The sequence below is a fragment of the Pteronotus mesoamericanus genome, unplaced genomic scaffold (assembly GCF_021234165.1).
Source record: "Pteronotus mesoamericanus isolate MK-2021 breed Mesoamerican mustached bat unplaced genomic scaffold, CSHL_Meso_final contig_121, whole genome shotgun sequence".
Classification (NCBI taxonomy): domain Eukaryota; kingdom Metazoa; phylum Chordata; class Mammalia; order Chiroptera; family Mormoopidae; genus Pteronotus; species Pteronotus mesoamericanus.
The window spans coordinates 1179323-1251411 of NW_026555046.1; positions in this window are offsets into that span (position 1 = coordinate 1179323).

Below are 72089 nucleotides of genomic sequence, written 5' to 3' on the forward strand. Positions count from 1 at the left end.
GGATGGGCTTCCCAGGTGGGGGAAGGGATTAGCATTCAGGTGGGAGATTGATGAGATTGATGTGCTACCCAGGCGGGTGAAGGGATGTGAAAACGGGCTATAGAAGCAGATAAGCAATGATTAACAGTTAACCTGGGAGGGGGTCTCTGGCTAGGCTGCTCCTCTTAAGTCATCTTGCCCTTATCAACAGGCCTCTATGGTTGCCATTCTAGTTCCTGCTGCACATGCCTCACAGAGGCACCTCCTCCTGTACCATCTTGATTTCTACTGCAAATGTGCTTACCTACCCTCACCCTGTTCCCCAACCCCTCACTACAATCCCATACTGGAGAGCAGGAAGGGAAGGGTGTTAAGTCCTTTGGCAGGGCAATGCTGAGATCCCCTGGAGTGTGTGAAGCCATAGCTTCCTGGTTAAGCAGGCTTATGCTCTCTAGTTGAGTATGTTTAATAATGTCTGATTCCCTTTGCTTCCTTCCTTTATCAATATTTAGTTACCTACACTAACAATAAGATCTGCATTTAAAAAAGAAAACTGAAAAGACTGACTTACACTGGTCTAAAAGATAAGGATGTTTATTATCTCACATAGCTGCAAATTCAGAGGGAGGATGGGCCCAGGCTTGGCAAGATTGGAAGTTCAAAGATATCTTCATGGACTTGACTCCTTTCTGTTTCTCTGCTCTGCCAGCTTTAGTGAGCTTCAGCCAGAAAGTCTGGCTTCTCTCATGGTCACAAGATGGCTGCCTGGAGCAAGCAGGGCCATATGCTGCCTCATACACATCCAGGGGCGGGGTGTGGGGGGGCAGTCAGCAGTAAGGGGTGGGGGGAAGAGAAGAAGAGCCAGGGAGATAAAAAAAAAAATGCATGAGGGAGAGGGAGTGAGAGGGAGGGGGAGAGGAAGAGAAGGAGAGACAAAAGTTCTTCCAAGTGCAAACTCTAATTTCTCCCCAATGAGTGTTGGATGGGGAGTCAACAGTGTCCATGAAGCCGGCCCCCAATCCTTTAGCCAACACCCAGAGTCCTGCTGTATTTTGGAATTCAGAATTTTTTAGATTTTAGAAAGATAAGAGAGAGCCTGAACTCCTAACACCTTCTACCTCCCAGGGGACCTGAGGCAGTACCTCACCCTCAGACATGTTAATGGTCCTGCAGGAAATGCCTGGGTCTCCATCCCCAAGGGATAAAGACCAGAAACAATGCCCAGTGCTGAGGGCAGGTGGCAGAACAGCGGAGTCACAAGTGTCCTCAGGCACTACCTGCCTGGGGGTGGGAACCACAGTGAGGGCCCAAGTTGGCCCAGTGTTGCTCTGGGAATAGAGGACGGGGGTATTGGAGAAAAGCGTCAGAGAAACAATTTGCAAGGCTGTTTATTGTGTGGGGATATCAGGAGGCCTGAGCAAGGACAGTGGTTGTGGAAGTGGAGAGCTGGTCAGACAAAGAGATATTCAGGAAAAAATGTGAAACCAGATTATCTTTAAAAATAGCAAAGTCCTTCTTCTGCCACTAGAGGTCATGAAGAATTAACACTAAGTCAGTTCATGAATTGTTGAAGTGTTTGCAATTATGTATGTGACATGAGCTCCAGGACAAAGAGCTGGGACTGCTGTTTATTCATATATGTCAGATACAGAACAATGAGTTATATACTCTCCTAAACATACGTATACCACAATATATTTCTATATTTATGCTGTTAAGAGTTCAAGTTCCTCTCCAGTCTTGAAATACATTAGCATTGTACACTCAGGTGGGTCCTTAGTAAAGCACAACTGCCCAGGTTGGGTAGACCCCTCTAGAACACCCCTGCTGCCACAGTCTGTCAGTACAGGGAGCTCTCATTCTCATTGTCTGCCAAGCAAGCAAGAAGAGAGTGAAGAGATGAAAGAGGGCGGATAATTCTAAATGGAAGTGTGGCAGGGTCACAATTAGTGACATGAGAGTATTCCCTGATGTCTCTTCTTTGTCCCACCATAGATAATCCATACTTGCCAGCCCAGCACAGGGAAGGGGGTCCAGGGCCTGGTGGGCTGGGGCCAAGGGTTGTGTGCAAAGTAGAGTAAAGGGGAAGAAGCAAGAGGATGATGTGAGGTGTGAAGAAGTAGAGCAATCAGGACTGGTCTTAGTTGCTGTGTTTGTAAACTACATGTATGTGAACCCTGTTGGACTGTTCCTGGAATACTTGAGCTAGGATGGAGATTTTGTCTGCTGAGCCATAGTTTTCTTTCTTTTTTTTTTAAATCCTTACACTAGCATATGTTTTTATTAATTTTTTTTTAGAGAGAGAGAAGAAGAGAGAGAAAGAAAAAAAAAACACTGATGTGAGAAACATCAATCAGTTGCCTCTTATACATGCCCCAACTGAGGATCGAACCTGCAACCTTTTGGTGGAAGGGGCACTGCTCCAACCAACTGAGCCACCCGGCCAGGGCACCATTGTTTTCACTACTATGAGGACAAAGAGGAGGTATCACAGCCAGGGAATGGGCATTAGAGTTAAGAGGGGCCCAGGTCCTTGGTGAGTCCAGAATGCAAACTTTCCAGTGAGGAAATAGAGGCAGGTGAGGGAGCCTTCCTCAGTCCACAGAGCTGGCAGGGATGGAGCGCACAAGATCTTGTTCCCCAGGTGGAAGGCCAGATTCTAGCTTCTGTGTGACCTGGAGGCAGGGGCTGTGAGCCCAGTTTGCTGGAAGGACTAGGCAGGAGCAAGTGCTACTTACAATTTCCACACACATCCAAGCTGGTCCTGACCCTTTCCGGGCCTCCGGTTCTTGCACCTGGATTTAAAATTCTTTTTCCCAGGGTTTCAATGTATTTTGACTTCTTGGGCCACTTTCTCTTTGAGTGGCTGGTTTTGAATCCTGGCTTTGCCCCAGACATTTCACTCCAACTGCAAACACAGATAAGAGCGGCCTCCATCTTCCAAGGTCTAGGTCTTTCCTGGTGTGAACCAGGTCTCCTGCTGCAACGTACAGTAGGCTTCATGGGCCACTTTTCTGGATTTCCATTGTGTGATGCTAACAGATATAGGCTATGCTTCTCTTTGCCGCAGCCAGGGGTCAGGTATACCACTGAGATGACTGGGCTGCATCCTGATACATACGTCCTCCCGTATGATGGCTGTACTTTGGAAAAGATGGTAGCTAATGCATTCACTGTGATAAGGCCCAGGTTTTCCCTTTTAGAGTGAGAATCATCTCAGCCCACCAAGAGTTATAAGGGTAGACATGTGTGTAAGGGATGCCTGAAATCTAGTCAAGAGAATTAAACTGGCAGAAACTTGTTCATGGACAGAGAATATTGTTAGGTCCATTGGCAATACAGTAATAAAATGTTCTATAAATAGTCCATGAGAAATATCCACTGGGCATCGTCAGTTGGTGTGTGGTTGTTCGTTGAAAGCTAAAGAACTAATGAATTTACTACATAGTCCCAAAAGGCCCAGAACACATTCCCAAAATGGTGAGAAGGCCACAGAAAGACTGAGTGACTCTGTGCACAAGCGCAGCTGTCCATCGCTCCAGGGCACAGCCCGTTCAAAGCAAGGTCTGCCATTGTAAAACCTTTATTACCATTTAACAAAAGGACATGGATGAATTAATTTCAATATCTAAGGTTTTTTTTTCTGTTGCTGCATTCAGCATTTTATTAAATAGTACATTTGAAAACTCTTCATGTGTAGTGAACAGAGTATTTTTGAAGCTGTGATTTATCTAGCAATGGGGGAGGAAAAGAGCAAGGTTAGGAAAAAGTCCCCTAAGAGCCCTGTCAGAATTGAGTTTTCTCCCTCTATGCTATTGTTTGCAGCAAGAATATTGTTTGTCCTTCACTCCGTTCTTGAGCTTCAGATAAGGAGGATTTTCAAAGTAATTTTTACCTGGGAAAAGAAAAATAAAAAACACTGTACTAGCCACTTTGAGATTCAGGTAGTCATTTCCCCCCACACGTTACTGAATCTGTTTTGCTTCTCCTGGTCTTCTTAGAGCCTTTGAATAATTCCTGCAGACTTTGTTCTTTACTCTGACCCGCAAGTCGTAATTGTATAGGTACAGAGAACATTTCACTATCTTTGTAAGTGTGTGTGTGTACAGTTCTCCCTCTTCTCATGCAATCTTACTGACTCCACCAGAAAAAACAGCATCTCCTTTGCAGACAGCACAGGCCACTCCATGTGCAAGGACTGTGCCAGGCCCATGCACAGTGTTCCTCTTACAGGTTACTTTTTTGCTTTGGGGCAAAGCCTGCCTCCGTGAGATGCCCAAAAGCCTTCTTCCTAAGTCATCCTCCCTTCTCTTTCTCACCTTTCCTTCCCTAGGGAAGGGTCAAGTGGGTCCAGTTTGACTCCTTGAAGAAGGGTTGCTAATGTTGAAAAAATTTTGTAGAATGATTTCACATGTCCCTCTAGTTAAAGGCCTGGTCTACTTTAAGTGTGAGGATGGTGAGAGCGAACATTATGGGAAATGCAAAAACACCACCATGATTCACTGAAGTGGAGTCAGGGGAGCAACAAAGAGTGGACAGGTGATGTGTCTCTCTTGGCCTCGCTCTCATGCTAGGCTTCAGTGCCCCTCATGAAAATGCTCCACAAACACACACCAGGGCTTACAGCTGGAGTACTCACCACAGGGCAGGTCAGTGGTTCCCAAATTGCAAGCACCAGCATCATCTGGAGGGCTGTTAAAGCACAGGTGGCTGGTCTCAACCCTGAGTTCCCCAGTCACTGAGTCTGGGATGTGGCCGAAGAAGCTACATTACCAAGTTGTGCTGATGCTGCAGGTACAGAGACCTGACTTTGAGAACCACTGGGATAAGCAAATGATGCCAAAAGCAGGTGAGCTGAAGTGCTTGGAAGTTTGACCTTTACATCAAATTGTTCAGTGACAGTACTTCACTGCAGCTTCTCTTTCACATTTTAGTTTTCCACCTGATTTTCCCTCTGTCAAGTACCAAGGGCCCTCAGATTCACTCTGCTTACAAGCTACCCTGTTCTTAGCTTGCCACAGATTCCCAAGATGCTGGCCAAAGACATGCAATGCCTGGGTCAGAGACAAAGAACAGCTTTCAACCTGCAGTCATAGCAGCAGCCAGAGTATCAGCATTTATGCCAGTTCCCTAAAATCCAGTTCCCACAAAGTGATGGTAAGTGGGCCAGGTGACCTGTACCTGTGGTGGGCTCTGGTACCAGAGCAGAGCTCCATGCTTTGGGAACCTGAACCTTTTGTAATGGACAGTAAGCCTGCCTGACCTTTGCCCTGGAGGGAGACATTTCCTTATTACACTCACAGTAAAAAGAAAAAAAATCTTTGCTCCAGCGGTGGATACTAGTCCCATATTTCAAGACCATTTGCTATTACAAATATTCTTAAAAATATAGTCTGGAACAAAGTCACCATGCACTTCTGCTCATGATGTGCAGAAACTTGAAAGACCCATGGAAGAGAGTCTCCAAACACCCTCTACTACTTCTACCAATCCTTCTCATTGGAAGTTCCCCAAATCCAAAATTCTTTGAAGGCCATTGTGATAGGCACAATAGTGCCCACCACAAGATGTTCACAGCCTCATCCCTAGAACCTATGAAAATGCTACCGTGCGTGTTAGTCTCCTGGGACTGCTATAACAAAATACAGTCATGTACCACATAACAATGTTTTAGTAAAAAAAAAAAAAAAAATATATATATATATATATATATATGATTATAAAAGAGTTGAAAAGGCTCAATCACCTAATGATATCATAGCCATGATAACACCATAGCACAAAGCATTGCTTTCATGTTTGTGTTGATGCTGGTGTAAACAGATCTACTGCACTGCCCATTGTATAAAAGCATAGTAGACACAATTATGTACAGGACATGATACTGGATAATGTAATAAATGGCTATTTTGCATATATTGCTTTATGTATTTACCATACTATACTTTTTAATCATTATTTTAAAGTGTACTCATTCTACTTATTTAAAAATGTTTGCTGTAAAATAGTATGCTGCATTACATTGCAGCAGCCTCATACATCTCACATTTGCAGTATCTCTTAATTGTATTATATTCTCTTGTGCTTGATTTAATCTCATATTGTTTTATTCAGTATCATGATTTACAGACTTGTAGCCCAGGGGCAATAAACTGTACTATATAGCCTAGGTGGACAGTAGGCTATACCATCTAGGTTCATGTAAGTGCACACTATGATGTTTGCACATGATAAAATTTCCTAACAACTCATTTCTCAGAATGTAACCTCATTGTTAAAAGGTGGATGACTGTATCACCAGCATGGTATCTTAAAACAGCAGAAATTTATGTTTTCACAGTTTTGATAGTTAAAAGTCTGAAATCAGGTGTGGCCAAGGCCATGTTCCCTCTGAAGCCTGTATGAGGAGGACGCTCCCTTGCCTTTTCTAACTTCTGTTTGCTCAGAGCATTCCTTGGCTTGCAGAAACACCACTCCAATCTCTGCTTCCATCTGCACATAGCATTCTCTCTGTGTGTCTTCATATGGATGTCTTCTTCTAAGGACACCAATCATATTGGATTAGAAGCCTACCCTATTCTAGTATAATCTCATCTGAACTAATTACATTTGCAAAGGTCCTGTTTCAAACAAGGTCACATTATGAGGTACTGAGGGTTAGAACTTCAGCATATAATTTTGGGGAGTGGACATAATTCAACCCATAACATGTGACATGGGGGACTGAGGTTGGTAATCAACTGACTCTTAAATGAACAGATTATCTTGGGTTATCAGGGTGGACCCAATGAAATCACAGGTTTCCTTAAAAGTAGAAAAGGCAAGCAAAACGGTAGGTCAGAATGATGCAATGTGAGAAGGATTCAACTGCCACTGCAGGTTTGAAAATGGAGGAAGGGGGCACAAACCAAGGAATGTGGGTGCCTCCAGAAGCTGGAGAAGGCCAGGAGTTGATTCTCCTGAAAGCCTCCAGAAATGAACTCAGCCGGGAGTCAGCTTGATTTTAGCCCAGGAGACTTCTGTTGGACTTGTCATCTACAGAACTGTAAGATAATAAACTTCTGTTGTCTCAAGCCACTAAATATGTGGTACTTTGTTACAGTGGCCATAGGAAACACTTGAGCCATCAAGCACAATAACTGTGAGGTAACACAGCTTTATTGCTCTAGGCTATTTCCTTTAACATCTTGTACATCAGAAATTAATATATTTCACTTGTCATTGTTTGCCATTTCTAATCCCATGACTGTATGTTTAATTGTTTCTGGATCCCAGGAAGAAGGGATTTTGTTCAGAGAGCCTGTTTCTCTTTGCATCCCTCTTTTGCCTGGTTTCGAGTTTTGCATTTCACAGGAGCATTTCTAGGTAACTGAAATCACAGTGCCTCTTTACATTAGACTTTGCTTTGCTTTTCAATTGAAATACTTTGTTGGTAGAAGATAGGAGTGCTTGCCTGTGTAACATGTGTTTGTCTAGCTTGATGATGCCTGTTGTATAACAGGAGCTCAGAGACTTAAAATTTCTGATGAAACAACACTCTGCTCATAAGTATGAGTAGCAGGCCAGGGAAGTTTGAGCTGTTTACATATGACAATAACTCTGGCCACTTTGGCCACTTTTTCTCTATTGTACATGCTCTGACAGAAGGAACTGGATGGTGCTCATTCATCTTTGAATTCTCTCAAAAATAGAGAAATATATCTTAGACTTTTACTAAATAATGGTAAGTTATCAAAGATGGGGTTAGTTGCTTTCTTGAGATGTTCTTTCCCTTTCTGGCAGCTTTCATCTCCTGTATCACTTTACTTATTTTCTGCTGTCCTGACTGCCCTTCAGCCAACACCCCATCTTTCCATAACTAAGCTTCCTGAAACAGAATGAAGTACTCCAGGTGTGGTGTCCTCTAAGTCTCTGAGCTGTGAGGTAATGCTTCTCTTCATAATGGTACCTTGTTCTCACCTGGCACCTAACAAACAAAATCCACTGCTGGTGAAGAGTATGTGCCTGGCACCCCGTGCACACAGCTGCACACACACTCACACACAGACGCTCACTTTCAAAAGCTGAGCAAAAGTAGGTTACCCACTCCTTCAGAAAACAGAGAACTGCCAGCCAGGTGCCTCCATATTTTTTTCAAGAGATCCACTTAATAGCACAATGTGTTTCTAACAAAACCTAATAATATTACCTTGAAATTTTAGAGTGACTATCTCAAAGTACCAACGGAAACTTAAATTTGCGTTTATAACATCCCCATGGAAACAGCACCCCTGCATTTGAATGTGACCTATTTAGTTTAAATGTAGGAAAGTTTTGGGAAGAGTCCACACAGAGGACGGAGCTTTTAAAAGAATACCTGAGCGACATCAGTGACAGTATTCAGGAATGTGGCCCCCAGGGAGGAAAGACTGAAGCACAATTTATTAGAAGGAGAAGGTTATTTTTCTAAAAATTTTCTAAAAATGACCTTCAAGTAATTATTGGCAAATGATAGATAAAGAGAGTTTCCTGAACTCAGGGTGTTTTGGACTCTGCTCACCACTTAACACCATCTAGAAATATACAGTCAAAAGGCCTCCAGTTGAAGTGAAAGAGGAAGAGGTTTTGGATTTGCACAGCTGAGTTCCACCTGCGGTGGATTACATTAAACTGCTAAGGTTGGAATGGTGTAAGAAAATCTCTAACATAAATTCTGGCAAAAAATCTGAATTTATGTTATCTTTCATCTGGGTATGGAGGCTGCTTTGCTGTTGACTAATACCCCGAATATACTCTCAATGTTCCAATAGATCTAAAGCACCCATTTCAGGACCCTCTTTATCTTAATGACACATGCATAGGCCTTTTAACTCACCATGTTTTTTCAAAGAGGTGCTTCTTATGATGAAAGAAATCCCACTTGTAGGACACATAGAGAAGTCCGTCACATGGGAAAAGTTCATCTGCCATATGCTAGTGTAGCATCATTCGGTCCAAAAGTGGTTCAGGTCAGATGAGATTTAGCCCTTATTTTTTGGATGTTCAAGTAACTGGCATGATGGGCAAGTGAAAATATAACTTTCAGCCTTTTGTGTCTTTCACAGCCTAACGTGGTAGTGAAGAAAACCAAGATCACCAGGACTGTTTAAAGGTAATGGATGCCAGTGTGGCTCACTTGATTGGAGCGTCATTCCACAAATCAAAAGGTCATAGGTTCGAGTCCCATTGAGGGTGTATTCCTAGGTTGTGGGTTTGATCCCTTGTTGGGGCACATATGAGAGACAACCAATCGATGTTTCTCTTTCACATTCATGTTTCTCTCTCTCTCTCTCTTTCTTCTTCCCCTTCCTTCTCTCTGGAATCAATAAGAAAGAAAAAATTTTAATTTGTGGAAGCAAGTGCTTCTGCAGGTGGGGGTGAGGAAGGCTAGATAAAACCTTCTGTAATTAGTGGCTAGGTTCAGCGGCAGATTGGAGCTATTTCTGGAAAACATAATCCAAGGCTGCTTGGACTTAGATTGTCAAGTGTAGCTGAAGGAAGGTTATGGAGACAGGGAGAGTAAGAGGTAGTTTATAAGTAAATGTTCAAAACTCAACCTCCTTGCCACTTGAAGATGAGGACCCTGACAACCAGCCATATACTTTCCAAGCAGAAGATTGCAGGTGTCTTTTCTGAGGGAAATACCCAAAGACACTGATCCTGGGGTTTTCTAAGGAAATGGCCAGCCTGGCCTTCCCACAGGGTAGACCATGAGTGACAAACCACACAAGGCTTTTGGTCAGTCCTTCATGGCCCACTCTCACATGCTGACCACCAAGGATCATCAGGCAAGGTGCTCAGGGGAAAGTACCTCCCAGAAATGATGGACAACAGAGCAACAAAAAAAGAGTACCTTATAGAAGCAGAGACTACTCAGACAGAATAGAACAAGAATTAGCTTTTGTCTAAAGTCAAATGACATTAGACTTCTTTGCATCAATTCCAGAAGCTAGAAGACCATTAATGAAGCAAGACTTTCAAAATTCCAAGAAAAAAAATTATTTCTATCATAGAATTCTGTCCCCAAACAAACAAACAATTAAATGTGAGAAGAGAATAAAGACCTGTGAGGACATGCACGATTTCCAGAAATTTACCTTAGCAAGAAATTACTCAGGAAGCTGCTAAAGGATGTAGTCTATAAAATAGGGGAGGGAGCCATAGAAGAGGAAGAAATGGGATACAGAAAATAAAGGCAATGACAGGGATGTTTTATCAGGAAGAATGACCTGATAGATGTCCTCACATGTTAAAATACAGAGAGAGGAGGTTTCCACAAATAGGATAGAGTTTGAGAGGATAGTACTAACAAAGACACAGAGTTAAGCATGTACATGCACATGTGCACACACACACAATACAATGATAAGCTCCAGAGGGGGAAAAAATATTGTATGAGAAAGAAAAGGAAAACCTAACATTGTGGAAGAAAGAAAAAAGTAATCCTAGTATACTGTGACTTGGCTGTGAGTAGCATTTATAAGTACAATTATGAAAACACTGAATACTGCTATAACCACTCAGTACTGCTATATTGAGAGGATGGAAAGATGAGAAATGTGTCTGAAGGAAGTAGGGGTACAATGGCTGGGGGTGGTGTACGATCCCTGACTTGTCACCCTTCATGAGAGGAAGTCCATAGATAGCGTCTAAAACGGAAAATTTCAGGAAGAAGCACATAATGTGTTTTTTTGAGATATGGAATGAAATGCCAGAAGAATAAGCTCAACTCATGGCTAGCGGGCTGCTTCTGGGAAGTAAAAAATGCTAAGGAGTTTCTGCTGTTTTTCATAAAAAGCCTGTCAGGACAATTTGACTTTAAAATATATGCATATGTACATTTTATAGAAAAAACACACAATCAAATTAGAAAGGGAAGAGGAAATAGATCTCTAAGAGCAGTCCACAGAGTCACAATAAGGACTGACAACTGGCAGGTAATTCAGATGTGAGTGTTTCCATGGAGACTAGCTTGGGTGGATGTGCTTTTTTCAATGACGTTCTCATCCTCTGAGTGATATGCTTTTGAGAACTTGGTCTTTCTATTGGGAAACAAGTACTTCCCAATAAACTGCTGTTGCATTGCCATAAAAAAGTAAAAAGTACATGCATATGCTTCTAGGGAAGGACATATGGATCATAATTTGAATTAATGAATGAAGATTTCAATGTTAGCCTGGGTAGCATGAAAATGAATTATAAATTGGATTAAAGAAATTCAAGTTCATTAAAAGTTAAGTGTTCTTATTTCTCAGAATGTTGATCTCAGTAAAATGAGGTTCACTGGTCTTGAGTTTGTCCTGTACCAAATCCCTGAGCTAAAGCCCAAACAGGTGAAGTACACACTTTTCCTTCTCCCCAGATACCTCTCCTAGGAGTCACACTTAATTTCTGTGCACACACAGCTGAGAATTCTCTTTAATCCTTACCATTTTTCCCTCAGACCTGCTGCTGGCACTGGATGCTGTGAATTTTAAACTGAGCTAGAGTTGATGATGTATAAAAGTTATACATTCTCTAAGATTCAATTGGGCTTTCTGCTGCTGTTTGGATGGCCCTTCCTAGCAAGGCCTGAGATAAACCTCTCTGAAAAATTAAAGTACAAAAAAGTACTCACTTTAGAAAAATTGAAATAGGTAATTATAATAGTTAAAGTTAACAGAAACAATAGCTGAGGAAAAACCAAGTGTTAGTGTTGTGCTGGTCATTCCCAATACCCCACTCTTCCTTCATTTTCTGCCCTTTCCTGCCCTTTGTGCCCCAGGGGTCTAACCTTCACAGTTGCTTCACTTGGCTTCTTGGCCCTTAACTTCTGGTGGGGTTCTTGGGCTCAGCCAGGAAAGATGGGGCAGTGGCAGCTGCACTTGCTCTGGCCCCAAGCTTTCTCTGGGCTCCACTACATGGCTCCCTCCCCCTGTTCCTCAGGTCCAAGGGTGCTGAAAACTCCCACATATACCAGTCACCATCTCTTGTTCAATCCATGAAACCCATTCACACTATCTTATAGTGGTTTAATTAAACTCACTTCAGTTAGACTTTCTGATCATGCTATCTGTTTTCTGCCAAGACCCTGGCTGATATGAGTCTGGGTTTTGGCCACATTGTCTATTTGTCTCTTAATTCCCCCACCAACTTGTGAGTCCCTAAGGACAATGGTTTTGACTCACTCCTCTTTATTTCCCAATTATCTAGAACATAGCCTAGTATACTGTAGCCATTCAATATATGCCTAACAAAGTATATATTTATGGTAGTATTGGCAGCATAAATGTCAGTACAGGCAGCTAGGAGTTAACAAAAGAGAAAGGAGCTAGACTGGCTGGGCCTAGCTGAGTCTGGAACTTACACTTAATCAGGCTTAAGTCTGGAAGTTACAGCTTCAGACCCCCAGGTGAGAGCCAAATCCCCACCAAGAGGATTACCATTCCTCCATTCCCCTGTCCCCCATCACCGTGTGTAGGGAGAAAGGACTAGCTTTCCATTCTGGGGATGGGCAGCACTGGTCCACTTGCCTGGACAATGAGAGGGAAGAATAAACAGCAAAGGGGAAAGTCCTCTGTTGTAGAAGCCAAGATGGCACAGCGTGGACGTAAGCACATGCTCAGTAGAAACCAGATGACAAAGCAAAACTTTCAGGCATGTGCCATAAGAACCCAAATGGTGACATAAAGGGGAGGAGTCTAATCTGGAAAACCTGGAAAAAAAGACCAAATTAGATTGGGGAGGACCCAGCACAAGCTTGTGAATGATTAGGAAAGAGATTGGTTATTTTGAAAGAAAGGCTGCTCTCTCCCAAGCCTGAGGTAAAATAATCAAAGCTTAACAAGGGCCCATCTCAATAGCACATGTTCGCACATTCACTTGCCAATTTGTTTGCGCAGCTCTAATTTTGGGCCTGGTTGTGGCAGCGCAGCAGGGCTGGAGTGTAGCCAAGAACAGAGAGGATGCTGGAGTACTGAAGCCCAGGGTGATGGCACTACAGCTCTGGATCCTGGTCCTCCTGGTGGGCACTTATGTCACCAGGCCCAGGACTTATTCCACAGTGAGACAGAGCTAAGTTGCCTGGTCAGGAATGAGATGATGGGCACCTGGGTATAGTCCTTTGTTTTTACTCCAATAAACCTTACTACTACACTTCATTATCCTATGCGTGGATCCCTAAAATGCTCTTCTCATGACTCCATGGAAGAGCCCTATTTCCGCTGGCAACAAAATGATGCAATCATTAGTATATCCCTATATGTGGTGCTTTGTTTCAAAGAAAAAGTCACGTAAATTTTTCATAACTGGACAAGGTTATGTAACACATCCAGACCAGGAGACGAGAATGGAGATTGTACATTTGGGAAAGAAATATTAAACACTCTCTATGGCTTACAGTCATTAATTGTTTAGGTCAAGCCTCTTTCCTTTACCCTACACAAACATAAAGATTACAGGCTGATAAAATTACCTCTTTTATAGACTATTTCAACTGAGGATATTGGATAAAGGTATAAAACAGAAGCTTTTATATATAAAACATGGAATGGGCTTGGACACTAAGTCTGTTTTAGATGCTTTCAGTCATTAACAGAATACTCCATTTTGGGAAGATTTAAAAATAAAAGTTGATTAATATATCACATGAGAGAAATTCTTAAGATTTTATGTCACCTCATAAAATTGGGTTTTGTCCTTCATGTCCTCCTCTCCCCTTCTGAGGTCAAAAGATGGTGGCCACTGGCCCAGACAGCATCTTCACACAAACTCACCAAAAGGCAGGACAGAAAGCTTTTTTTACTTTCTTTGCATTCTTAGGGAGGCCTTCAGCAGATACACCTTCTTGTCCATTGGCCATAATTGGCTCTCAGGCCCATGACGCAGCTGCAAGAGAGGCAAGGGAAGTGACAATCTTGTGTTTTTATCCTCTGTAATGGGAGGCAATCTCTACTAGAAGAAAAAGGAGCAGAAGAAAAGGTGCTGGATAAATGCCTGATAGTATTAGCAACATAAATCAAAGAAGCAGAAGAGATGCTGCAATTGCTAGCGTGTTCATATATGCTTAACTTTAACTGAGAAAGTTATTTCATGGATATACTTATGTTTGTTCTTTGTGTAGGTTGATTTACTTAAATAGAGAAACTCAACGGGCAGAAACCATGATGACTTCAGTCTGTCCCTTCGGTAAGATGAAATTGATATTGATGGCTGTTTTACAGAGAAATGTAGGTAACAAGTCAATGCATATTAGGACATTATGAGATCCATGAATGAAAGCTGTCACAAGCACTAAAAATACACTCAAACCTTTGTACCTGACACTCTTCTCACTTTATTCCTAGTTGTATTTCCATGGTTTCTTAAATTTGCTTGCATTTTATAATAATGGCATCTGACACACCAAAAACATTAACGTTTATCAGCATTTTGTGTGTAGTGTGTGTGTGTGTGTGTGTGTGTGTGTGTGTGTGTGTGTGTGTATTGCTGTTTCCTTTGTAAAGTGAGGGAACTAGTTCCTTTTGGAGGCTTTTGGTACAGGATCTGTTCCAGGTATCCTCTGAGTTTGTGGTGGCTTCCAACAGTCCTTGGTGTTCCTGGGCTTGTAGACGATCCAATCTCTGTCTCCATCTATGGCCTTCTCCTCTCTAAATGCCTTCTCCTCTCATAAGGATGCCAGCCATCAGATTTAGGGTCTAACCTAATCTAGTATGACCAATCTTAACTGAACTAATTACATCAGCAAAGACCTATTTCCAAATAAGATAACTTTCTAAGATTCAGTGGGACATGAATGAGTTTTCTGGTGCAGTAGGGGAAGACAATTCCACCCAGTATGATGAGCCTGCATAAGCAAGAAACTGAAAGAATTTGACTTCCCTACCACAGCTGTCCACCTGCCATATGAGCAGTTACAGAACATTTAGAAAGGACAGGGTGAGATCCATTCTTCCAGTTCTTTCGTCAAACACCTACTGAGCATTTACTAAGTATTCTAAAAGCTGGGATACAAGAGTGAACAACACAGAAAAGGTCCCTGGTCTCCCAGGCTTTCTGATCTATTCTGTATTACATTTCCTTACCACCCAGTGCTACCAGGGCAGGAGCGAGACAGAGGGATTGCCTCTCCATAGGGTCTTCCTCTCCTTTATACTGGCCCAGGACAGAGACCAATCATCATCACCAAAAGCAGTCACACACTCCTCACATTTCACACAACATTCTTATATACATTACCCTGTTAAATTCTCTCGAAAACACTTGGACATGGTTATAATTATGTTCCATAATTATATATATTTTTTCATAATTATGAAACATAATTATAGGGTAAGTATTGAAGCTGGGACCAGAACCAGGTCCTCCTCTCATTCTTAAACCTCTGTTTTTTGCCCAGTGCCGTTGTAGTCAGGCAGGTAATAGAAAGGCGTGTAACAACCATCTGGCAGTAGGGCACTGTGGGGACTATGATGAACTGGAGACCAAAAATATTAAATACAGATTCAGATTTAACTTTTAAAAACTGCTCTCTCGATGTGTGCCTAGATTATAAGTGCACATGTCCTTTGACGCAGCAGCACACTCATGTATATGTAAAATGACTCAATGCCATCAATCGGAGGCTGACTAAATAAAAGTTGGTATACATGAATAAAGAATTAGTATTCAGCTATTAAAATAACTCAGATTTTTAATATCTTCATGTGACTGCCTCCAAGATGTATAGCAAAGTGGAGAAAGCATCATTGCAGAACTGTATATAATTGCTGGTACATTTTCACAGACCATCTCTAAGGATATGCAAGAAGCTCACCTCCAGGAAGGATTCTTTTTGCAAATATCCTTTTGTAAGTTTTGATTTTTGAACCATGTGAAGACATTTTCTATTTTTAATAATTAACTAAAATATTGTGTAGGTCAAATAAAATGCAAAAAGGGGTCAGTTTTATGAGCCTCTCCCTGGGCTCAGGGCTGTGTTATAGCCACTGTTCAGTCTTCCCCTGCACCTCATACCCACCTGGCATGTAACTGGGCTCATTAAATATATAATTTTTTCTGTGGAGGAGGGGTATGAGGGGGAGAAAAATTACAAATAAATAAATAAATAAATAATTCGTTGACCTAAATTGTCTCATTCTTTTAGCTTTGCAGGTCAGTATGTGGGCTGTTTTGAGCCCACACTGGGTTCATTACCTTTGAGTTGCTCCTCCTGGGCTCTCTCTGAACAGCACTCCCACCCTCCCAGCCACCTAAGGCCACACTCCGGTTTCCTCTTGCCCATCACCCTCCCTCCCACTGTACTCACTTTTTTTGGCTCTGGTCCCAGCACCTTAGCACACCCACACACATTCCTCTGACACCGAATTCTACCCAGTCTACTTTCTAAATGCCTCTGAATCTCTCTCTTTGTCACCCCCTTCCCAGGAGGGTCTAACCTCAATTCCTGCTGTTGCCCTGGCCTCCTAAATGTCCTCCGTTCCACCACTTTTTTCCCTCTGTAGACCATTCTACTACTCCCTTCTTCTAGGATTAGCTAAAGACACAAATCTCATATTGCCATTTCCCTGTTTAAAAACTCCCTTGGCTCCCCAGTAAGAGTTCAGGCTCTTTAGTATGGTGCACAGGGCCTCTCACAAGCTGGCACCTGCCTTCCCCTCTCTAGCAAACACCCCTGCTCACACTCCATGCCTACAGTCTCACTGGTCTCCCCAAACCCTGGTGTCCATCAGGCAAGGGCCAGTCTAGATTTTATGGGGCTGGAAACTTAATTGGGGCAAGGGAGGGCTTCTCTAAGAAAATGAATACAGATCTACTAATGCAAAATCCCACATGAAATTGAATGTATATTTACCAATAAAAATCATAACAAATTACACATCTTTAAAAGTCCTGAAATATCCAGAAAATAAGATGATATTTTCATGAATTAACTATAGAACATACCTTTATGCTGCACACTCTGAAAGCATTGTACTAGGGCACAAGTTTTGGGGTTTTTTTTACAACATAAACATTTTGAAGGACATATTTTACATTTTTATGGGTTTTTATTTATTTATTTATTCAAATACATTTGTCTCTGCCTTCCCCCCACCACTTTCCCCTGCCCCCTCCCCCCTCCCTGCTTCAATCCCTCCCCCTTGGTCCTGTCCCTTGCTATATGTTCCTTGACTTTCCCCTTCCCTTTTTTTTCCCTCGCCCCCTGCTCTCTCCTTCCCTCTTGTCTCTGTTGGTTTCCTTTCCTTTCAGTGTTGCTGGTCTTATTCTCCCTGCATTTTGTTTTGTTTGTTTTGTTTTGTTTGTTTTGTTTTGTTTCCACTTATAGGTGAGATCATATGGTATTTGTCTTTCGCTCCCTGGCTTATTTTGCTAAGCATAATGCTCTCTAGTTCCATCCATGTTGTCGCAAAGTGTAGTAGTTCTTTTGTTCTTTCTGCTGCATAGTATTCCATTGTGTAAGTGTACCATAGTTTTTTGATGCAACCATCTACTGATGGGCATTTAGGTTGCTTCCAATGCTTGGCTATTGTAAATTGTGCTGCTATGAACATTGGGGTGCATAGATTCTTTTGAATTGGCGTTTTGGGATTCTTAGGGTATAGTCCCAGCAGGGGAATCACTGGATCAAAAGGCAGTTCCATTTTCAGCTTTTGGAGGAAATTCCACGCTGCTTTACACAATGGCTGCACCAGTCTGCATTCCCACCAACAGTGGACTAGGGTTCCCTTTTCTCCACAGCCTCACCAGCACCTGCTGTTTGTTGATCTGTTTATGATGGCCATTCTGACCGGTGTGAGGTGATACCTCATGGTGGTTTTGATCTGCATTTCTCTGATGGCTAGTGATGCCGAGCATCCTTTCAAATGCCTCTGGGCCCTCTGTATCTCTTCCTTGGAAGAGCATCTGCCCAGGTCCTTCTCCCATTTTTTGATTGGATCGTTTGTCTTCTTCGAGTGGAGTCGAGTGAGTTCTTTATATATATTGGAGATCAAACCTCTAACTGATGTATCATTAGCAAATATATTTTCCCATACGGTTGGCTCCCTTTTCATTTTGCTGATGTTTTCTTTAGCTGTGCAGAAGCTTCTTATTTTGATGAGGTCCCACTTGTTTATTCTTTCCTTTATGTCCCTTGCTTTAGGAGACATATCAGTGAAAAAATTGCTGCGTGGGATATCTGAGAGTTTCCTGCCAATGTTCTCCTCTAGGACTTCTATGGTGTTGCGACTTGTATTTAAGTCTTTTATCCATCTTGAGTTTATTTTTGTGTATGGTGTCAGCTGATTATCCAATTTCAATTTTTTGCATGTAGCCATCCAGCTCTCCCAACATCATTTGTTGAAGAGGCTATTATTGCTCCATTTTACGCTTCTGCCCCCTTTGTCAAATATTAGTTGCCCATAGAGACCTGAGCTTATTTCTGGGCTTTCTATTCTGTTCCATTGGTCTATGGGTGTGTTTTTGTGCCAGTACCAGATTGTTTTGAGTATAGTGGCTTTGTATTAGAGTTTGATGTCCAGTATTGTGATCCCTCCAACTTTGTTTTTCTTTTTCAAAATTGCTGCAGCTATTTGAGGTCATTTATGGTTCCATATAAATTTTTGAAGTGTCTGTTCTATTTCCGTGAAATATGTCATTGGTATCTTAATAAGGATTGTGTTGAATCTATAAATTGCTTTGGGTAGTATGGACATTTTGATGATATTAATCTTCCAATCCATGAGCATGGTATATACTTCCATTTATCTGTGTCTTCCTTAATTTCTTTTTTCAAAGTTGTATAGTTTTCTGCATACAGTTCTTTGACCTCCTTGGTTAAATTTATTCCTAGGTACTTTATTTTTCTTGTTGCTATATCGAATGGTATTTTTTTTCTGATTTCTTCTTCTGTTCATTGCTGATGTACAAAAATGCCTTTGATTTCTGAATATTGACTTTGTATCCTGCTGTTTTGCCAAATTCACTTATTAGGTTGAGGAGATTTTTGGTAGAGTCTCCAGGATTTTCTATGTACACTATCATGTCATCTGCAAACAATGATAGTTTTACTTCCTCCTTTCCTATTTGGATGCCTTTTATTTCTTTTTCTTGTCTGACCTCTGTGGCTAGGACTTCCAACACGATATTGAAAAGAAGTGATGAAAGTGGACATCCTTGTCGTGTTCCTGATCTTAGTGGGAAAGCTTTTAGTTTTTGCCTGTTGGTTGTGATGGTGGCTGTAGGTTTTTCATATATGGCCTTTATTACGTTGAGGAATGCCCCATTTATTCCCATTTTGCTGAGTGTTTTGATCATAAATGGGTGCTGTACCTTATCGAATGCTTTTTCTGCATCTATCGAGATGATCATGTGGTTTTTGTCTTTTATTTATGTGATGTATCACATTTATTGATTTGCGTATATTGAACCATCCCTGCATCCCTCGGATGAATCTCACTTGATCATGGTGGATAATCTTTTTAATGTATTACTGGATGCAGTTTGCCAATGTTTTGTTGAGGATTTTAGCATCTATCTTCATCAGCAGAATTGGCCTGTAGTTTTCTTTCTTTGTAGGGTCTTTATCTGGTTTTGGGATTAGGGTGATGCTGGCCTCATAAAAAGAGTCTGGGAGTCTTCCCTCCTCTTGGATTTTTTGGAATAGTCTGAGAATGACAGGTGTTAGCTCTTCCTTAAAAGTTTTGTAAAATTCTCCTATGAAACCGTCCGACCCAGGGCTTTTGTGTGCCGGGAGTTTCTTGATTACTGTTTCAATTTCCCCAGCTGTTATAGGTCTGTTCAAGCTTTCTGTTTCTTCCTCCTTCAGTGTTGGAAGATTATACTTTTCTAGAAATGTGTCCATTTCATCAAGGTTTTCAAATTTCTTGGCATATAATTGTTCATAATAGTTTCTGATGATCATTTGTATTTCTGTGGTATCAGTTGTTATTTCTCCTCTTTCATTTCTGATATTATTTATTTGGGTCCTCTCTCTTTTTTTCTTGATGAGTCTGCTAAAAGTTTGTCAACTTTATTTATCTTTTCAAAGAACCAGCCCCTGGATTGGTTGATCCTTTGAATTGTTCTTTTCGTCCCTATGTCATTTAGTTCTGCTGTAATCTTAACTATTTCCTTCCTTCTACTTGCTCTGGGATTTACTTGTTAATGTTTCTCCAGTTCTTGAAGTTGTAGTGTTAGGTCTTTTATTTGAAATGTTTCTATCTTTTTTAGGTAAGCCTGTATTGCTATGAACTTCCCTCTCAGGACTGCCTTTGCTGTGTCCCATAGGTTTTGGATTGTTGTCTGTTCATTTTCATTTGTTTCCAGAAACATATTGATTTATTTTCTTATCTCATTATTGACCCATTCACTGTTTAATAGTCTCCTGTTCAGTCTCCATGAGTTTGCAAGTTTTTGAAGTTTCTCTTTGAGGTTGATTTCCAGTTTCAAGCCCTTGTAGTCCAAGAAAAAGTTTGGTATTATTTCAATTTTCCTGAATTTGCTGAGGCTTGCTTTGTGTCCTATCATGTGGTCTATCTTTGAAAAACTGCCATGAGCATTTGAAAAGAATGTGTATTTTGCTTGTTTGGGATGTAAGGTTCTATATATGTCAGTTAAGTCTATTTGATTCAGTGCGTCATTCGGCTCCACAATATCCTTGGTGATGTTTTATTTGGAAGATCTGTCCATTTTTGACAATGGGGTGTTAAAATCCCCTACTATCAGTGTGTTGCTGTCTATATCTTCTTTGAAGTCATCCAAGATTTTCCTTATATATTTGTGTGCTCCTATTTTGGGTGCATATAAGTTTACAATGTTTATGTCTTCTTGATCGATTCTTCCTTTCAGTATTATAAAGTGTTCCTCTGGGTCTCTTTTTATGGCCTTTGTTTTAAAATCTATTTTATCTGATATAATTATTGCAACCCCTGCTTTCTCCTCTTGCCCATTTGCTTGAAATATTTTTTTCCATTCCTCTACTTTCAATCTGTGTAGGTCTTTTGCTCTGAGGTGGGTCTCTGGTAGGCAGCATATGTGTGGGTCATGTTTTCTTATCCATTCAGCTATCCTGTGTCTTTTAATTGGGGCATTTAGCCCATTTACATCGAGAGTTATTACTGATAGAAACCTATTCATTTTTTCTCTTTGTACCTTTGTTTTTCTCTTTCTCACTCTTTTCCTTCATCTTCTTAAATCAGTCCCTTTAGCATATCTTGGAGTGCTGGTTTGGTAGAGATGTATTCTTTTAGTCTTCTTCTGTCTGGGAAACTCTTATTTCACCTTCTGTTTTAATTGAGAGCCTTGCTGGGTAGAGCAGCCTTGGTTGGAGGCCCTTGCTTTTCATGACTTGGAATATTTGTTGCCATTCCCTTCTGGCTTGTAGTGTTTCTGTTGAGAAGTCAGCTCCTAGGTGTATCGGGGCCCTCTTGTATGTTACTTTCTCCTTCTCCCTTGCTGCCTTGAGGATTCTCTCTTTGTCTTTGATAGTTGCCATTTTAATGATGATGTGTCTTGGAGTGGACCTCCTTGGGTCCCTCTTGAGTGGGGTGCTCTGTGCTTCCTGGATCCATGAGACCTTTTCTGTCCTCAAATTGGGGAAATTTTCCATTATTACTTTTTCAAAGAGGTTCTCTATCCTTGCTCCTCTTCTTCTCCTTCTTGTATCCCTATTATGTGGATATTATTGCGTTTCAGGTTGTCCTGCATTTCCCTACATGCCTCTTCATTCTTTTGGAGTCTTTTTTCCATTTCTTGTTCTTTCTGGGAGCTTTTTTCTACCTTATCCTCAATCTCACTGATTCGATCCTCGGCTTCACCCATCCTGCTTTTGATTCCTTCTACTGTGTTCTTCAATTCAGAAATGGTATTCTTCATATCCTCTTGTGTCTTCTTGATAGTTTCTATGTCCTTTTCCAGTTTGATATAGTTTGCTGCAAAATCCTGATAGTTTCTCTGCAGTTTCTCATAGTTCTCTTTGAGCTGGCTGAGCTCATTGAGCTTCCTTAGAGCCATTGTTTTGAATTCCATATCTGATAGTTCCCTTGCATCTATTTTATTTAGCTCTCTCTGTGGGGAGTCCCCTTTTCCACTCATTTGGGGGGAACTTCTTTTTCTTCCCATTTTTGTGAGAGTCTATTAAGTAATTAATTTATATATTTATTTATTTATTTATTTATTTTTTCTTCTGCTTCAATTGATCCTTTTAGATTTCCTGACTTTGTGGATTAAACTTCTATGGTAGTAGGCGGGTATTTTTATTTATTTATTTATTTATTTATTTATTTATTTATTTATCTTTACTTTTCTTTCTGGGCCTGCCTCTGATGATATCAGTTGTTGACCCTATATGACCTTGGATCATTTGTTTCAGCCTTCCAGGAGACTACTGTCTGTGTCTGACTCCTGCTTTGGGCAGCTCTGCGACCCCTTTGGTCAGGGATCCACTGTTTCTGTGGATCACTCTGCACTCTCATGTGGGCTCCTTGAGCATGCTTCCCAGGCTAGCATGATTCCCCCCGCCACCTGGGTGTGTGCACGGGCTTGCCCCAGTCTGGGGACGCTTATTGACCCCACCTCGCGCACTCTTCTGGCCCCTGTGCCCTAGCACTGGTCAGTTTAGGGTCTTCTATTGTGCGCTTTCCCCGCTTTTGGCTCTTTGGGGTGTCACCTGCCCGCGCAAAATGGAGACTACAGAAATTGGAGGAAGTCAGCTCCAGGACTCTCTGGTTAATCCTGTCTCCAGTCTCTGCTCAGGGCACCAGTTCTTTATGGCATTTTCTATACAGGAACAGGAGAGGATGCTATCTTTTCTCCAGCATGTGGATTAAAAATTCCTTTTATTACTGAAAATTAAGAGAAGTTCTGTTTTCACAACTCATTATTAGTTATGTCATGCTAAAAAACAATCTCTATGTTGAGATACAACAAACGTGATCTCACACTCAGATGTTCTTGCTACTTACAGGGCTGCTACAAGCTTGTGCTTTATAAGACAAAGAAGTGCTGATCCATTAAACTCTGGGAAATTTCCAACAGAAAGGAAAAGGGCTGTATGGTGCATTTGTAACAGTGCATGCTATTTTTTTCCCCACATAGTCAGTGATATCATCTTGCTGTGGGCTAGTGATGCACTATGAAGAAGGGCAGTCTCCCAAAAGGAGTCAGAGGAACTTCAAGGAGTCGAGGGCAGACAAAGGCCAGGTGCTCTGGGGTTGTGAGGATGTCCAGCTTGGCAACAGACTCTGTGTCCCCAAAGTGATACAACAGACAAGGAAGGGGCTAGGAACTAGCAGGTTCCACTTCACTGTAGAGCAGTGTACCTTCAGTGGGAAAATAGCATGTCCCAGACAAGTTCCTTAACTTCTGGAGCCTCTACTTTCTAACTGGTAAAAAGAGGACGAGAACACTTGCCTGCCATTTTCAATGACAAAGTGAATGCACAAACCTGAGCTTGCAGACCCTCATTACTGATGACCCCTCTCTTCCCTCCTCCCCCACAGCTGGGGGAATCCAACTGGGCTGTTCTCACCACAGTACTGTGTACATCATTCTAGGTCCAGTCCGTCCAAGCCCACCCACCTGGCCTGGTCAGGAGTGTGGCAAAGAATTCTTCAACCTATCCCAGGTTCAGCTATATCCCAAAACCTTTCAACCTATGACTGGGGACCTAAGGGACTTCCTTCCACTAATGTGGTAATAGGGCTCACACGGTTTCATAAGTCTGCTACCAAGAATGGACAAAATCGGGGCTCTTTTCTTTAATCCTTCCACTACTTGCCTCTCTAGTTTCCAAAATCACATATTTGTTATTAAAAGTAATCTTGAAGTTTCATCTAACTTATTTGGAATTTAGGTGAAAAAACTAATCTATAGTTGCAATTAAAAATTAAGTCTACTGAGTCTTTTTTCTATAGGACTTTATTCTCCTTTAGAGATAATTATGATTTTTCTACACAGATCAAGGAGTTTTAAGTGTCTCATATAATATACATTTGGTAGGGAACGTCTAGAGAAATGTCTAAGCCCAGCAGGTGCTTGGGCACACTGAGCACAACACAACCTTAGCAGGTTGTCAAAGGACTTATGGTTGGCTTTGTGGTGCAGCCACCAGTTGCAGCTCAGAACTTGGGAACCTGTCAAGACCCCTAGCAGGACAGTCACCCTGCCTACCTCTTTGTGACTGCACCCCAGCAAGGAAATAGAGCTTAGGACATGAGCAAAGGTCATTAATATTGAAAAATACAATAAGAAAAGAGGCATGACTGTGGCAAGGAACCAACATAAGATTCTACAAAGGAAGAGAGGCTAAGGCCAAAGGCATCTCCAGATGTCACCAGTGCCATGTGGCATTCTTGCTGGGCCTTAGCTCGGCTGCGAGGCAGAAATGCCAGTGTCACTGCCAGAGGCTCTCTCTCTGGTGCCTTTGTGAAAAGAATGGGCAAGAAGAACTCAGAAGTGTTCTGTGGAGCCTCCTCCTATCTGAGCAGCCCTCAGAGCTGTGGTCTCCCAGGAGAAGAATGCATAAAATCTAGGAACACGTGTCCTGGTGACTGCAGAACCTTGGACTTAACACCACCCCCATGTTCTTAGAGCATGAGGGCTTGGGCCTCTTTACTCACTCAGTCAGTTCTGGTGAGGGGAAAGGGTAGGCATGTGTCCCATAAAGGGGGTGGCTTCAGCCCCAGCATGTGGAGACGGTAGAGTGATACAAGATGAGAGATGGCTGGTATGACCTGGCATCTTACCGGAACAGATTCCTTCCTGCTTGGAAGGTTGGGAGGAACTGGTCTGGAAGGAGGTGATAACAGCCTCTTCCCACTGCCTTGCTCACCTTTGAAGCCCTGCCCTTTGCCTTTCAGAGGCAAGTTCATACCTTCCCCTGTGTGCCTGCGGCCCCACCAGCCTTTCCCAGGCAGAAAAGGCTTTATTCCTCTCTGACTCCTACCCTTTCCTTTCCTCCATCACCTTGTGTCTAAACCATGTAATATGAATGTTAAATAACTATGACTCTTCATTACACACTAAGCTTCATGCAAAGCCCTGCCCTAATTACTGGAGCAGTGAAATGGGGTGGCAAGAGCTTAAAGAGGTATAAAATACTGACCTTATTCTCTAGGAGATTATTGGGGTCAAAAGATTTTAATAATAACAACCTAATGTGGTAAGGCTGAAGGTCATGTGAATAGTGAATGGTGAAATAAACTTGCCCTACTGGCTCCTAGAGCCATTCGGCAGTAAGAATTCACTGATGAACAGGAGAGCAACTCAGTCTCCTTGAAGGTATTGGACTACAAGCCTGGTTGGACTGGTCATGTGACCTTGGGTGAGTCACTCAACTCAGCTATTTCACCTGTAACATGTGGGTAAGTGGCTCCCATAAGGAGACATTGATGGGTGGAATACTGGTCTGGGTAGTCAAGAGAGCTCAGATCTATTTCTTGATCTGCCAACAACAGTGACACCTTGTATATTCAGTCTCTGGGAGCTTAACTTCCTCATCTGTAAAATCATAGTGTGATGGTCTCTAAGACTTCCCAGTTTTGGAACTCTAGGTTGTTCTAATGAGATAATGTATACAAAATTCATAAAACATTATTATTTGTAAGGTATTATTGTGTTATTATTATCTCTGGCAATAAAGAGTCCATAAAGGAAGTGAAATTTGACCTTGGATTTGAATGAAGAGTATGAATTGATGGCAAAATGTGCAAGGCCATGAAAGTAAGCTGGGAAAAAAAGAGAGAGGAAGGAGAGGAGATCAAGCAAAGACTCTGTTTAGGAGGACAAACTGATGGATACAAATGGCCGAGATGTGAAGCTTGGCCTCATCAGTGAAAACTGCCTGAGACAGGGGCTCAGATAAAGAGGATCCCCTTCTGGAAATGCCTCAGGGTCCTGGCCAACACCACAGAAGCCACCTTCCCCAGTAGCCAAGAGCTGAGAACATCATAGCTTATTCTCATCAGAAAGGGAACTAGAAAGCAGACGAGGCCCAACACCAACACTTCTTGCAAAAGGAAGTCTAAAAAGAGATTATGATTTTTTGTTGACTGTACTTGAAATTTTTAACCTCACCTTGAGCCCTCACCTGAGTAGTCCAGATGTTCCCTATTCCTGGGGTATTGGAAACCACTTCTCTGAATGGTGAGCAGCTGGGGTGCAAATGACAACATTTATGCAAGTGCATTTTTTTATGCAAGTGTATTTTTAAGGGTTTGGTACAGCACTGAGAATTTCCGGGCCTCACTGACATTGACGAAGTCACAAACTGCAATGCTAACATTGCATTTGAAGATATCACTATGTGGGAGGTACTCACATTTAATTATCACTCACAGACACTCCTAAAACTATTCCTGGATGCCTCAGCTATTTTTGTGGCTGTTCCAAAATAAAGTCTTGTGATTATTCTGTGTGTGTGTGTCAATGACTTGCAAGTATGCCTATCTTGTTTTTGTCAAGTTGGTTTACCCAAAGAAAATTACAGAGCTTCACAGAAAGGAAATGCTTCTTTCTTTTCCTGAAGAGTTGTGTGTATGCTTGTTGGACAGTAGAAGTAATGGCTGTTTTTTGGTGGGTCTGGGCATTTTGGGGAAGTTACCATCACCCATTGTGCAACAACTGGCATAGAGTGCAAGCTTCAGCTTGTCATCTCTGGAGAGTAAGTGGCTTTCCAGCCTGGAATGTGGGGGCATCACCTCCTTGCCTCACTGTCATTCTTCCCAAGATTTCTTAGGCCCCTTCATCACCAACCTCCTGAGCTGGAATTACATTGCCATTGGCCTTGTCCTGGTACAACACATGCACAGGTTCAGCCAGCTGGGGAGGACGAAGGCAGGATGTGAATGGACCCATCCTATTTTGGCCACTTCTCCCTGACATCAGTCTACACTTTGAGATGTCCATGGGCAAAGGTGCCACCAATCTTGGGGGGTAACACCCCCTGATGCAATAGAGCAGGTGAACAGAGCACGTGATTAGAGTCAGTAAGCACATAGGTGTGAAAATAAGAAGGAAAAATTTCCAGGGCTTTGTGGCTAAGCCAGGACATGAAGGACTGTGTGACAGTGCTTCCATGTCTTTCACAGCAGGGACACAAGTAGCCTTTAGATGCCACTACCAAGGTATCTCCTTCCCAGGGAGCTCAATTAAGTCATTGCCTATGATGTCATCTTCATCTTTAGCCATCGTGTAGAAATATAGTGAAAATGATTTAAACTAAAAATGGAACATGAAGGTAACCAAGAGTTCTGAGTCAGCACCACTGAGTTGGCACCAAGTTGTGTCACTGACTTGGCTCCTGCCACACCCTTCCTCCCACCCTGAAAAAAATAGAGGACCAAGAAGAAAGTGCAAGAAGAGAAAAGTTGGCCAACCAGTAGAATCCCTTCTCTAACTTGGCATTGTGCAGCTGATTGAGAATATCTAAGACCTTGTCATCAGAGTGTCTACTTGCTAACCCAGGTGCCCCAGAGCTGGGCAACCCTCAAAGAACATGTATCTCATAAGAATGACCGTGTTGTAGGGTTTGTGGTATGTACAAACCTGGTTATAAAATAGCAGGATTCGGTCAGTTCATTGTTGGCCTCTATTTTGTTATGTGGGGAATGTCAAAAAAGCAGACCTGTGTGGAGTTTGTCTTAGAATCCAGAGCCAGGGAAAAGTCTTCAAGATGCCATGTTATCTCTCCCTCTACATCCCTCAGCCAGAGGAACCAGCTGCTACCCAGAGGTCACACCCCTCTCCCACTCCCTCTCTCAACCACTTCCTTTGTGCTATGCTGGAAATTTCTACCATCTGAATAGTCCCATTAAGTTGTCTCCAGTCAACCATCATTAAAGTGAAAGGATATTACCTGGAAAAAGTGACTCAATTAATTTATTAGTAGTCACCAATGTGTTGGCACAGAGGCCAGGATGCCCTTGGGGCAAGGGGATGGAATGGGAAACTGCTGCTGAGGGAGGAAGGGAAAGGCCTGAAGCTTCAGCCAGCAGTGAGAGCTCAGGACCCTGGATGACAGCTGGGAAAGCATGGTGCTAATGGAGAAGAGGAGAATGTCCTGGAAGCAGCAGACTTGCCTACTTTTCCAGTTTTGCCTAGAGCCAGCCCTGCATTTAACTCTTCCAGAAATAAACCTGTCAGCAAACCAGACAAAAGCTGTTTGTTATTTGCTGGAGTTTGCAAAAGCCCCTGTGCTTATGGCTGGACCTTTTGTCCTGCATGTCACCTCCCCTCTCAGGTGCATAATGCCTCAGGCTTGACTGGGAGCAGCAGTCAGGGCTGCTGAGAGGCCCGTGTCCCAGACTCAGGGTAAAGGAGGCCCCTTTCTGTAGAGTTCCACCATCCTGACCATCTGAGCAATTCAACATATTTCTGAAGATAGAAAGGACTCTGTAGTTTTTGTCTTTCAGGACTTACTGAGACCTCTTTAAGCCTCTTACTGTTTAGCATTCTAATTTATTTTCTCACATTCTTTTTCAATTTTTCTCAGGGACAAATAGGAAAAAAACTTTCTGTCCAAACATCATGTTATATTCAAAGGCCCATTCCTATATCCTCACAGCTACTTTCAGCCCCCAACCAGAGCGCCAGTTCTACTCAGTTTTTATTTAAAGATTTGCCCTCCAGGAAAATTTCAGGAAACTAAAACCAAACAAACAAACATGAAAGAAAAACCAGTAAGCATTACATGGTATCCCTCACCCCTCTGACCGACAGTCTGCCCTGAGCCAGGGAGCAGCCTTCAGGCTGGAGAGCCTCTAATCTTGGTTTCTCATTTATAATGAAAGGGCTCACTCAGATGCATAAGTTTTAGAATTTTTGATTCTAAGATCTTGGGGACATAATACAGTTTCAGATCACTTGTCATTTCCAAGTAATGGTTAAGCTCTGTCTCCAAATGGACTGAAAAGAACTTCTGGAATGGTATTGTTCCTCCAATTCAGAACATTTAAGTCTGTAAGGTGAGATCTGAGATTCTTTCAGGGTATACAGTTTATCCAATCTTTACAAGTCTTCTAATCAGTCCAATATGAAATCTAAGAATACAGTAGTTATCAAGATTTATTCAGGGAGAGACTCAGCTGCAATCCCTTCATGAGAACACATGAAGGAAGGGGGAAAAAAATAAAATGAGGTTTATTAACCTCTCTAGAAGGTTGCTTGCAAAAGGAAAATAATACATGACAGAATTTTCCTCTAAGTGACCTTGAAAATGGACGTGAACAAGTGGATTTTTTCCCCAAAAAGGCAGAGCTCTAAAAAGTTTTCTGCATCTCTTATGCATTTGTCATGAAAACAGAGAAGTTAGCAGGTGGTGTGATTGTAGCCAACAGACAAGACATCATGGAAGATGCCTTCTGCATTTATCAATTCTGCTCCCAAAGTAGCTTCCAGAGTGTAACTTTATGATCCACAGCACTTATCAATTAATAACATAAAACATAAATTCGTAATGCCTGGAATCAATGTGATAAACCTCTCAACACGATAGTAAAAAAAAAATCTGTCCTGAACAACATAAATTGTAGGGAGTCTTATCTAATGGGATTGGAAAGTGTTCTGCCAAGACTGTGATTGTTTGAAGTCTTGATTACAAAATTCATGTTTCAGTGGGTCCCTCCTGTGGAAAGAGCTGATTGAGTAAAAAAGGAAAATAAAATTGATTACACTTGTTCCTATTCACAACTTTACAGTGTTAACTGGTAGCCCCAGGGATGAATCTAGAATAATCTTACATATAACTGTAAGGAAGTAGAAGGCAACTTTGCCTAATCAATTGGCTCTTCATTTTTTATCATTGCCATGGAGGTGGGCTTCATGGACCACAGCACCAGAGGCATCTCCTCTTTATATACATTTGATCCTCAAGTAAGTTTTGTTGAGACAAATGGCAAGTACATTAGAATAGTAGGGTTGACAGGTCAGGGAGTAGTGGTGTGAGGTGCACCCAATTCCTTTATAACATTTTTGAGTTCCAAGGCAGTGATTTGAAAGTGTTTTTAGTCAACAAAATCCTTCTTCAAACAAAATCTAATGCAAAAACCTCATACATCAAATGGAAAGTGCAGAAACTCTGGTTGAAGGAACTTTGGGGAGAATGGCCAATGTGGAGGCAATGGAAATCTCTACATAAATTCATTTGGGTCCCTAGGGAACATCTACTGGCCCTGAGTTTCTATGAATAGTTTGAAAACCTCCGATCAAAGGGTTTCACCACATTCTTCCCATGTTGCTTTTGGGGAACCAAAAAAAAGAATGAAACTAGCTTTGACTTGCTTTTATTGGGAAGCTGAGAACTGACCTGCATATTTTTAATTTAATAAACCCACTAGAACATGCATGCACACATACAAAAGCAACTATAAAATACTATGTCACTAATACCTTTAGATGGAGCCAACCAAAAGCTTGTTTAGATTTTTTTTTAATAAGCAAAACTTTGGAGGAAGGGTAGAGATAAAATTATAATACAGGGATGTTCCAAGGCTGGCTCACACCAACTAATAACAGCTGTTAAATTTTCAGAAACTTTTCAAGACAGTCGTTAACACTGCCATTGTTAAAAGTTAAACTACAGAGTCCAGCAGAAGTAACGCCTGCTTGAGTGTGGTTGGCAGGGTAATAATATGGGTGTAATAATTTATAGTTTTAATTTGAACATCTCACCTAAAATGTCATATGGTGTTTTTGAGTGTGATTTGTTATGTTACAGAATTACATGCTTATGAGTTTGTAATAAAAGAGTTTGTGATTAAAAGGGGCGTTATTTGTGCCGCACCCTGTATATACACTCTTTATTTATCCAAATGAGTTGTAAACTTATGTACACACACACACACACAAAAAAAAAACTGTACACATATGTTTATAGCAGCTTTATTCATAATTGTCAAAGATCAAAAGAACCAAGATGTCCTTCAGTATGTGAATGGATAAATAAACTGGTACATCAGACAATGGAATATTATTTAGCAATAAAATAAAATGAGCTATCAAGCCATGAAAATACATGAAAAAACTTAAATGCATATCACTAAATTAATTAAGCCAATCTTAAAAGGCTGCTCTATAAGAATCCAACTACATGACATTTTGGAAAACGCTAAACTACTGAGGCAGTAAAAATATCAGTGATTGCCAGAGATTGGGAGTGGGGTGGAGAGAGGAGAGAAGAATAGGTGGAGCATTTTTAGGGCAATGAAACTATTGTATATTATACTACAATGATAATACTTACCATTACACTTTTATCAAAACCTATAGAATATATGCCACCAAGAGCAAACCCTGTTGTAAACTATGAACTTTGGTGATGATGTGTCAGTAGAGATTCAGCAGTTGTAACAAATGTACCATTCTGGTGGGGATGTTAATAATGGAGGTGCTTTGTGAGTATGGGGAAAGGGGGAATATATGTAATCTCTGTATCTTCCACTCAATTTTGCTGTGAACCTAAAAGTGCTCTAAAAAAATAAAGCCTATTAAAAAGTTAGATGAAGGAGATCCAAGATGGTGGTGGAATAGGTGGAAGCTACACTCATCTCCTCCCACCACGAAACTAGAATTACAACTAAAATATAAAACAGTCAACTTGAACAACCAACTGAAGACTAGCTGAACCCAAGTCTTACAACCAAGGATTTATAGGAGAAACCACATTGAAAACCTTTGCTCAAAGGGATTTACCACGTTCTTCCTATGGGGCTTTTAGGAAAGCAAAAAAAGAATGTAACCAACCTTGATTTACTTTTACTGGAAAGCTGAAAGCTAACCTGTCTGTTTTTTTAATTCAAGAAGATAAGAAAGGCAACGAGGTGAAAAAGGCCGACCCCACATTCAAGTGGGGTGGCTCAGAATCCAGAGGGATAGCTCAGCTGCAAGGATTTGAGGTTTTAAACCCATGCCAGGCTCCCCAGCCCAGAGCACCATAACCAGGAAGAGTCCACATAATATCTGGCTATGAAAATCAGCAGGGATCCTGGTCACCAGGGAGAGATGGGAGTTGCTAGAAGCTCAGATGCCCTTTTATAGTGTCAGCACACAAAATATCATAGGCACTCACCCTGGGCTCTGACAGAGGGATGGTGACTCAGAGTAGACTAAAGTCCTCAAGGAAAGACTGGGTTTTGTGGCTCCAGGGACAGCTATCCGGGTGCCTGAGCTGAGTCCCTCTCCCACACTGCCTACAGATGCCATCTTTCTTGAGTTCAGCACTCCCTTCCATATTGTATCAGCTCAGAGGAATACAATATCTCCACCCTCTTAACTCCCTATTAACTTGCCCTGAAGAGCTCACACCATTCTGAGGAATCAGCAGCGTGGGCCTATGATGTAGAGGTCCAAGCAGATTCAGAGACTATCAGACGGTTGTGTGGCTCTGTGGCCACCTTCCCAAAAGCCTGACTGGCACTGCCCCCCACACATGGGCAATCCACTGGCCCTACTATCCTGACTCTAGGCAGCCCTACCCTAAAAAGGCAAAATTTGGGACAAACTGAGTTGTGTGGCTCTAGGACAGTGGCCATTTTCCCCTTGCACACTGACCTGTTCAGATCCCTCCCTTCACATGGCCGGATCTTGGTCTGTTTGGGCCTGATGAACACTGCTGGCCTCACCATGATGACTCCCTGAGACTTGACTACAACACAAAGATCTGCAGGTGGCAGTTAGCCTTGGTGTACTCTAGGATTTTTACTGAGTGGCCTCAGACCCAGCACTGGCACTGAGTTTGAATCTGTATCAGTCTAGTGAACACCACTCACTGAAAACCTATGTCATGACATTTGAGTATTACCAGAAGCTCTTTTGGTGACTAAGCCTAACAGGCAGCCAGTTAAGTAGAGGCAGGCAGAAGCAAATCACAGTGCCTTGAGCCTTTTGCTGACCTGTCCCTGGGTTCAGTACTGGTGGATGCTAGCCTTGGTGCACAGCTTTGACTTTTCCATACATACGCGACCCAAGCAGAGGCAGCCACAAGTTGTGGGTTGCTTTAGAGCTCAAAACAAGTTGCCCAGAACCAGTCACAGGCAGTGTCTGACATTGATCTATATTGGAATCTCTCCCAAGAGGCCCCAGAACCAACACACCCAGTGGCCAGCTTCAGATAACATCAGAGAAGGATCCAATTATCTCCACAAGTGACACATCTAAAAGGAGGTCTTGGCAGGCTCCAGATTCTGCTGAGACAAATTCTTCTCTTTGTGTGCAGCACTTGAACAACCACACATACACTGTGGATGGGGTTAAGACTCACAGTCAGCCAGCGTAAGCTTGACCCTATGCACAGATGGTCCAACAACAATCAAAACTCAACTACAACAGGAGTGCCACATAACCCACACAACAGACATTCCTGGAGTGCCCAGCTCAGGTATAAAGGAAACTGTGGTCTCAAAGGGCATCTACTACATAAGGCCACCCTGCCAAGACTGGGAGTCATAGCAGATCTACCTGATACACAGGAACTAACACAGAGAGGCATCTGAGATGGGGAGACAAAGAAACATGCCTCAAATGAAAGAACAGGAGCAATCTCCAGAAAACCAACTGAATGAAATGGAGACAAACAATTGACAAGATATTGAGTTAAAAAAATTTTTATAAGGATGCTCAAAGAACTTAGTGAGAACTTCAACAGCATTAAAAAAGAAATAAAACAGAACCAGTTAGAAATGAAAAATACAGTATCTGAAATGAAGAATACACTAGAAGGAATCAACAGTAGGTCAGTAGGTTAGATGAAGCAGAGATCAAATCAGTGATTTGGATGACAAGGCATCAAAAAACATCCTAACAGAATAGGAAAAAACAAAAACAAAAAAAAAAACCCAAAGATAGTTTGAGACATTTGGGACAACATAAAATGTAATAATGAAACAGGGAATAAAAACTTTATACTACTCTGCCTTACCATGAAATAGAATTAGAATAAGATGTACTAACAAACTGATAAAAAGAATTCACATACTGACAGTTTCTTTGTAAGCGTATTGCAAGTGACAGCAGTTCCAGTTCCTGCTTGTACAAGAAAAGGCCTTGACCACAACTTTGGGTGACATAGATCATCCAGCTGCACGAACTTTTCTGGCACTGACCAATTCCAAGATGCTGACATTAGAGGTTCATATTGGGACCAGCAAGGACACTGCCTGCATGTCCACAGCTCCCCCCTCCTCCTGATCTCTTTGTTCTCCTCATCCCAATCCCTCCTTATAAAAACCCCTGCTTGCACTGGGATATTAAAACGGGCTTTGAGACCAGAGTCTTCCATCTGCCCGGTTTCCAGCACCTGAATAAAACACTTTTCTTTACATCAGCACTTGCATCTCTAGTATTGGCTTTCAAAGTGGCAGGGAGCAAGACCTGTGTTCAGTTGCAATAATGTCGGCATCATAGGGATATCAGAAGGAGAAGAGAGAAAGGGATCAAGAAACTATTTGAAGAAATAATGATGGAAAATTTCCCTAACATGGTGAAGAAAAGAGACACACACGTCTAGGATGCACAGAAAATCCCAAATAAGATTAGCCCAAAGAGAACCACACCAAGACACATCATAATTAAAATGCCAAAGGTTAAAGACAAAGAGAATATTAAAAGCAGCAAGAAAATGACAGTTAGTTACCTATAAGGAAACTTCCATAAGAGTATCAGCTGATTTCTCAGTGGAAACATTTCCAGCCAGAAGGAATTGCCACAAAATATTCAAGTAATGAAAAGCAAGGACCTACAACCAAGATTACTCTACTCAGCAAAGCTACCATTTAGAATCGAAGGACAGATAAAGAGCTTCCCAGACAAGAAAAAATTATAGGACTCCATTGTCACCAAACCAGCATTACAAAAAATATTAAAAGGCTTTCTTTAAGAAGAAAAAAGAGGAACATAGTTATAAAGAAAAAAATGGCAATAAATATGTATCTATCAATAATCACTAAATATAAATGGCTTAAATGTTCCAATCAAAAGACATAGGGCAGCTGAATAGATAAGAAAACAAGGCCCATGTATATGCTGCCTATAAAAGACCCACCTCAGAACAAACAGCACACACAGCACACACTGAAAGTAAAGGAATAGAAAAAGATATTTCATGCAAATGCAAATGAAAAAAGCTAGGATAGCAACAGTTATGTCAGACAAAATAGAATCTAAAACAAAGGCTGTAATAAGAGACACAGAAGTACACTATATAATGATAAAGGGATCAATCCAACAAGAGGATATAATCCTTATAAACATTTATGCGTCAACATAGAAACACCAAAATACATTGGTGAGCAAAAGTATATTTACAGTTGTTCATATGGGAAAAGACATGCAGGTGTTATGATTATTACAATAGCTTTATTAACTCAAAAGAACACCACTGACAACTGTAAACCTATTTTTGCCCTCCTCTGTATATAAAGCAAACCTTGATGGACATAAAGGGAGAGATCAACAGTGATACAGTCATAGGAGGAAATTTTAACACTCCATTGACATCAATGTATAGACCTTCCAGAGAGAGAATCAACAAGGAAACAGCAGCCTAAAATGACACACTAGATCAGATGGATTTAATTGATATCGTCAGAGAATTTCACCCCAAAGTAGCAGGATATACATTCTTTCAAACGCACATGGAACATTTTGTAGGATAGCATATTGAGAAACAAAACAAGTTTTGATAAATTTTAAAAGATTGAAATTACATCACACTTCTTCTCTGACCACAATAGTATGAAATTAGAAATCAATTACAAGAAAAAAAAAAACTTGAAAACACACAAATACATGGAGGCTAAATAACATACTACTAAACAAAGAACGGGTTAACAATAAGGTCAAGGAAGAACTCTACAGATACCTTGAGACAAATGAAAATGAGAACACACAACCCAAAATCTATGGGGCACAGTGAAAGCAGTTCTAACAGGTAAATTCACAGTATTACAGGCTTATGTCAAAAATACAAGAAAAATCTCAAGTAAACTATCAAACTTTACACTTAAAGAAACTAGAAAAAGAACAACAAATAAAGCCCAAAGTGAGTAGAAGAGACAAACAAACAAACAAATAAAAAAAACAATCAGACCAGAAATAAATGAGTCTAAAAAATATACAAAAGATTGATGAAATCAAGAGCCAGTTCTTTGAAAAGATAAACAACATTGATAATCTTTAACCATGTTCATCAGGACAAAAAGAGAAAAGACCCAAATAAATAAAATCAGAAATGAAATTGGAGGAATAACAACTGATGCCAAAGAAATACAAAGGATTATAAGAAAATATTATGAACATCTATATGGGTGGGGTAAAATAAAAAAGTATAGTTGTTTGTGTAGTATATAAGACAATAATTAATAAATAATAATACAAGAATGAATTCTGTGTTTTGCACGCTCACAACTATAAATCTACTTTTGTCTCATTTTGTATGCCAACAAATTGGATAATCTAAAAGAGATAAATTCCTAGAAATAAAGAATTTTAAAATTGAATCAAGAAAACACAAAAAATCTGAACACACTGATTACAACTTATGAAATTGAAGCAGTGATTTTAAAAAAACTCCCAACAAAAAAATTCCTGGACCTATGATTTCAAAGTTAATGTTACCTAACATTCAAAGAACTAACACCTGTCCTTCTCAAGCTATTCCAAAAATGCAAGAGGATAAAAGACTCCCAAGCTTAATTTGTAGGACCAGCATTATCCTAATTCTAAAACCAGATAAAAACGCTACAAGGAAAGAAAATTATAAGCCAATATTCCTGAGGAACATAGATGTAAAAATCTTCAATAAAATATCAGCAGACCAAAAGCAGGAATATATTTTAAAAGATCATAAACCATGATCAAGTGAGATTTATTTCTGGAATTCAACGTTGGTACAATATATGCAATTCAATTAACATGATATACCACATAAACAAAATGAAGGATAAAAATCTTTGACAAAATCTCCCACCCACTTATGATAAAAACTCTCAGTAAAGCGGGAACAGAGGGAACATACCACAACATAATAAAGGCCACATACGTAAAACCCACAGCTAACATCACCCCCAGTGGGAAAAAACTAAAAGTGTTTTCCTGAAGATAAGGAACAAAACAGAGATGTTCACTTTCACCACTCTTATTCAACACAGTACTGGAACTCCTAGTCAATCAGGCAAAAAGAAGAAATAAAAGGAATCCAAATTGGAAATGAAAAAGTAAAACTTATTTGCAGATTACATGATACTGTCTATAGAGAGCCCTAAAGTTTCCACAAAAAACTACTAGAACTGATAAATTTAGTAAAGCAACAGGATACAAAATAAATATCCAGATAATGATGACTTTTTTTATACACCATAATGAACTGTCAGAAAAGTAAATTAAGAAAGCAATCCCATTTAGAATTGCATCCAAAAATATAAAATACTTTAAAAAAATTTAATCAAGGAGGTAAAAAACCTGTACTTACAAAGTTATAAGACACTGAAGAAGATACAAATAAATGGAAGCATATACCATGTTCATGGATAGGAAGAATAAACATCATTAAAATGTCCTCACTACCCAAAGCAATCTATAGATTCAATTCAATTCCTACCAAAATACCAATGGTGTATTTTGCAGAACTAGGATAAATATTCCAAATATTTATATGGGACCACAAAAGACCTTTCTGAAGCAATCTTCAGAAAGAAGAACAAAGTTGGAAGTATCACACTATCTGATGTCAAATTATGCTACAAGGCTATAGTAATCAAAACAGCATGGTACCAGAATAAAAACTGGCATATAAATCAATGGAAGAGAATAGAGAGTCCAGGAAAAAAAACTATGCCTATAGAGTCAATTCATATTTAAAAAAGAAGGCAAGAATATACAATGGGGTAAGGACAGTCTCTTCAATAAATAGTGCTGGTAAAATCGGACAGATACACGCAAAAAATGAAACTAGACCACTTTCTTACATTATATACAAGAATAAACTCAAAATAGGTTAAAGGCTGAAATGTAAAACTCAAACCATACAACTTCTAGGAGAAAACATATGAAATAAAACCTCAGACATTTCTTTTAGTAATGCTTTTTCTGATATATATCCTTGGGCAAAAGAAAAAATAAACAAATGGGACTATGTCAAACTAAAAAGTTTTTGCAAAACGAAGGTGACCATCAATGAAATGAAAAGACAGCCTGCTGAAAGGGAGAACATTTTTCACCAATGACACAACTGATAAGGGATTAATATCCAATATTTGTCAAGAACTCATACAACTCAACACCAGAAACACAAACAATTACAGTTAATGAAATGGGCAAAAGACCTGAACAGACACTTCTCCAAAGGGGACAATAGGCATAAGAAAAGATGATAAACATCGCTAATCATCACAGAAATGCAAATAAGAGGGAGAACCAAGATGGTGGAAGAGTGACTGGAAGTCACACTGACCTCCTCCCAGGACCAATCTGGAATTACAACTAAATTGTGGAGAAACCACCTGGAACAAACAACTGAACAACAGCGAGAGAGGAGCTGCATAACCTTGGAAAGACAGAGGAATCAGCTTCAGCACAACCTAACTGGAAAGGAGTGCAGTAGAGACTTGAGAAGGTGGGTGAGGTGCCCATGGGTGGCAGCACCAGAAGGATATTGAAATGACCAGTTGGATCCCCCTGAGAAGAGCGAGGTCTAAACCATAAGCGGGAATCCCCAGCCTACAGCACCAGAGCCCAAAAAGTACACAGTTAAAACAAACTGCAAAAAAATGACAGGGTTGGTCTTTGCCAGAGACAGGCGACTGGAGAGACAAAGAGCCATTTAAAGGGCCAAAGCACAAATTTTTATTTGCAGCCACTTACACTGATCTCCAGCAAAGGCGGGGATGCCTCTCCAGAGTGGGCTGGAGACACCTGAGGAGACACTGGGGAAGAAGGCTTTGGGGAGGAAACTGAGGGAGTAGCAGATGGGATCCTGGTGCTGATTCATCCCCCATACAGCAGCAGCCATATTACTCAGGCAGACCACTCCCCTGAGCGGTAGCAGCGTGAAAGGATGCAATAGCCTCACCGCCAGCAGGGACTCAGACCTGGTCTGGTGGTGCTAAATCCTGAATGCCGAGTACAGAGTAGCAGCCAAGGGTGTAGATCCCTAGCTAAAGGGGGTGCAGAGTGGTCTAGAGATACTTGAGGAGAGACCGGAGATGGAGGCTTTGGGGAAGCAACAGAGAGGGTGGCTGGCAGGATCCCGGTGCTCACTCCTCGCCATATGGCAGCAGCCATCTGGCTCGGGCAGACCACTCCCCTGAGCAGCAGCAACATGCGAGGACCCAATAACCCTGCCCCCAGGAGGGACTCTGCCCTACCCTCTGCTGCCTAAGCCAGCCTGATGAGGGCAGAGTGACTTGATTAATAGCTGAAGGAGACAGTCACAGGAAGTAGATCCCTGGAAGTCTCAAACAGACTGCCTAAGGTCAGACAGGGATGACATCTGACACCATCAGATGCAGATCCAGAAAGAAAAAACAGCGGTCTCCTACCATAGAAGTTCACCCCACAAAGTCAGGAAATAAAGACAAACCAATTTAAGAAGCAAAAGCAAAGAAGAAGAGTCTCACAAATAATGAGAAGGCAAAGAAATGTCCCCCAATTGAAGGGAAAGGAGGAATCCCCTGAAAGAAAACTAAATGAAATAGAAGCAAGTAAACTATCAGATATTGAATTCCAAACAATGGTTATAAGGAAGCTCAATGAGCTCAGTGAGCTCAGAGAGAACTACAAAAAACTACAGGAAAACTATGAGGAACTTACTGCAAACTGTATCAGCATGAAAAAAGACATAGAAACTATCAACAAGAGACATGAGGAAATCAAGAATACAACTTCTGAATTGAAGAACACAGTAGAAGGAACCAAAGGCAGGCTAGATAAAGCAGAGGATCAAATCAGCGAGCAGGAGGATGAAGTAGAAAATAGCTCCCAGAAAAAGGAAGAGAATGAACAAAGACTCAGAAAGAATGAAGAAGCACTGAGGGAAATGCAGGACAACCTGAAACATAATAATATCCATATAATAGGAATGCCAGAAGGAGAATAGGATGAGGAAGGGATAGAGAACCTCTTTGAAAAAGTCATGATCTAACACTTTCCTAATTGGAGGAGAGAAAAAGCCACACAAGTCCAGGAAGCACAGAGGGTCCCATTCAAGGGGAACCCAATGAAGCCCATTCCAAGACACATCAGCATGAAATTGGCAAATATCAAAGACAAACAGAGAATCCTAAAGGCAGCAAGGGAGAAAGAGGTAGTAACATACAAGGGAGTCCCAATACAGCTGGCAGCTAACTTCTCAACAGAAATACTGCAAGTCAGAAGGGAGTGATAAGAAATAATCCAAGTAACAAAAAAGAAAGGTCTGCAACCACGACTGCTCTACCCAGCAAGGCTCTCAATTAAAATGGAAGGCGAAATAAGGAGTTTCCCAGACAAAAGAGGACTAAAAGGATACACCTCCACCAAACCAGCACTGCAAAATATGTTCAAGAGACTGCTTTAAGAAGATATGGAAAAAGAGTCTATGAATACCCAGTTCTTTTCACAGTCACCAATACTTGATATTACCAGTATTTTTAATACTTATTAATTTGATTGTGACTATGATGTGTTATTTTAATTCCTCCTTTATTATTTGTTGAAACTAAACCTGTTTTTATATATTTATTGCCTATTTCTATTATTTTTAATAAGCTCTAAATGACTTTTTGATATTCTTTATCCATTTTTTGATTAAAAGTTTGTAGAAATTTTTCCTTAAAAAAATATTAACCTTTTTAAGATGTGTGGCAAATGCTTTCCTATTCTATTACTTGTCCTTTAACTTTTTTTATGTATATATTACTATATAGTTTTAAATGTTTAATATAGTCATATTGTCAATATTTTACTTTATAGCTTTTAGGTTTGAATATTTTACTTCAGGGTAAGAAAAGTATTAGTTTGTATATTCTCCCAGAACTCTTTAGAGTCTACATATTGATTTTTAATTCGCCTGAATATTTCTTGTATAATGTGTGAAATAGGGCTCTATATTTGTTTTATATCAAGTAATAGAGGTCCATGCTCCTTATTTGTTGAATAAGCCTTATTTTCCCCATTGATCTGAAATATCAATTTAATCATATATTAATTGTTAGACAGATATATATGTTTGTTTCTATAATGCTCATTATATTTCATTGATCTACTTGATTATTTCTGTGTTGGTGTCATGTTATTTTAATTGTTGAGACTTTATAATGGATTTAAATTTTTTAATATTTTATAATGGATTTTGACATTTGAAAAATAAATAAAATCAATCTGCATTTTAGAAAAAGAAAGAAAAAGAACTCCTACCTTTTGCAACAACATGGATAGAACTGGAGAATATTATGCTATGGGAAATAAGCCAGTCCATGAAAGACAAATACCATATAACTCACTTATAAGTGGAATCTATTCAACAAAATAAACTAACGAACAAAATAAACACAGGCAAGGAAACATGGAGTAGACTGAAAGTGACCAGAGGCAATGGGCAAGGAGGACAATGGTGGAAAGAAGGGGGAGGGACTAGACAAAGAACATGTATGAATGACCCATGTACATGAACAACAGGGGGGGAATTGGCTGTGGGAGCGGAGGGTGGGGTTGGGATGGGTGGAGGAAGGCAAAGGGGGGAAAAATGGAGACAACTGTAATAGAATAAACATGATTTTAAAATTAAAAAATAAATAAAATTTTTTAAAAACAAGTGCAAATTAAAACCATAATGAGATGTCAGCTCACACCTGTCAGAATGACTGTCATCTATAAAACAACAAACAAGTGTTGGTGGGTATGTGGAGAAAAGGGAACCCTGATGTACTGTTGGTAGGAACGCCAACTAGGACAGCCGCTATGAAAAACAGTATGGAGCGTCCTCAAAATAGTAAAAATGAAACTACCTTTGACCCAGTGATTCCACTTCTAAACATATCTGAAGAAATCTATAATATTAATTTGAAAAAATATATGCATCCCTATGTTCACTGAAGTATTATTTACAATAACTGAGATATGGAAGCAGCTCAAGTGCCCATCAATAGACAAGTGGATAAAAAATTAGTAGTATACATATACAATGGAATATCACTCAGCTATAAATAAGAATGAAAACTTACCATTTGTGACAGCATGGATGGACCTAGAGGGTATTATGCTAAATGAAATAAGTCAGTCAGAGGTAGACAAATTTCATATGATTTCACTTATATGTGAAATCTAAAAGACAATATAAACAAACAAACAAAACAGAAAGAGACTCATAGACACAGAGAACAGACTAATAGTTACCAGAGGGGAGGAGGATTGGGACTGGGCATAAAAGATGAAGGAATTTAGAAGTGCATATTGGTAGTTAGAAAATGCTCATGGGGGTATAAAGTACAGCATAGGAAATATAATCAGTAATATTGTAGTAACTTTATATAGTACCAGGTGGGTACTGGGAGTATTGGGGGGAATACTTTGTAAAGTATATGATTGCCTAACCATTATGCTATACACCTGAAACTAATACAAAATAATATTGAATGTAAACTGCAGTTGAAAAAAATTTTTAATTAAAATTTAAACTATACAAAGTTTAATCAAATTATATTAAAAGCAGAGATAATAAACACAAAAAATCATAACTTTCTCCTTATCTTTTATATATTACTGTTCTATGTTCCTAAGTTTTCTTACATCTATTGTATACATATAGCAGCATTATTATGCAATTATACATCATTAGTGTGTTACTGTGCTACTGTTCCCAACTCAAGTAGCCACATTTGGTAGCTGGGCATTAAATCAGTCATGGTGGGAGTACTCACACAATGGAAATCACTACATATCAGGATTTCGCCTCCTTATGGTGGTTATTAAACAGCTACAGCACACAACTAATAATTGGGACAGTTATTAGGCTCAGACATTAGGATCAGTAACATATGTATATATCTACATATGGTGCTTTTGAGAAAATATTACAGAAACACAGGTCTTCACAGATGACTAAACTAATGCACTCTAAACTCATTCAAAGTCCTCTTTAGAATGGTTCCAAGAATTCTCTCTTCTAGAAGTCAGGCACTGCAAGCAATCTAAAGAATTAAATCACACAAATATGAAGAAGAAAAATCTGCCTCAAGAGTAGCTCTCTTGCCATCAGAATCACCATCTCTTGTTCTGAGTGATGGAACTTAATCGCCAAATTGTTTACTGCCATTAAGTCTAGAAGCATGATTTTCTCCCAAGAAAAATAAAGTTTATGTTACACCTTTTGCAAAAAGAGTCTCTTATCCCCTTTAAGTTATAAATTTATGATTCAATAATTATCTTCAAAACATTGTTTTTCCCCTCAAGGATATAAAGGACATAAAAAAATAGTATCACCCAAGCCAGAGAAGCTGGTTTTGGTTAAATAGTACCACTATTTAACCATAAACACTACTATATATTCTGCTACATCTCATCAAAATTATTGAAATGTGTCTAAAGAATGTGTCGATCCTACACCAGCCTTTGCTTTCATTGATAAACTTTGCAATTTTGAAATAGAGTCCAATCTGTCAATGACTATTTTGAGTTAGTGTGATGGTGCTACTGTGCAAATCAGAGATGGAGGGAACTCACTTTGAACTGAGGTTAGCACAATCGTTTCCACTTAGCCCAGAGCCTCACAGTCCTAGCTGTCAATTAGCACCACTGGATGGGAGGAGGGGAGTGACTTAAAAAGTATTGAAGTTCAGGCGCCATCTCTAGAGATTCTGATTTAATGGGTTTGAAGAGGGTTGAGGCCATCAGTGAGTTTTGAAAGCTTCCCATTGATTCTAATATAGTTGAGGCTTAGAAAAACACTATTTGAATCTAAATGAAAATCATTTGATGAAGTTGATGTGAATTGGCTACTTGTCCACCTGCCACAGTGGAACAAGCCAAATATGTACATTTTTTAATCATGAAATGATTTCAGTGTCTTTTGGTTAGTTAATGAAAATTGGAATGACTTGGTATCAATGATATCAAATGAAATCACTCTAATTTTTTGAGCAATCACCATCGTTTAAAAGACCAGTCCTACAAATGGACCTCACTAATGCTCTGTTTTGCCACTACTGAGTGAGGAGTTCACACCACCAGCACCTTCCAGATCACTCTGCAGTTACGCTTCGTTCTGCTTGTTCTCCTGCCAATGTCTTGCATCTGGCCCACTTTCTAAGCCAGATCTTAGTCTCCTACCAGTTATGTGAGACCTATATCTTTCTTTATAAATCTATTTTCCCTTATTTTTGCTTAAAATAGTCAGAGGTACTTTTTGTTCTTTACAAGAGAAAGATCCCTAACGGATGCTTTGTCATAGCCCTAAATGAAAGAAAAAAATGTGACAGTTTTTTTAAACATTTCTGAACCTAAGAACATGAAAATTCAAGCAGAAAAAATTTGGAAGCCTTGTCCTCCAAAAAAATAAATATTGCAAAGTATATACAAGAAGAACAATAGAACAGAATACAAAAACAGAATAAAACATGAAACATTTATAGTCAAAATTTATATAAGATATGACATTATACATTGGAGAAAGGGTAGAACATTCAATAACAGTGCTTGGAAAAATTAGCTGTCAATGTAGGGAAAATAGATTATTTTTAAATGTATTAAAATCTCAAAATACAAACAACAAAACTAGATATTTGGAAAATATCTTTATGCCATCAGAATTGGAAAGAGTTTTTTTTTTTTAATGAAACACAAACACACCCAAAATTGGAAGGGAAAGACTGAGGGACTTGACTACAATTAGGTGAAAATTTTTGTATGAAAAAGACACCATAAACTAAGTGAAAAAAACAAGTCAAAACTTAGGAAAAGATTTATATTTCATGTAATCAGAAAAGTACTAGAACTTAGTATATATAAACAATTTCTACAACAAAAACATATAAACATACCAAGAGGAAAACAAGCAAAAGCTATAAATGGGCAAACACAAAATAAAAAAACTGAATAGCTAGTAAATACATAATGTGAAGAGATGATTATCCACTAGAAATCAGGAAAATGTAAATTGTATAGTAATTAGTTATTTTATAGTTATTTCAAAATGTATTGAAAATGATGTAGAGAAATGAGAACTCTCCAACTGATGACAGAAGTATAATTGGCTCAACAACATTGATGAACAACTTGACAATATTTGATCAAAGAGATATGCATATGTCCTATTACCCAGCAGTGGTGTTTTCATGGGTTGAGTCTAGAAAAACTTACACATGCATAATAAAAGACATGTAAAGGTGCTCATTGTAACACTGTATGAACAAAAGAAAGAAAAACTCTAAATGTCTATCAACTGGATAAATTGGATAAATTGTAGTAGTAGAATACCTTGTAGTGGAATACCTTTACTACACAGGAGTAAAAGTTAATGAACTAAAGCAACATAGGCCATCACAAATAAGTGTCAAAAACATAATTCCAAGTTAATGGGAAAAAGGTAAGTTGCAAAATTACATTATTTGTATCAATATCAATGATTTTAAATCACTCCAAACAATATTATCTATAGGAAAAGTACAAAAACATGGTCAGGAAGAACATTCCCTAACTTGGGCATAGTGGTTACCCCTAGTGCGGGAAGGAGGGGAATAAGATCAGGGAGTCAAAGACAATTAAATTATACCTGTAATTTCTGTTCCCATCCGGGTGGTGATATGGTGATGTTACATTATATTCCATACTAGTTTGTCATATTTTAATATTTTTATTAATAAGCTCCCCAACATGGCTTTCTTTTCTTTCAGCTGGTTTGATACTGGTTTGAAAGTTCTCATGCCAAAACACGTAAATATGTTAATTATTGCTCTGGGGGGGTGTTTGCCTGTATTATTCCTTGCTTGAGGTATGAGGTGCCAGACTACAAACCCTAGTAATCCCTGATCAAGCTGACATCAGGGCAGAGGCCATCATATAGTTACTAGCCTCTTTCCTCTTTACTTCTCCTATTCAACAAAGACGTGTAGGTCTGTATTAACTGCAGCCTATTCCTACTTCACTATCTGTCTGTGTTTGCTCTGCCCTTATCTGTCTTCTGGCACACTTACATCTGGATGTCTTGCCAGCTCATGTTTGTGAAATCTGTTTACAGAGACTCTTCTCCTGTTAGTCTGAGTTGACCTTACTGCACTTGGATTCTATTTTTCCTGGTATGTTGTGTTCCCACCACAAACTTTATGAATATTCTGTTATATTATGCATATTACTGATAAAACTGCTTATCAGGATGGGGAATTGGTATTTATGTAACTGCCTCTCTATCCCCAGCTTCTCCTACCACATGTCAATAATCACCTATTAAAAATATTCCTCAGATATGTCTATCACTTATGTGCTTCTCATAGTTGAGAAATCCCATATATTGTTATATACAAATCTCTACCACCCTTCCTCTCTCTTTTTTCTCTTCCTTCATATCTCTCTTTCTCTATTTTAGTGTCACACCACCATAGCAATCAAAAACTAATTACTTTTGACTTTTAAGGAAATAGAGGTAGTGGAAGTAGCTTTATTAAAAGAATAATAAAGATCAAAGATTTTTTTACTACATTTAATTCTTAACAAAATGTATTTTCTCTTTATGGTACTTGAACACCTGCCTTAATATTTTATTCCAGGCCTCTTTTTCATGTCAATGACCTTGAGTTGCCCTATTCACAGCAGCACTTGTGAGCAGGAACAGGCCAGAATTATCCCAAATAGCATCTGACAGCTGTTGTTACCTCTGGGCCTCATAGGCACCCCTGATTCCACTATTTCTGCTTAGTTCAGGGAAGCAATAGCTTTCAAATTGTGTGGGCAGGGCTCGCACCTGTAGGCTGAGGCACCCATAAAAGCATGCTGGAGGCTTTGGTCTTGCTGAGGCAGGACTGGGAGAGGAAAAAAAGGGCACAGATGGAAGCCTCTCCCTGCACCATCACATTTTGGCATGGAATGCTGAGGAGTCAAAACATCTGATAACTAAAATTCATCTTTCAGGTTGACATAAGGATAGAAGGGGAGAACCTATTAAACAGTTTGTTAATTCAATTTAGAATTTCAATATTTAGACACGTGTCAGGTAAGCTTCCATTTATTTTTTCCTGGACCAGCAAATATTAGGAGTGGACCTGCATCCTTGTGTATCTAAAGTTTGTGCAACTAGTCCTAAGGCAATATTTGCAAATTTGTAACTAAAAGCAGGTCTAGCTGCCAGCCACTATGAAAAACAGTACTCAAGAAGCAAGTGCTGATGTGCAGGAAAGTGGTTTATTTGTAGATGCTGACCATCTGGAAGATGGGGGACTCATTTCTCAAAGCCTGTCTCCACAACTCAGTGGAGACAGAGGTTTTTATAAGGAGGGAGAGGGGAAACAGAACAAAGAGATCAAGGGAGGGGATTGAAAATTTCCCTACGTGCAGATGAGCACAGTCTCTGCCGATAAAACAAGTGACCATCCATTGTGCATCATCCTGGTTTCATGTCATCTCAGCTTCATGTCATCCTGGATCAAGGTTGAAAGTCAGTAAATCTTCCAGAGCTGGGATGTCTGAAGGTCTAAGTTTTTACCTTTTGAAGTTAGTCCCTAGGATTCTTATACAAATATACTGTTCATCTATAAGCCTCATAATAGTCAGGACTTACAGAGAAAATATCAAAAGAATGGTGGTGTGGGTTATAATTTCTTGCCATTACAATTTTCCACTGTTACAAATACCCACTGTAAATTTTTCTTCCATTTCTATGGAATTTAGAAGATTGTAGCCGAAACATTTAAGAAAACTAGAAAAATTTAGGGTCCAGTCTTACCCATATGTGCAAAATAAAATTTCACAGGCAATTCACTGAATTAGAGCCTAATTTCCATAATTGTGTACAATATATTTTTTGCACATAATTTTACTCTTAAAATCCCCCTCATTTTTTATCAAAGAGACAAATCAAGACCAGTTCACTTACTATATTAAGTCCAGTTTTAATTCAGCCTGATTTATTTGAATGAACCAAACAGGAATAGAAATTGATCATATAAACTCTCTTAAATCTATTCTACTGGAATGTTAGAAGGAATTTTCAATTGCACTTTAATTAGCCCCACAGATTGGAGAAGCCAAGACACACAGTTACCATCAAGCTTTGCCTTCCATACCTATAGTTTGGGTAAACTTTTCAAGTTCTTGAGGTCCCCAAAATGTCTTGAGGTTCTTTCCTTGCCATATCCCAGGAAAGCAACCTTTGCTTCTTACCTGGAAAGACTCCCATGAATCATATGAACAAGCAAGGTACCAGGCCATTTCTCTAAGGGGCTTTTATAGGCTTCAAAGTCAATCATTATTCCTGATAGCTCTTTGTTGACATTCAGAGTCTAGGAATGTCTCTCTCAAACATGAAATTCCAGTCAAAGTCTTGGTTAATAAAACTACAATTGGAAATGGGAAGAAATCATATTCCTATTGAATTCATTCAAACAAATATATTGCCATGAAAATAATATTCACTCCTTAAGGGTTTCCAAATCCTGGAGGGATCAAGTAGGGAGAAAAATATACATGTTTCAATATTGCTATAATTTACCAAATTGCTCTAAGAAAACAAGTTTTTAAAAATCAATAATATTTTGAACAAAGTCATAAGAACAATGATTATCCTTAGTTCATTCAGTCCCACAATCAATTACTATTTATCCCCATTATCTGCCAGTATCTCTATGAGTTCAGTCATTTCCCAAGGTCCCACAAGTCCCTATGTATTTCAAAAGTATGACCTGAAAATTTACGCATAGAAAGTCATATTTTGGAATAAGTCAGGGTTCTTTCCATAGATCTTTCTGAAGATAAAACATAGTTGCAAATGCATCAGAGTAAAACAATAACTGCCTCTAAATGACAAAACAAAATCTTAAAATGACATATTTATAGATCAGATTATAATGCAATTGACAAAGGAATTTTCTTTTTATGTAACAACATTTTAAGTTTACAACCAGAATTACAAATTAATGTATATCAGATTAATAAAATCAATTCATTTGTTCCCCACTGTCAGTTGTACCTGAGGTTTCTGTTGAAATGTAACTATTGGTTTTGGAAAATCAAAGGGAGATTTTGGCCTTTTTATTTCTCATTAAAATGATCATTTTGCTTTATCATTTATCTATGTGCTTTTCCTTTTTTTTCTTATTCCTTTTTTTCCCCATTTCCATTTCCCTTCTTGAGTTCCCTACTCCAGATGTCCTTCCTTCCTATATGTCCCTTTTCTTTATCCTTTCTTACCTTTTTCACTTGCTCAGTTCTTTCTTTTTTTGCTTCTTCCCTCTACACAATCCTTCTTCAAATTGCAAAGCCCTCTTTGACTTACACAGACCCTCTGCAATGTACACCAACCCTCTGCAACTTACACAGAACTTCTTAGTTTGCTTCTTTTTAACTCATCCAGAAATAATCAAATTTAGTACAGCCTACTATCATTTCTACTTCATTCAAAATATATTGCCATAATTTAACACCTTTTATTAACAAAACCATTTATTTTCCCAACCTAACTAGAATTTTTAATTTTTAGCGGTAACTAAAAGTAATTAGTATTCCTTAGATTGACAAGTTTGTGAATACATTTTGTAACTTTCAGAAACAGTTTTCCTCCCCATTGGCAAATATACTTACATTTTTAAGAGGCATAATAGAGATAACATGAACTTTTTCATAAACCCAGGCAAAAACAAATATATTTTATGTTAATAACTTTAAGATACCTCAGTCAAACTTAAACTACTCATTTGGATTCTTGGTAATTACTGACTTCTTTTAGCATACTCAAAAGTGAGCTGTTTCATTATCTAGTGACTTTGACAACTTTTAGAAGGCTAGAGAAGAGGCAGCAGAGATATCAAGCTTGGCATGGCTTGTTCCTGGGACCACAGCTCCTGGGCACCTAGAAAGAGGATTCAGAGTACTTAAAAGAGTCATTTTCCCATTTTTTCTTCTTTCTGAGTTTTACTGTCTAAGAGGCAAATGGGATTTTTCCCCCCTTTTGAACCATCAATTTAAATCTTTCTGAGTAGAATCCTTAGAATGTGACAATATGAAAATTTGTTATCTAATTTAACAGACCTCTGGCAAAACAATTTGAGAAAAAGACTGAGCTGTTTCTTTTAAAATAGAAACAAAAATGAAATCTAAAGCAAAATTTCAAACAAGTACTCTTAAACTAAGTCTTCTAAAAGGAGGGACTGGGACACTAGGCTTAGAATCTTATCTCACACCAACCAGTACCACAAGCAAAACTGATGAGGTTGAAATGGCATAAGTCCAAATGGTGGAGACATTATAGCATACCAGCTAGTACAAAGAATAACCTTTACAAGGTCCAAATGGCATAGACCAAATTGCAGAGAAAGGAGATTCCTGATGTACACAAAGCAGCAAAGGTCAAACCAACTCCCCAAAAGACAAGAAAGCAAGTAAAGAAAAACTGTAACCAAGACAGACAGAAGAGCACTCTCAAACTGAAACTGACTTCCTCATATGGAGGAACGGGGAAACAAAATTAACAAACAACTTCAAAGCAGTATGATTCCCATGCAAATTTCTTTGAACAATAACATTCTAAATCAAAAACACAACTATGAAGATTAGACCCCATCAACTCCCTGGACTGGAACCTGTTGACTCCCCAGAGATCCATTTTCTTTCACCAATGAAGCATTTAAAGGTGGCTGATGCCTTGAGAGGGAGAGAAGGAAGAGTCCCTGAGATAAAGAACTGAGAAATTACTGAAATCCTAGCCATAAGGTAAGGCTGCCAAAAGCAGCTGGGATGCCCCCACCCCTATCCAGGCCCTCTGGGCCTTACTGGGGTCCAAATGATCCTATCTGAGTCACCAATGTTCTAGAAACAAACATATATATCTGTCCAACAATGTAATATATGATTCAATTGATACTTCAAATCAATGGGGGAAAATAAGGCTTATTCAGCAAATAAGGTGCATGGACCACTATTACTTGAAATAAAACAAATATAGAGCCCTATTTCACACATTATACAAGAAATATTCAGGTGAGTTAGTATTGCGCCCCATTTAGCCAGGGATCTAATATCTTTGGCTGCCACTCTACACTCAGCAGGCCAGCTTAGAGACACCACAGGGAACGGCCAAGGCCCTCCTGGGTGTGGGGCTATTGGGTCCTCTCATGCTGTGGCCACTCAGGGGAGTGATCTGCCTGAGCAAGATGGCTGCTGCCGTATGGGGGATGAGTCAGCACTGGGATCCCACAGGCTACTCTCTCAGTTCTCTCCCCAAAGCCTCCTACAGAGGAAGATTTTATTTTGGGTAGTAAGCACACAATGCAATATACAGATGATGTGTCAATTAATTTAATTTTAAAAAATACACCATGAATTTTCAACATCTAAAGAACATTAAAATATTAACAAACAAATAATATAGATTTATTTAACCCCTTGAGTCTTTCACTGCATACCAAGTTATTAATAATAGTGTCATAGTTTGCACTTTCAAGCTTGCACAGGCTACAGGAGATTTGGGAGTTTGCAGGCCTCTCACCTCCTCCTCAGCCAAGGTTTTCTTTCCTTCTTAAAGACCCTCATTTTTAAATTACTCCAGTTTTAAACTCTTTTTTAAATTTATTTTTTCAAATACATTTGCCTCTGCCTTCCCCCCACCACTTTCCGCTGCCCCCTCCCCCCGCCCTCCCTCAATCCTTCCCCTTTGGTTTTGTCCATGAGACCTTGCTATATGTTCCTTGACTTTCCCCTTCCCTTCCTTTTCCCCTGCCCCCCACTTCTTCCCTCTTGTCTCTGTTGGTTTCTTTTCCTTTCAGTGTTGCTGGTCTTATTTTCCTTGCATCTTTGTATTGTTGGTTAGGTTTCGCTTGTAGGTGAGATCATATGGTATTTGTCTTTCGCCCCCTGGCTTATTTCACTTAGCATAACACTAGTACACTGTTGGTAGGAATACAGACTGGTGCAACCATTGTGGAAAGCAGTGTGGTATTTCCTCAAAACGCTGAAAATGGAACTGCCTTTTGATCCAGAGATTCCCCTGCTGGGACTATATCCTAAGAATCCCAAAACACCAATTCAAAAGAACCTACACACCTCAATGTTCATAGCAGCACAATTTACAATAGCCAAGTGTTGGAAGCAACCTAAATGCCCATCAGTAGATGATTGGATCAAAAAATTATGGTATATTTACCCAATGGAATACTAAACTTCTCTTTTCTTGTTTCTATCAAATCAACCAGTCCTATGTCTATGCAACTTGATTGCTGTAAGGACCTTCTAAACTAATTCCCATAAAGTAGGAATAGTGACCAGTAGCTGATGTGTAGCTTCATCCTCTTCAAGCTTTTGACTTACCACTGTCACGGTATACCCCAGAGACTGCCTTCCTGAATCATTCTCTAGTTAGAATATTGGGAACATTTGTGTATGATTCTCAAGTCAGGTATATATTATATACCTGCAAAGGTTTTTTTTAGCAGGCTTAATACTCTTAACAACTGTCTCACTCACTCACTCTTTTTCCTGTCAGAAGAGAGAAATACTTGAGCCCTTCCTCAAAATTCAGGGACCCAGACTGCCTTTGGAGGCTTGAAGAAGTCCTGCCTTGGGACAGGAAGTCTGGAAATGAACTGGCTTGCTAGGTGACAGTTTGTTTGGCTTTCACAAAACACCATGTTTTTCTCAAGAGATTCTGGAGCCCTCTGAGATGGTATTACTGACCAGCCCTATCTGATCTGGGGTGCACAGTGTGCCCAGGCCCAGGGCTGCCACGGGAGCCAGGGCATGCTGCTCCTGCCATCACCTCCCAGCTCCGGGGCCTCCAGACTGCCTGTGTGCCCTGCCTGCAGTTCCCTTAGCCAGCTCTTGTCAGGCAGCTGCTTCTCAAGTGCTCATGACTAGGATTCCAAAGAACTCTGGAAAGAGGATATTGAAAACATGCACAGGGTGAAGTTTGGGAGAGGAGAGGTCTGGGAAACAGCCAAGTTTCTATGTGAGTGGATGCGGTTTGGCTGGCTGACCACTTGACCTCTGACTTTAGCCTCTGGGAAAGCTTACCCTCCTCTCTTTCATTTTATTTATAGCTTTATTCAACTTCCTATTAATGTTAAGTTTCTGATAGAAGAGGGCTTTCATTTGACCAGATACTGAAACTGGAGGATTCTTCTTCCTGTGTGATCAGTTGTCACTCTGTCTCCATCTCAATGGGTTTCAAAGTCTTTCTATTTGGGCTTTTAAATTTCATATATCACTCTATAGATTATGAATAGTTTTCAATTATATCCATGATGTCACTCGAAGCTCTTCTGTGTTGAAAAGACAGTTACTTTTCTTAGGTGATATGATTCTGGAAAATTCAGAATCACACCTTTTTTCCTCATTATTTTTTAGGAAGAGTATATAGATAGGCCTACTTAATGACTATTTCCTCCCTATTTAAATTTTGTGCAAAATAAGGAAAATAGCTGATGTAGGCGGAGAGTTTTGTGACTATCCAGAGAATGCTGAATAGCATTGATGCACTATACACTATGGTTAGACTTCTAAAGGATGAGTTTTTCTATTGTAACCCACTTGTCAGAAAGGGAGAGGCAGAGGAAGCTGGAGGCTGACATTCAGGTCAATGTCTTCTGTGACAAATAATGACAAAAAGAAACTAAATTCGTACAAAATGATAAGGGCTTCAGTCTGAAAGTGAATGACCTTGGTCTGACCTCTGCTATAGCCATGTGAACAGAAGGGAGATGGGAGAGCCACCAGGGACATTCCAGGGACCCCAGGGCCCCTTTACACACAGGAATTCTGCTTTAGACATCCCAGAACATGGAAGTGAACTCATGACTCCATCCTCTGACTGAAAGGCCCAGAGTATCAAACCATAGATTTCCATCTCTACTTTTAAAGAGGAACTACTCATCTTTCAGGAATACAAACTTAGGAACATAAATCGAGTCTTTGTAGAAGGGCTGAACCAACCCTGGAGACCGGAAGCTCAAGAAGTGTTTGTCAGGGTCTGTGGGGAAGAAATTCCATGGAAAAGGTGTGACTTTGGTCAAGTCTGCTTTTACTCTGTCTGCACATTGGAAGGTCAAGTTTCTTATTTGCAGAAAGCATTTAGCTGATTTTGATTATTTGTTTGCCTTATATTTAGGGTACATTCTGCACAGTCTGTTGGATAATCACCAATTATTTGTTTCCTCTCCCTACCTGTGAAGCTGACACTCCCATATTTCAGAGGAAGCTGGTACCAGGTAAGAAGGAACCTGCCCAGTCATGACTCACCTGGAATATTAAATTAGAGTTGAGACACAAATTATCTGTGCAGAGGTTTGTGAAATAAAAGATTCCCACCAGCTGGTATCCTTAAGTTGTTGTCCAAGTACTGAGTGTGCTTCCAGCCCTTGGTTTTCTGTTCCTTCCTCCTGGCTTGTAAACTTGTCAATGGCACCATGGAAAGTGCCGGTCCTCTGAGATCAACTGTCTGAGATCCAAAAAAGCATTATAGATAAGTCCACCTGGCAGACTTGGCTCCTATTACAGCACTTCTGTTTCTCAAGAAAAGAATCAGATATATAAAGGAATAGGGAAATTTAAGGTAAAGGGAAATGAAAGAGAGATCAGAAAGTGTCTTCAGAGATGACAACAAAAGACTGCAATAAAGTGTAGGACAATGTGGTAACTGGGTCAAAGGAAGCTACACAGAAACAGAAAGAATGTAATGTGTCAAAACATTACAGAATTCTATCCAAGTGAAAGACATGTTAGAGATAGAATGAAAAATATGTCATAGGTTGGAACTTTGTGTATTTTTGAAGGTTTAAAGCAAATTTAAATGTTTCTTAATTATATGCAAATACTTAGAGCTTTAAACATATTTTCAAATGCCACCAATGAAAGGCATATCTAAATTTCTACCCCAGGTGACATTTTTAAAATGCAGAATGTAAAAGCACCCCTTTTAAAAAGAAATGGCATACTTTGCATGTTTAACCTATAAAATTTCCATATGCTTTAGAAATAATGTAATACTGAATCTTTTAGAATGTTCAGGAATTCAAGGATAAAGTTAATACACCACTTAGAGTTTTAAATAAGCATGTAACTTTTTAGGAAACAATATTTTGATGGTTAATTTTCAATCCCTAAGTTTACCTGTCATCTATAAAGATGGGTTTGCTGTCTCTATGAACTTGCACAGCATGGGTCTGCCTTGACCCCTCGTTGACCCACCAATACTGGGGACTGAGAAACTCAAACAACCTAACTGCTCACTTAAGTATACAGTGTGGTATTCATACAAGTGATTTCAGATTTTAAACCCAAGAGCTGAGTCTAAAATGAGCACAACTCCAAACCATGCTTTTAAAATCTGGTTCTAGAATATGGTACATCGCTTCCTTGTTTTTGTGGGTTTGCTTAGTAAGCAATTGTATGTTGAAGAAGTGCAAGTAGAAATCAAGATTGGACACAGTGATTCTTTTATTCCTTTTTCTTTTTCTAATATCATACATGGGTCATTTAAAAGTTATGCAGAAACTACGTAATTCTTTGTCATATAGAATGTCCTTTGCACAAACAGTTATTCTTAAGCTGGTCAAATTCTCCTAATTCCAGGACCCCTGGTAGAACAACTCTGGAAAATAGGATGAGCTTATAGAATAATAGTGCCCAAAATTCCCACATAGTGGATACCAGACACATGGGTCCTACTGCCTTCCCCAAATGGCCTCACCTTCTTCCCCAAATCGCTTAGCTTACAACTTCAAAAAGATGGGACATAACTTGGAACCCTAGATCTTTAGCCAATAGCCATGTTCACAGATACCGAGGACTCAAAATGCTGCCTAGTTACAATACCCCAGGTGCTAATGGCAGTCATCAGGAATGAGGCCATCCAATTGTAGTAAGTAGGGTTTTTCCCTGAAGACTCAACCACAGCCTTACATCATATAATCTAAACCCTGAGATGCCACAATCGTAACTTATATTTCAATATAATTTGCAAATATGTAAACTTGAAGTAGCTCTGTTATTCGATTGATGAACAAGGCCTCTTAGAAGAAGCAAACAAGATTTCTAAATCAACCTTTTCAGGCCATGACAACCTTGTCATTGGACATGGACAGGATGCCTGGACTATGCTTTTTATGAATAGGGCCTATGTCTTGTTCTTTTTTCTAGAGCCCAGCACAGTGCCTGGACAAAAGTTAGCATTCAATAATTGCTCAGATGCCTAGTTTGGAGAGCTTCCTGGCTGGTCTAATGTGCTTGCTGTTCATTATATACATTAGTACCAGTGTTAATCATCCTGATGCATTCCATGTGAGAAAAATACAGATTCCTCCATCTGGCCTTGAAAGTTCCTATTTCAGACTTCAGAACCCACTATTCTCTCTGATACATTCTTTCATTAATTCTACAGGTATTTTCTGGGTGCCTTCTACCTACCTGCAATAGAACCTATTGAGGAATAAGACAGCACCTGCCTACAAAGGACCTACAACAGATGTTGATTGCAACACAGAGTAAAAGTTTATGCCTGAGGTAATGGGAGGTGGGAGGATGAGGGGATGGTGGGCCTGGACAGCATTCCACCTAATGCACTGCTCCTCCTTCCACCCACGAACTGAACCAACCCAGATTCTTGTCTCAACTTCTGACCTTTCAAAGCCTGCCTTCACAGTAAAGGTATGTACATATACATACATGGTGAAGAAGTAAACAGATGCTCAGTATGACCAACACTAAAGTCAAGATGGGAGGTTTCCTGGAGGGATACTGAGAAGAAGGGTCACAGTTAGGAAAAGTAGGTAACCTTGTTGGCAGTGATTTATTTTTAAAATTGATTGTTATATATGCAGATATGCCCTGTTATTCTTTACACCATGTTTGTGTCTTAAATATTCACAATATATGTGGCTTTAAACAGAAATAATTGTGCCCTCTTAGCATTCTAGGCTACATGACTGGTGCTTGCTATTGCTCAGTTTTGCTCCTGGGTGAACATTCCTCTTTCTTCTACTGCAGGGTGTCCAGCCACTGCAGTGTGGTGCTGTTTCCTGCTTATGCTGTGTCTGCTTTGGACCCACAAAATATTCTTTCATGAAATGAAGAATGTCTTCTCCTCTATTCTGACCTTGTCTGGAAAGACTGTCATGGTCCAGCCCCTTGTTTCCTAAAGGACCACGCCTCTCAACAGTTTGTAGTCACAAAACTTCATGACTACGTTGAAGAAGACAGATGGGGGGCCAGGCTTCCCACCCAATGGCTTTCTTCTGAAATCTGCTTTCTCTGGCTGAAATCCACTGTGGGATGTATCTGGTCTTTGTTTGTTGTTTGTGTTTGGTGGTGAAGAAGAGCGTGGTCAATCCACCTCTGTATGTGTATTATTTTGGGAACAGTCTTTTCATTTTTGATTAATGTCTATATTTCTTTCCTCCCCAGAGTTTTTCTGGGGTTCAGCAAAGCACCTATATGGCATCATCAGTGATGAAAGAGCAATGCTGTGTCAGAGTGGGTAGGCTTGTGGCTTCATCCCCAGCAATTTCTTGTTGGGCTTTTTTGTTTGTTTGTTTTAGCATCCTAGTAGACTGATACATTCAGGGGGCAGTCTACAGTAACAATAAAGGTTTTGCATTCCACTTCCCCTTGAACCCATCATTATCAATAGCTAAAAGCCAAACAGACACTGAGGTACCATTTGGATTGACTTTCAGAATCCTTTTTCTCATTAAACATTTTCTTCTGCTTTTCAGAACATTCACACAATCCTGTAACATCTTTTTTCTTGGAGCTCAGTTTTCCTCATTTACTGTGATTTTTTTTTTTTCCTGAGAAAAGCTTGTCTTACTCTACTTGAGCTGCCATAACAAAATACCACAGACTGGAAGTGTAAACAACTGACATTTATTTATCACAGTTCTGAAAGCTGGAAGTCCAAGATCAAGGTACAAATAGATGTTCCTAGTGAGAGCTCTCTTTATGGCTTTCAGATGACTATGTTTTTGCTGGACATAGATGACTATGTCTTCACATGTTGGGGTTTGAGAGACAATAAGCCTTCTGGTGTCACTTCTTATAAGAGCACTTATCCTATCATGAAGGCCCCACATTTATGCCCTCATCTAACGCTAATCACCTCTCAAAGTCTCCACCTTCAAATAGCATCATGTTTCTGGTTAGTGTTTCAACATATTTTCAGGAACACAATTCAATCTATAGCAATGTTCACACCATCTTGGAGGTTTCCAATTTCAGCTTTAGGCCCTCCCTTAAATTCATCCAAACATGGCACCCATGGTGAAATGGTTTCCTCTGTTGCCTCTTCATGCCATGGTGTCTTGGAGGAAGGAGCCAGACTGTTCTTTGCCTGGTACAGTTTGCAGTGACGGAGATGACTGAAGTAAGTGCAACCAGCTCCAGAATTAATGTTGGCCTTTCCTCCTGCTGCCTGATAACCTTGCTCTGTGTTTGCTTTCATGCCAAGACAGTATTCTTGAAAATTATATTAGCCATGGAGAACTTTTGTCCAAATGAAACATAATATGTATAAACTAGATAAATTGCTTTATTAATGCAGGATGCAAATATAGTAACAATTGTTATTTTTCTAAGCAATTGCTTAAGCCCTCACATTACATGTTAACAAAAAAATTCAGTGTGTTCCTCATGAAGATTTCTTTTCCAAAAAAACACACACACATACATACACATATGTGCCCATACACACATGCACACACACACATACTCATATACATACACACACACACATCACTCACTCATTATTTTCCAGGAACCCCAGGGCAACTACCCAAGATCATGGGCCTGGCGGCCTGCTGCTCTTTGCAGAAACTAATGCTGTTCAAGACCATTGCACACAGGTCTTGCAAAACACGTGGGCATTCACCCACTGCTGCCAGGAGACTTCTCAGGGACAGGTCTCTCAATTGACCAACTGGGACTTCAAGACAAGAGGAATCCCCTTCAGCCAAAGGCACCTTCCCATCTGGGCTCCCAAAGCCACCATTCTGACTGCTCAACTCTGTTTCCAAACACAGCTGGCCCCTATCTCCATGCCGGGACCACCTCAGGGCTTCCAAAGTGTCACCCTTCCCTCTCTGGTGGTCTACCCCAAAGACTCAGGCAGATTTTTCTTTTAAATCTATGAAACACAAAGAATCTAACTGCTCCTATCCTCTTTCTCTAAACCATGGGGCCACCTTCCCACCTTCCTAAGAGCTGTACTCTCATTGTTTCCTTTCTGGGTGTGGTTGCCTTCAGTGACTCCAACCCAATGGAGAAAAGGAAGAATTCACAGCTGAGTCACTGCACGAGAAAGATTGACAAGCACAAACAGATTAAAGCCAGGGTACTAAGGGATGACTGAGGGGGATTCACGGGAGCCCCAGGAATTTCTGGAATGTAATCTGGAAACCACTGGTCTAGTGGATGCTCATACTTACAGGACAATTTGATCAATGGTCTTCCAAGGCTCCATCTCATCCCTCAGGTCCTGTCATAGTACATCGTGACCAGTAGTATAGGCTATAGCACTACCTTGCTGGGGGCTGGGTAGCTCACCACTCACAACTATGGGACTTGCCCTCAGCCAGAGAAAGCTGCCTTGTCCAAGGTCATCCCTCCTTCCCAGGTAAACTTGGTACCTTAAGAATGGTCAGTGGGGGGTGCAAAGTTCAAGTCTCTCACCGTGATTTGGGACATCTGTAAAGGATGTCCCACCTGAAAGCTCCCTGTGGGATGGGCTGAGGCCTCCACTGCACCTTCTTCCACTGCCCAATGCCACCTTCATTCCCCATGAACATTGTTGCCCAGAGCACTCCTTTTCAAAATAATCTCAGAGTCTCAGGGTCTATTCCAGGGATCTGGACCTGTGACAACTACTGATGATGATACACCCTGGACTGAAGCCCTAGTGTGGGCATGGCCACATCTTCTACAACCACAGACATTAAAGTGTGAAACTAACAAGACCATGATGATATAAATAAAACACATTTGGAGAAAATTTGAAGATATTTGAAATTTGAGATAGAAAGTGCTATTTAAATTAGTATGGTCAAAATGGCAAGTTGAACCCACACTTTTTATCTCCTCACCTTGCAGAGATTCCAACAAAGTTTTAAGAAAGGAACAAACAATACATAAATGCAAAACTAGTGAAGAGATTGCTAATAGGTAGATACTTCAACAAAACACTGGGAGAAGGAAAGCAGATAGTGAAACGTGGGAAGGGCAAGTAGGCCTGTTTTCCTCGGTCTGGGGAGGGAGGAGCCAGCAAGACCCGCAGACTTCCCAGCAGCTCAGAGGTGGACCTACCCAGTGATGGGAGTGGGCGTAGGACACAGTGCTAGACACAGGCAATCCCTAAAGGTTGAGAAATCTGTTCACTCCATTGCTCCTTTTTGTTACAAGTTTTCCAGTGCTTTTTTACTCTTTAAAAAGCATCTGTATGTATTCCAGCTTAATAACAATGAAACAGCATTTTAAGTAGGGAAAGATGATTTTTGAAAGAATCATTTTTCACTTCTCCCTGCTCCCCTTTCATCAGAAAAGATCTCAAACATAAAAACAGAGATCTCTCAACAGGTGGACTCTCTTTTACCTGCTAGGGAGATCCCTCAGACAGCTTTATGGGAACCTCAGGATTCCAGGGACATGAAATTGAAAACCATGGTGAGAACTAAGGAATTGAAGGTTTCACCTGCTCTCAGGCCGTTGTGTTCCCTTTCTGGAAGTATGGGTTATGTCTCAGCCCCTCATTGGGCACTACACATTGAGTTAATTGGACCATCATTCCAGTGGCCCCCTAATCACTTTCTAATCAGAAACTAGAGGCATTAGGGACTCAAGCTAAAAGGAGAAGCATATCCTGCCCTGGCTGGTGTGGCTCAGGTAGATGGAATGTTGTTCTGTAACCAAAGGGTTTCTGGTTAGATTCCTGGTCAGGGCACATACCTGTGTTGCAGATTCAATCCTCAGTTTGGGTTCATACAGGAGGCAACCAATCAATGTTTCTCTCTCCCTTCCTCTCTTCCCTCCCCTCTCTCAAAAGCAATGAAAGAAAAAAATCCTCAGGTAAGGATGGATAATTAATTAATTAATTAATTAATTAAAGGAGAGCACAGCCTGTAGCAATTCACAGGCATGAAAAACCTTGAGCTTCTCATGGGACTTGCTCAAATTGGTGAGCATCCTACAAAACCAGCAAAAGGCAAACTCATAGTTTCAGGCAGAAGCTTTTGAAATGCTTTGGGGGCTGTTCCTGGACTTTTGAGCACTGCTGCAAAGAAGGAGCTAGTGAAAAACATTTTACTGAGGAGGCAATTTATGGGTGATTTGGATGATCTGACACATAATTAGAGAAATTGGGGGAACAGCATATCAGTATTTGATCCTGGAGAGAATGTGGGAAAATAGGGGGGATCCCTGCAGAATGTGCCATCCATCCATCTCCCAGGCAGTGGTGGAGAGAGACCATTGCAGGAAAATATGAAAATGTGAGAGGAGAGACACGCATGATATTCAGTGAGCTGAGCAATCCATTCCCTTGCTGTCATTAATTGCATTTCAGGTCAATGGTATGCATGGCTGTTTCATAGCATTATTCTAAAGAAACTATCAAGATTGGGTGAAGCACACTAAACATTACCTATTACGGGCAGGAAGAATCAGTGAACCAGGGCCCTGATTATGGTGACCATTCAGATTCTGCTGATAGGTTATGCATTTGTGTTCCTGGCTCCCCTGTCCCTGCACTGGGCAGTTACACTCTGGATTTCATTTGGTTTTTATGACCTCACAGCAGTTAGGCCTGGCAGATAGTTTGCTTATTTTAGAGGCAAGGAGGGAAGGGGAGAAGAGACTCCCAAAGTCTAGGGCTCTTTGCTAGAAAATGACAGTAGCAGACACTGAAGCAGAGGCCCCCTTCATGGAGCCAAATGCCATGTTCCCCAGTAGGAATATGCTCAGTTCTAGGGATCAGGCCTAGGAGGGAGCTTTCTACCTCAAGGTACTCTTTCCCAGCTTCCACCCAACACTTTAGTGGCCCTTCCCCAAAACTGCTTCTCTACATCTTCCCCTTCATCCACAAGCTCTATCCCTACTCTGTGCTCCCAATTATCTCTTACTTTTTGACTGTCTCTCTGGCCCCACCCCTGACCTTATCAAAATTTGTCTCTTCTCTGTCCTTCACTTTCAGTGATGCTTCTGCAGGTTTCAAGCAGGTGATCTGAAGAACTGAAAATGTAAGAACACTTCCAGGAAAGATGCACTTGTTCTGAGCAGAATTGTATGTGGACACATGCCTTAGACCAGGAAAAACTGTCAGTCTGGCAGAAGACATTTTTGTGCATGGAAACATTCCTGTGTTTCCTCTACTTGTTTCTTTAGTAAGTGCCAAAGGTGTTCCTCTCATGTGTTTATAGTTTGGAGGCAACTTAAGTGTGGCTTATCCAGAAAACCATAGACTTAGCTGCTATGGCAATTGTTTCTACGTAGGCTGTACTAGATGTTTTCCATGACTTTGTGGCATTTGCAGGGGTGGGAATAGCAGTTCTTACTGAATTATTGGCAGGGTTTTAGGTAGTCAGGATACGGGGACGGGTGCTCTAACCTCTGTGCACCCTGCTTCCTCATCCAGCTATTTTACATTGTCTTACTAAATACTCCAGTGTCATTAAATAGTCAATGACAGTTTGAGCCACGTTCCTCAAGTGCTGGATCAGGAATGTGTTTAAAGCCATTCCTCTTTGAATATCTCATACACAGGCTTAATATAATAAGTATGATGCTGAAAGAGGGCAGCATTTTCCTCATCACTGTGGCAGGGCCTCACCCTGTAAACTCAGTGGCTACATATCACTGCTGCAGACACACCTACTGAGGCCCAGGCACCTGCTTATTGAAGTAATTGTGGTTCTTCTTGCATCGTCACAGACTCACCTTCATCTGCAGACATAAGAGCCATCCAAGCCCCTCCTGCTGGCAAAGCCTGTTCTTGTGCTCATGATCATGGAACCACAACGCAGAGGTCTATAAGATACCATTTATCATGTACTAGAGGATTCTACTGGCTTCCAGAAGCCCATGGTTCTTTGTTGGGATAAATCTTTATAAATCCTTTTTATAAAAGAAGTTCACTCATGTTTCAAGTTCACAATTCTTCATTTGGCTTTGGTCCAGGTCAGTAGTTTTCAGCCTTGAATGCCCAGTAGCATCACCTGGTGATCTTTTAGATCTACAAATGTTCTAGCTAAGTTAACACTACAGGGGATTTATTAGGATGCAAATTCTCAGGCCTACCTCACAACTACTTAAGGGGAAGTTCTGGTGGTGGGTTCAGACAATCTATGTTTTATCAGTGATTCTGATGGCTACCCAAGTTTGAGAGTCTAGCCTACCTGAAAACAATTAAGTCAGAATCTCTGGGGTAGGGAGAGGAAGCTTAGCTTGGTTAAAGGTTCACCAGATGATTCTATTGAGCAATTGAGGTTGAGAAGACTTTGACCTTGCCTTGAGATTAGGTTGGTTTGTAGAAGCAGGATTAAGCAGAATCAGAATTGTCAATGTTCAGAGACAAGGGGAAAAAATAGAAATGGGAAGAAGCAGACTAAAACAGGAAGTTCTTTTGAGATGTACCCAGGATTTTGTTTTAATTAGATATGGTAGGATGATACTCTCAGAGACAATGGACTTGAAAGAAGAGTTATTACTCAGAGTTCCCAAGAGAGTGGAGGCATGCCACACCTCACAGGGCCACAAAGGGAAGTACCAGGGACATTCTGGAGGCAGAAAGTGCTAGGGGAGTGCATGGGCCAAGCCCTTTATTGTGGTTTTTCTACTAAGAAATTGGTGAAGGAGGAGACATGCTGAGTAAATTTAGGGTTGGATAGTTTCAGTGAGATCAGGCTGCAGGAATGGTCCCTAGTTTGCTGGTACCTGGCCCTGGAGCACTTTAGAGCAGGGGGAATATTGGCTTTGTGTGTGAGAAATAGATGAAGGAAGTGATTGGGTTAGTTTGCATATCAAAGGCAATTTCACAGGCTAGTTGTTTGCTATCTCTAGGATATAGATAACTAGGAGAGACAGTCTCTTCCCTAGTTCACAAGGCCCTGAGATGTCAAAGCATCATAAAATATAAAAAATTAAAAACATTCTGAACATAGAAGTCAAGTCAGACTGACCCAGTTTGACTCTCAGGCTTGCTACTTACAGGCCACGTAAACTTAACTTCTCTCAGTGCCAGTTTCTTCCTCTCTAAAATGATGATGACACTGATCTCATAGAGTGTGTGTAAATTATATGAGACGATGGACTAAAACGCCTGACTCAAGTGGCAAGCATTTAATACTTGAGAAGATAATAAAAATTAGCAACAAAGCAATAGACTGAGAACTTGAAGTGAGAAACAATGAGTCATACCATTTAGACTTTCAAGTTTCATAAAATGATAGAGCCACTGACAGGGGCGGGATGCAGGCAGCTATGGCTATTTGCCTAAGAAGAGGACAGGGCTGGGTTTAGACTTGTATGGTGTGGCATCAAGACGTCCGAAAGGAGGAGAGAAGTCGTCTTGGCCCAGAGTTGCGAGGTTTGGGCCTGGCAGAGGAGTCATCCAAGGGTGTGGACTTGGAAGGTAGATGACCACTGAGGGAGAATGAGCAGTGAAGGTCATACCCAAGGCTGGGCTTCATTAGGCGCAGGAGAGAAAGAGATGCTAGTAAAGAGAGATAGATGTGCCACCCTTGTACAACATAGGTTTAGTGATTAAGAATTGAAAGTAACTGAAGCCATAGCTATTTGAAAAAAATCTTATTGAATGTATTTTATTAATTTCACTTTGGAGTAGTGTATTGGTTTCCTATTGCTACTATAACAAATTACCACACACTTAGTGGTTTAAAACAATACAAATTTACTAATTTACAGTTCAGTAGGAAAGAAGTTTGACATGGGTCTCACCCAGCTAAGAGCAAGGTGTTGGCATTTCCTTCTGAAGGTCCTAGAGCAGAATCCATTCCTTGCCTTTTCCAGCTGCTAGACACCACCTGCATTCCCGTGCTTATGGCTGCCATTGGCAAAGCATGTCCTTGTTCTCCAGGGAGTGCTGGATGATGCCAGCCCTGTCCTTGTTCAGTCTCCTTTGTGCCTGAAAGACACCCTCCAACAGACCAAAGTCCGAGGTTATGCACTCTGTGTGTGGTGCTGAGTGAGCCACTAAGAGAGGGAGCAAGAAACTGCCCAGTGATGTCCTCTGTACTTGGCCACAGCTCCAGCTGCCCAGTGTCCTCTCCACCCTGCCACTCTCCACCCATATTACCACCATGACACCTGCTTTCCTTTGGGTTAGAGCATTGCCTTCTCTGGACAGCACATTTAATGTTCAAGTTCCGTGAAGAGGAAAAATTAAAAAAATAAACTATCTTAATTTGAGGGCCACCATCCTATCTGGGGAACATGGTGGACATACTGGAAATGGGGAATGAGTATTAAAATATTGTCACAGAGGGTCCAGGATACTTCTTTACTGAAGGTCTTGCACCTGCCAGATACTGTGCATTGCATACCAGTTAGTCCTTTTAACCACCCTATGTCCCCGGCCTTGTCATTCCCACTTCCAAATGAGAGAACTGAAGCTCAGGAAGCCCTCATACACTCTAGACTCATTTCTCAGTTCTGAACCAGCTCATCAGCTTCCCCTGAACCTGATAATGGCTCTTCTCAGGGTGTTCTGTAATTCTTGAGTCCGAAATGCTCCTCAGGTCTCACTCCAGGGCTGGGGTCTGGATGCACTGAGCAGAGGTCTGTAGACCATTGGGTTCATTAGATCTCAGGAGGCAGGTTGGCTTGCTTTGGAATGTTGAAAAATCCTTTTTGCGGAAAATGTAAAATGAACCCAATTCACATAATACACAGTTTTGGATATAAGGAAGCCCCTTTTGCTATTTGAATGTTATTCAAATAAAGGATTATAAACTACCTTGGTAGCTTATATTGCAATCTCCAAATACAAAAACAAAAAGAGATATAGTGTTTAGAACAAGTATTTATATATTTTTTAACATAAAAAAGGTATCTTTCTTTTTTAAATTCAAAACAGTAGAAACTCAGGTATAGAAAGCACGGAAGAGAACATTCAGACTAATCTCTTCTCCTTGCCCTACTTCCTATACACAAAAGCATGAATCCATTCCAAAACACCTCTGACAGGTGGCTCTGAATTCCTTCAGTGGCCCTCCTAAGAGAGCCAATCTCATTTATTTGAATGGTAAAGTAAGTGTAAGATTAATATGTCAGCAACATAGCAAGGAGCAAAATGGTATGTTTGATCCCCTGTTTTCTGCAGTCTGCTCTTTCTCAGAAAAAGAGATCTGTATTAGTCTCCTATTTTTGCTGTAACAAATTAACATAAATTTAGTGACTTAAAACAATAAAAATGTACTGTCTTATGGTTCTGGAGGTCAGGAGTCTGAAATGGGTCTCACTGGGCTAAGGGGTCAGCAGAGCCATGTTCCCTCTGGGGGAGCCAGGGGAGAATCTGCTCCCTTGCCTTTGTCAGCTTTTAGAAGCAACCTGCTATCCTTGGTTCAGGGCCCCTTCCTCTATCTTCAGAACCAGCAATGTAACATTTTTAACCTCTCCACTGATAAGGACCTTTGTGATTTTATTGGCCCACCTAGATAATCCAAGATAATCTCACCATCTCAAAATCTTTCATTACATCTGCAAAATTCTTTTTTTGTCCTATAAAGCCATGTATTTACAGGTTCCAGGGATCAGGACATGGACATCTTTTGGGGCCATTATTCTGCTTACCAAAAGCTCAACCCTAGCTTGAAAGGCAAGTTGAAAAAATATCATGTAGAATTCCCCCAGGAGGTGACTGTTGGCACAGAAGCTGAAGCACCACCTCAGTATCTCAGAAAGAAGCAGGGCTTTAGGTTGGAGATACTGGTAGTCTGTCCCTCTCAATCTAGTCCCAGAGAGTCTGAATCCCAAATTTGACATGGAAGTAATATAGCCTCCCTTCAAAGAATTCCAGAACTTAGACAGTGAAGATTTTGACAGGGGTGAATGTGGACTGGAGAACAGAGAACCCTTCCAAAAGTTCCAGGGCATGATTCTTAATGGTAGTCAAGAAGTCCCATTTATGACTAAAATTGAAATTTCTCTGCATCCTGGCAGATGAGACTTGGGTAGCATTTCAATATGATTTAGAAAAATTAAGTAATGTGGCATTTCCTCACCCAGGTATAAAATGCCTCAGTCTGTAATTGTGCCTTGTTAATGGTTCCGCACTGTTAGAATTGCCGCTGAATGGACAGTTAACGATCAGCCTGAGGGTTTTCTTCTATTGGCAGTGGTAGAGAGGCCATTCAAGACTCACTTCCAGCGTTACCTTCTCTAAAGTTTCTTCCCAACAACACTAGCCAGAGGTACACATTCCTCTTCCCAGAGCATCACTGACTCTGCCCTTTTTAATGCACTCCTGAGTTATAATAATCTTTGGCGAACACACACATCCAGTGTTGACCTCCCCAACCTGACTGGAGACACGTACAAGGGGAAATCCATGAGTTGTTCATTTTTGAGCTCCCTTCAGGCCCTGATGCCATAGCTAGTATAGTCAGTTCTAGAAACATAGTTACTGACAATGATAGTTTTAATGAACCCCAAGAAAATCGCTTCTGGTAAGTATGGTTCCTACAGTGCAGGAAGGTGCATGGGAGGACTAGGGACTGATGGAGTTGGTCTTCATGTATTTTGTCTAGTTTGTAGCTTTCCTGTCATCCTAGATTTTCCTACCATAGCCCATGTTGGTGTGGCTGCCAGGGTTGTTTTTCTGAAAATCAAAGCTCTTCCCTCCGTAAGGCCCGTTGGCCTGGCTTACAGAATACGACCCTCATCCCTCAAGCCGTGCCTTTTTACTACCTTCTCTTCCTTCACCTTTTCCTGAATTTCTAATAAGCTCTCAGGTGATGCAATTCTGCTAGTTCAGGCACACTCTGAATAGTTTACAAAATAAACAAGAGCAGAGTGTATTTTAGTGTCATTTGTTTATATCTAAACCTCTTCCATCAGAATGAGAGATCCCAGAGGCAGAAACTTGGGTTTCCTGAAGCACTCAGTCAATATCTGTGAATGACAGGATGAATCTCTGTGTTCCTGATGTTTAGCTCAGTGCCTAAAATGCAGCAGGTGCCTGTTAGATGTTTATTAAACAACTGAATAGATGGACACAGAAGGATTTTATGAACGGCTGCCTTTAAGGTTTTGGGTTAATTTTGTCAGCACTTTTCAAATAAAAATATCTGGGAGTACCATTGTATGTTATAATATAAACTCAACTTTCCATTTGAACAACAACAATAATAAGACCAATTATTTAACTAACAAAACTTCGGATATGTTGAGGACTGCCATTCATTTGAATGAGAAGTAGTAATAGAGGTCTTACTTTATTAAGTGGCATTAGTGCATTAGGAAAGAAGAGGACAAAGGTTCTCATTTTCCAGAGCTTTCTATTCTCCACCAGCTGCTGCCTAATGCTCTTAGTACTATTCATAGAAACCCAAGGGCAGGTGCTCTGAGGTTGTCAAGGTTTAATTTTCAACAAATGAAGCTGTAGATGACCAGACTGATTTGCGTATTTATGTCCTTTTCCATTAGTGAGTATACTATAGTTTTAAAAAATGCCAAGCACAGGTACTGCAACTGTATGGGAATTATCCACAATTTCATCTGAAGATCACATTCTCTGGCCCTAAAATGTGCGGATAATAAGAACCTGCTTTTTCAATTAGCTCTACCCCAATCCGTGACTAGAAAGTGCAATAGTTGATAAGAAATCAAAATGGAATAAGCACACCCCACCCTCCACTTTTTAGTATGTGTATTAATAAAGGTCCTTTGGTCAAAATCAATAGAAACTCACTATGGGTAATTCGAGCAGAAAGGAATCTAATGGAAGGATGGGAAGTAGCTAAAAAGATGTGACCCAGAGCAGATGTGTGTCTCTAGAATATAGTGACCAAAGGAAAATCTCTTGCAGATGCCACTGTCTGCATGAATCAGCATCAGACATTTTCTATTCTATGCCCAGGGAGGAGATTCCTATTTGTCTGTCATGGGTGGCATGTCCATCCCATGGTTTTAAGAGAAGAGGATCGTTGATTGAAACACCATCAAGAATGCTTGCTGTGGAAGAAGAGGATTTTCTCAAGAAAAAGTGAGTGATGTTACCATAAAAAAAGAGAATGGAGGCTGAAACAGCAACTGTCTGCCACAGTGGGCAGAGCTTCACCCTAGTGCCTAGAAGAGGCAATGCTGAGCAGTACACTTACATTGTGGTTGAACTTCATGATTCATGAATTCCATATTTGTGAATTTGCTTACTCACTAAAATTTATTTGCAACCTTCAAATCAAAACACTCAGCTCTTTTGTGGTCTTCCACAGACATGAGCAGAGGGAAAATTCTGAGTTGCCCAAGGTGAGTGTTCCCAGCTGAGGTAGAACAAGACAATGCTTTGCCTTCTTATTTCAGCCCTTTTACAGTAAAAATTGTCCTCTTCCCACTCTATTTAGAGCTGCTAAATTTTTTGCATTTTTGTGCTTTTTGTTGGTGATTTCACATTCAAAATAACCCCCATGAGTACAGCTTAAGTGTTACCTAGTGATCCTAAGCACAGGAAAGTTGTGACGTGCCTTATGGGAAGATGTGTGTGTTAGATGAGCTTTGTTCAGGCATGAATTACAGTGCTGTTGGCCAAGAGTTCAGTGTCAATGAATCAGTAATATATTAAACAGAAACACAAAATCAGGTTCTGTATTGATCAGCTGACTAGAAGCTCACAAGAATATAATCCTGTATTTCTCGTAGGGGCAATGATTCAGTATTTACTAAATCTGTGTTTGCAGCCACATTAAAGAATTTAATTACTGTGAATAATGAGATTAGATTGTATATAGTCTTAGAGTCTTGGTCTTTGGACTTTTGATTTCTATACGCTATTTCTCTCAGATTATAGTTATTGAATTTTACTTCAAACTAAATATTTTCTCACAGTTCTTGCACATTTATAAATTTATTGCCATTTAATCATGTACCATGTCAACATCTTGAGTATTCTCACCCCAGCATAGGGAGAGGAGGAAAAGATTGGAGAGACAGACATAGTCTTCTTGAGAGAGGTATCAAGAGCCCTCCTATCAGGTTTAAAATATGACAATCTTTTTTCTATTTAAGGAAAGCACTTCCCTTGCAGATGAGCTTCATACCAACTTGTTTTATGACTTTTTCCTAGCTAGAGTGAGCTTCCTTCTATGGCTCTGTGTCCTAGCTGAAAATTTTCTCAGCTCTAAATTATGTTCTTATCTATAACCACATTCAATTATAAAGTTTGCCATCAGGTTGTATGTGAATCTATTGGAAGGAGCTACCTGGTCCAGTGAGATTTTTCTCAACTAAATGCATAACCTGGATTTACAGAAATTTTTTTACATATTTCATTTACTTTCAATATTAAATATATTAATGCCAGTCTTATAATTATTAAGAAACATTATCAAGTGACTTGACTCACACTAAAATCCAAACCAAACAGTCCAAAAGTTCTGAGTCCATGTAATTATCTCCCAATGGTATCAAGTAACTTAATTATTAATACTACAATCTAAACATATACCTTTATACAAAGTAGCTCACATGCTTAGGGAAAATTTTCCTGCAATTATATTGCTATAAAATTTGTTTTAAATTACAATATTTTCAAAGGTCAAGCTATCTCATCCTGTAGACACTTAATATAAAAATAAGAAATAAGAATGTTATATTTTCTAAAACAGGAAATAGAAATGATTAATAAACATATAAAAGCAAGATCAAACTTACCAATAAATAGAATGCAAATTTAAACAGTACAGTTGTTCACCTATTAAATTGATAATGCTGTTTATTAAATAATATTAAACCAGTATTTATGGAAAGTCCTGGCAATAGGCACACTTTGAAGTTGTTAGGCAGTGAGTAATGGATATGTCCTCCCGAGAGTATATTTGGCAAGATGTGTAAGCATTAGAGTAATGTATATCTTCATCAATTTATTCTGAAGGAATAGTAATCAGCCATTTGGCTAAAAAATTATGTACAAGGATATGCAAGGAAGCATTGTTTATACAATGAAAAATTGGAAACACACTGTCCAATAATAAAGGAAAATTGAAAAAATTCTGATCTGTTTTTTTGGAGGGAATATTATTATGCAGCCACTAAAAACTCTCTGAACAATGGGCAAGTTTAGTTAAAATCATAGGGATATTCCATTTTACACCCATCAAACAGGGAAAAACCTAAAAGTCTGACAATCTTGTGCATGACTAAGGACAGGAAGCAACCTGAATTCTATGCACTGCTGTGAGAATAAAAATGTTGTAATCATTTTAGAGATCAATTTGGCAACATCCAGATGGTGGAACGTGCACATGCCTAACAGTGCCACTCCAGGTATATTCCTTAGGGGCACACTCACATATGGGAAAAAAAGATATGGCCAGGAATGTTGCAATGCTGTTGAAATGATGTTTATAACAGAAGAAATGTTGGAAACAATGAATACGTCCATTAGCAAGATGATAGATACATTACAGCACCTTCCTGCAAAGGTGTACCATACTACAGTGGGGATGAATGGCCTAGAATGACACAAGTTCTCAAGTATGAATTTCCCAAACAAAATATTATCTCCTGAAAATAATGGGGAGATTCAGGGTATTCAGCAAAATTAAGAAAAATATAAAAATAAGACACGATTTATTTCCATTTAAAAACATCAAAACACTATTTCTTACTTAAGAATATATGAAAGGTATAGAATAGCAATCATCAAAATCTTATTGGGGGGAATGAATGAGAATGGGGAGAGAGACACAGGGATATTCAGCTGTATTAGGATATTTTTTCTGGGGATGGCTACACCCATGTTCTTCCTGCCTTTTCAT